Raw genomic sequence first — 72,089 nt, forward strand, 5'->3', positions numbered from 1 at the left:
TTTTGTGTTTCCATACAAATTGTGAAATTTTTTGTTCTAGTTCTATGAAAAATGCCATTGGTAGTTTGATAGGGATTGCATTGAGTCTGTAGATTGCTTTGGGTAGTAGAGTCATTTTCACAATGTTGATTGTTCCAATCCAAGAACGTGGCATATCTCTCCATCTGTTTGTATCATCTTTAATTTCTTTCATTAGTGTCTTAAAGTTTTCTGCATACAGGCCTTTTGTCTCCCTAGGTAGGTTTATTCCTAGGTATTTTATTCTTTTTGTTGCAATGGTAAATGGGAGTGTTTCCTTAATTTCTCTTTCAGATTTTTCATCATTAGTTTGTAGGAATGCAAGAGATTTCTGTGCATTAGTTTTGTATCCTGCTACTTTACCAAAGTCACTGATTAGCTCTAGTAGTTTTCTGGTAGCATCTTCAGGATTCTCTATGTGTAGTATCATGTCATCTGCAAACAGTGACTGACAGTTTTACTTCTTTTCCAATTTGTATTCCTTTAGTTCTTTTTCTTCTCTGATTGCTGTGGCTAAAACTTCCAAAACTATATTGAATAATAGTGGTGAGAGTGGACAACCTTGTCTTGTTCCTGATCTTAGTGGAAATGGTTTCAGTTTTTCACCATTGAGAATGATGTTGGCTGTGGGTTTGTCATATATGGCCTTTATTATGTTGAGGTAAGTTCCCTCTATGCCTACTTTCTGGAGGGTTTTTATCATAAATTGTTGTTAAATTTTGTCAAAAGCTTTTTCTGCATCTATTGAGATAATTATATAGTTTTTATTCTTCAATTTGTTAATATGATGTATCAACATTGATTGATTTGCATATATTGAAGAATCCTTGCATTCTTGGGATAAACCCCACTTGATCATGGTGTATGATCCTTTTAATGTGCTGCTGGATTCTGTTTGCTAGAATTTTGTTGAGGATTTTTGCATCTATGTTCATCAGAGATATTGGCCTGTAGTTTTCTTTCTTTGTGACATCTTTGTCTGGTTTTGGCATCAGGGTGATGGTGGCCTCGTAGAATGAGTTTGGAACTGTTCCTCCCTCTGCTATATTTTGGAAGAGTTTGAGAAGGATAGGTGTTAGCTCTTCTCTAAATGTTTGATAGAATTCACCTGTGAAGCCATCTGGTCCTGGCCTTTTGTTTGTTGGAAGATTTATAATCACAGTCTCAATTTCAGTGCTTGTGATTGGTCTGTTTATATTTTCTATTTCTTCCTGGTTCAGCCTCGGAAGGTTGTGTTTTTCTAAGAATTTGTCCATTTCTTCCAGGTTCTCCATGTTATTGGCATACAGTTGCTTGCAGTAATCTCTCATGATCCTTTGTATTTCTGCAGTGTCAGTTTTTGCGTCTCCTTTTTCATTTCTAATTCTATTGATTTGAGTCTTCTCCCTTTTTTTCTTGATGAGTCTGGCTAATGGCTTATCAATTTTGTTTATCTTCTCAAAGAACCAGCTTTTCATTTTATTGATCTTTGCTATCATTTCCTTCATTTCTTTTTCATTTATTTCTGATCTGATCTTTATTATTTCTTTCCTTCTGCTAACTTTGCGGGTTTTTTGTTCTTCTTTCTCTAATTGCTTTAGGTGTAAGGTTAGTTTGTTTATTTGAGATGTTTCTTGTTTCTTGAGGTAGGATTGTATTGCTATAAACTTCCCTCTTAGAACTGCTTTTGCTGCATCCCATAGGTTTTGGGTCATTGTGTTTTCATTGTCATTTGTTTCTAGGTATTTTTTGATTTCCTCTTTGATTTCTTCAGTGACCTCTTGGTTATTAAGTAGTGTATTGTTTAGCCTCCATGTGTTTGTATTTTTTACAGATTTTTTCCTGTAATTGATATCTAGTCTCATAGCATTGTGGTCGGAAAAGATACTTGATACGATTTCAATTTTCTTAAATTTACCAAGGCTTGATTTGTGACCCAAGATATGATCTATCCTGGAGAATGTTCCAGGAGCGCTTCAGAAGAAAGTGTATTCTGTTGTTTTTGGGTGGAATGTCCTATAAATATCAATTAGATCCATCTTGTTTAATGTATCATTTAAAACTTATGTTTCCTTATTTATTTTCATTTTGGATGATCTGTCCATTGGTGAAAGTGGGGTGTTAAAGTCCCCTACTATGATTGTGTTACTGTCGATTTCCCCTTTTATGGCTGTTAGCATTTGCCTTATGTATTCTTATGTTGGGTGCATAAATATTTACAATTGTTATATCTTCTTCTTGGATTGATCCCTTGATCATTATGTAGTGTCCTTCTTTGTCTCTTGTCATAGTCTTTATTTTAAAATCTAATTTGTCTGATATGAGAATTGGTACTCCAGCTTTCTTTTGATTTCCATTTGCATGGAATATCTTTTTCCATCCCCTCACTTTCAGTCTGTATGTGTCCCTAGGTCTGAAGTGGGTATCTTGTAGACAGCATATATATGGGTCTTGTTTTTGTATCCATTCAGCCAGTCTATGTCTTTTGGTTGGAGCATTTAATCCATTTACATTTAAGGTAATTATCGATATGTATGTTCTTACTACCATTTTCTTAATTGTTTTGGGTTTGTTAATGTAGGTCTTTTCCTTCTCTTGTGTTTCCTGCCTAGAGAAGTTCCTTTAGCGTTTGCTGTAAAGCTGGTTTGGTGGTGCTGAATTCTCTTAGCTTTTGCTTGTCTGTAAAGTTTTTAATTTCTCCGTTGAATCTGAATGAGATCCTTGCTGAGTAGAGTAATCTTGTTTGTCAGTTTTTCCCTTTCATCTCTTTCAATATGTCCTGCCACTACCTTCTGGCTTGCAGAGTTTCTGCTGAAAGATCAGCTGTTAACCTTATGGGGATTCCCTTGTATGTTATTTGTTGTTCTTCCCTTGCTGCTTTTAATATTTTTCTTTGTATTTAATTTTTGATAGTTTGATTAATATGTGTCTTGGCATGTTTCTCCTTGGATTTATCCTGTATGGGACTCTCTGCACTTTCTGGCCTGAATTAACTATTTCCTTTCCCATATTAGGGAAGCTTTCAACTATAATCTCTTCAAATATGTTCTCAGTCTCATTCTTTTTCTCTTCTTCTTCTGGGACCCCTATAATTCGAATGTTGATGCATTTAATGTTGTCCCAGAGTTCTCTGAGACTGTCCTCAATTCTTTTCATTCTTTTTTCTTTATTCTGCTCTACAGTAGTTATTTCCACTATTTTATCTTCCAGGTCACTTATCCGTTTTTCTGCCTTAGTTATTCTGCTATTGATTCCTTCTAGAGAACTTCTAATTTCATTTATTGTGTTGTTCAGCATTGTTTGCTTGCTCTTTAGTTCTTCTAGGTCCTTGTTAAACTTTTCTTGTATTTTCTCCATTCTATTTCCAAGATTTTGGATCATCTTTACTATCATTACTCTGAATTCTTTTTCAGGTAGACTGCCTATTTCCTCTTCCTTTGTTTGGTCTGGTGGGGTTTTACCTTGCTCCTTCATCTGCTGTGTGTTTCTCTGTCTTCTCATCTTGCTCACTTACTGTGTTTGGGGTCTCCTTTCACAGGCTGCAAGTTCGTAGTTCCCGTTGTTTTTGGTGTCTGCCCCCAGTGGCTAAGGTTGGTTCAGTGTGTTGTGTAGGCTTCCTGGTGGAGGGGAGTAGTGCCTGTGTTCTGGTGGATGAGGCTGTATCTTGTCTTTCTGGTGGGCAGGACCACGTCCGGTGGTGTGTTTTGGGGTGTCTGTGGCCTTATTATGATTTTAGGCAGCCTCTCTGCTAATGGGTGGTGTTGTGTTCCTGTCTGGCTAGTTTTTGGCATAGGGTGTCCAGCACTGTAGCTTACGGTGGTTGAGTGGAGCTGCATCTTAGTGTTGAGATGGAGATCTCTGGGAGAGCTTTTGCCATTTGATATTACATGGAACCAGGAGGTCTCTGGTGGACCAATGTCCTGAACTCGGCTCTCCCACCTCAGAGGCACAGGCCTGACACCTGGCTGGAGCACCAAGACCCTGTCAGACACATGGCTCAGAAGAAAAGGGAGAACAAAAGAAAGAAAGAAGAAAGAAAGAAAGAAAGAAAGAGAGAAAGAGAGAAAGAAAGAAAGAAAGAAAGAAGAAAGAAAGAAAGAAAGAAGGAAGGAAGGAAAGGAAGGAAGGAAGGAAGGAAGGAAGGAAGGAAGGAAGGAAGGAAGGAAGGAAGGAAGGAAGAAAGAAAGAAAGAAAGAAAGAAAGAAAGATAAGAAAATTATTAAAATAAAAATTACAAAGTAATAAAAAAAAGAAAGAAAGAAAGAGCAACCAAACCAAAAAACAAATCCACCAATGCTAACAAAAGCTAAAAGCTGTACAAAAAATAAAAACAAAAACAGATAAATAGAACCCTAGGACAAATGGTAAAAGTAAAGCTATACAGACAAAAATCACACAAAGAAGCATACACATACACACTCACAAAAAGAGAAAAAGGAAAAATATATATATATCTATATATAAAAAAAAAAAAGAGGAAGAGAGCAACCAAATCAATTAACAAATCTACCATGATAATAAATTCTAAATACTAAACTAAGATAAACGTAAAACCAGAAACAAATTAGATGCAGAAAGCAAACCCCAAGTCTACAATTGCTCCTAAAGTCCACTGCCTCAATTTTGGGATGATTCGTTGTCTATTCAGGTATTCCACAGATGCAGGGTACATCAAGTTGATTGTGGAGATTTAATCCGCTGCTCCTGAGGCTGCTGGGAGAGATTTCCCTTTCTCTTCTTTGTTTGCACAGCTCCTGGGGTTCAGCTTTGGATTTGGCCCGGCCTCTGCGTGTAGGTAGCCTGAGGGCTTCTGTTCTTCACTCAGACAGGGCGGGGTCAAAGGAGCAGCTGATTAGGGGGCTTTGGCTCACTCAGGCCGGGGGGAGGGTGGGGTAGGGAATGTGGGGCAAGCCTGCGGCGGCAGAGGCCAACATGATGTTGCAACAGCATGAGGCGCGCCATGTGTTCTCCCAGGGAACTTGTCCCTGGATCACAAGACCCTGGCAGTTGGCGGGCTGCACAGGCTCCCAGGAGGGGAGGTGTGGATAGTGACCTGTGCTTGCACACAGGCTTCTTGGTGGCTGCAGCAGCCTTAGCATTTCATGCCTGTCTCTGGTGTCCGCGCTGATTGCTGCAGTTCGCGCCCGTCTCTGGAGCTCGTTTAGGCGGTGCTCTGAATCCCCTCTCCTCGTGCACCCTGAAACAATGGTCTCTTGCCTCTTAGGCAGGTCCAGAGTTTTTCCCGGACTCCCTCCCAGCTAGCTGTGGTGCACTAGCCCACTTCAGGCTGTGTTCACGCAGCCAACCCCAGTCCTCTCCCTGGGATCTGACCTCCAAAAGCCAAGCCTCAGCTCCCAGCCCCCACCCGCCCCAGCGGGTGAGCAGACAAGCCTCTCAGGCTGGCGAGTGCTGGTCAGCACCTATCCTCTGTGCAGGAATCTCTCTGCTTTGCTCTCTGCACCCCTGTTGCTGCATTCTCCTCTGTGGCTCCGAAGATTCCCCCCTCGCCACTCCCCGTCTCTACCAGTGAAGGGGCTTCCTCGTGTGTGGAAACTTTGCCTCCTTCACAGCTCCCTCCCAGAGGTGCAGGTCCTGTCCCTATTCTTTTGTCTCTGTTTTTTCTTTTGCCCTACCCAGGTACGTGGGGAGTTTCTTGCCTTTTGGGAAGTCTGAGTTCTTCTGCCAGCATTCAGTAGGTGTTCTGTAGGAGTTGTTCCACATGTAGATGTATTTCTGATGTATTTGTGGGGAGGAAGGTGATCTCCACGTCTTACTCCTCCGCCATCTTGAAGGTCTCCCCCCATTTTCTTAGGTATAAGAGGCATACAAGGAAGTCATTAAAAGTACAGACTTTGGAATTACATTAACTAGAATTCAGATCCTAGTTCTGTCCCTTGTTAAGTGAACCACCTGTCCAAGCCTGTTTGCTCCTTTTATAACTCAGGGTAAAATGACTGACTCATAGACTTGTTGTAAGGACTAAAGAAGGTAGTAAATGTTAAATTCTTAGTGTGGTACCTGGCTTAAATTAAAACTAAAAGCTGTTTTTTGAGAAGATAAACAACATTGATAAACCTTTAGCCAGACTCATTAAGAAAAAGAGGGAAAGGACTCAAATCAAAAAAATTAGATATGAAAAAGGAGAAGTTACAGTGGACACCCCAGAAATACAAAGCATCATAAGAGAATATTACAAGCAACTATATGCCAATAAAATGGACAACCTGGAACAAATGGACAAATTCTTAGAAAGGTATAACCTTCCAAGACTGAACCAGGAAGAAATAGAAAATATGAACAGACCAATCACAAATAATGAAATTGAAACTGTGATTAAAAATCGTCCAACAAACCAAAGTCCAGGACCAGATGGCTTCACAGGTGAATTCTATCAAACATTTAGAGAAGAGCTAATGCCCATCCTTCTCAAACATTCCAAAATGTTGCATAGGAAGGAACACTCCCAAACTCATTCTATGAGGTCACCATCACCCTGATACCAAAACCAGACAAAGATACTACAAAAAAAGAAAATTACAGACCAATATCACTGATGAATATAGATGCAAAAATCCTCAACAAAATACTAGCAAAGAGAATCCAACAGCACATTAAAAGGATCATACACCACGATCAAGTGAGATTTATTCCAGGAATGCAAGGATTCTTCAATATATGCAAATCAATCAATGTGATACATCATATTAACAAACTGAAGAATAAAAACCATATGATCATCTCAATAGATACAGAAAAAGCTTTTGACAAAATTCAACACCCGTTTATGATAAAAAGTCTCCAGAAAGTGGGCATAGAGGGAAACTACCTCAACATAATAAAGGCCATATATGACAAACCCACAGCCAACATCATTCTCAATGGTGAAAAACTGAAAGTATTTCCTCTAAGATCAGGAACAAGACAAGGTTGTCCACTCTTGCCACTATTATTCAACATAGTTTTGGAAGTCCTAGCCATGGCAATCAGAGAAAAAAAAGAAATAAAAGGAATACAAATTGGAAAAGAAGAAGTAAAACTGTCACTGTTTGCAGATGACATGATACTATACATAGAAAATCCTAAAGATGCCACCAGAAAACTACTAGAGCTAATCAATGAATTTGGTAAAGTAGCAGGATACAAAATTAATGCACAGGAATCTCTTCCATTCCTATACACTAACAATGAAAGATCAGAAAGAGAAATTAAGGAAATAATCCCATTCACCATTGCAACAAAAAGAATAAAATATCTAGGAATAAACCTACCTAAGGAGACAAAAGACTGTACTCAGAAAACTATAAGACACTGATGAAAGAAATCAAAGATGACACAAACAGATGGAGAGATATACCATGTTCATGGATTGGATACTATACTACCCAAAGCAATCCACAGATTCATTGCAATCCTTATCAAATTACCAATGGCATTTTTTACAGAACTAGAACAAAAAAATCTTAAAATTTGTATGGAGACACAAAAGACCCCGAATAGCCAAAGCAGTCTTGAGGGAAAAAAACGGAGCTGGAGGAATCAGACTCCCTGACTTCAGACTATACTACAAAGCTACAGCAATCAAGACAATACAGCACTGGCACAAAAACAGAAATATAAATCAATGGAACAGGATAGAAAGCCCAGAGTTAAACCCACGCACCTATGGCCAACTAATTTATGACAAAGGAGGCAAGGGTATACAATGTAGAAAAGAGAGTCTCTTCAATAAGTGGTGCTGGGAAAACTGGACAGCTACATGTAAAAGAATGAAATTAGAACTCCCTAATACCATAGACAAAAATAAACTCAAAATGGATTGAAGACCTAAATGTAAGACCAGACACTATAAAACTCTTAGAGGAAAACATAGCAAGAACACTCTTTGACATAAATCACAGCAAGACCTTTTTTGACCCACCTCCTAGAGTAATGAAAATAAAAACAAAAATAAACAAATGGGACCTAATAAAACTTAAAAGCTTTTGCACAGCAAAAGAAACTATAAACAAGACGAAAAGACAACCCTCAAAATGGGAGAAAATATTTGCAAAAGAATCAACAGACAAAGAATTAATCTCCAAAATATATAAACAGCTCATGAAGCTCAATATCAAAAAAACAAACAACCCAATCCAAAAATGGGTGGAAGACCTAAAAAAACATTTCTCCAGAGAAGACATACAGATGGCCAAGAGGCACATGAAAAGCTGCTCAACATCACTAATTATTAGAGAAATGCAAATCAAAACTACAATGAGGTATCACCTCACACTAGTTAGAATGGGCATCATCAGAAAATCTACAAACAACAAATGCTGGAGGGGGTGTGGAGAAAAGGGAAACTTCTTTCACTGTTGGTGCGAATGTAAATTGGTGCAGCCACTATGGAGAACAGTTTGGAAGTTCCTTAAAAAACTAAAAGTAGAATTACCATATGACACAGCAATCCCACTACTGGGTATATATCCAGAGAAAACCATAATTCAAAAAGACACATGCACCCCAACATTCATTGCAACACTATTTACAGTAGCCAGGTCATGGAAGCAACCTAAATGTCCATCAACAGGCGAATAGATAAAGAAGGTGTGGTACATATATACAATGGAATATTACACAGCCATAAAAAGGAATGAAATTGGGACATTTGTAGAGACGGGAATGGACCTCCAGACTGTCATACAGAGTGAAGGAAGTCAGAAAGAGAAAAACAAATATCGTATATCAACATATATACGTGGAATCTAGAAATATGGTACAGATGAACTGGTTTGCAAGGCAGAAATAGAGACACAAACGTATGGACACCAAGGGGGGAAAGCGGGGCACAGGTGGGATGAATTGGGAGACTAGGATTGACATATATACAGTAATATGTATTAAATAGATAACTAATGAGAACCTGCTGTACAGCACAGGGAACTCTACTTCACTGCACAGTAGAAACTAAGACAACATTGTAAAACAACTATACCCCAATTTAAAAAAAAAAACTGGAAATAAAGCCACTTGTCTGACAAATGGAAAAAAAAAAAAGGATGCAGTAACTTCAACTGATGGTGATGAAGATGATGATGATGGTGACGATGTATTATCCCTGGAAACTATTTAGGAGTTAAACGGGAACGGGGAAAGTTTACTTCGTCTGTTTGTGGTATTAATGTTGGGGTTGTGGTGGGAGGTATTGGTTTACAGCTGTTCTGATCAGAAAGCCCAAAAACCCATATGTCAGGCACCGCAAAATTAAGACCCCAGCGTGATAAGTCATGGCAAGAAGGGTTGTAATCTTTATGAGTAGAAGAAAACATCAATTTGAATGTGTTGAGTCATTTCAAAAATCTGTGGAAGGATATACTAGGATTTATTTCGACCTGAAAGGTTTAGACTGGGAGAGACTCAGACTGTCTCTTCCTGAAGTTCACAACATGGGATGAGGGTAGAATTGAAAGGTACAAAGGAAACGCCCTATAGTGAGTTCCAGGTCACAGGTAAAAACAAAGTCATGAGTGCACTCTTTAATTTAATGCACGGGAAACATCAGCGAACGCCTAGCAATTTCTCCGGTCACACTCATCCTACAAAAACCATAGGCAACCTGAGGACAGAATGGTGAGTTTGTTCACAGGTATAAGACCATGAAATTCTGACTTGCTGTCTGACAAGTGCACAGGGGAAGATGAGGAGTGGTGGAAGGAGAGGCATACAGAAGACTGCTGGCTCACAAACAAAGGGTGTCCACTTAAGAGGGGAAAGGACTCCAGGTCCCAGGTACCCACCTCCCATTTCTGCTTCCTAGTGGGAGGAAACAAACAGTTCCTGCTTAAGTTAAGAAGGGTCAAGAAACTGTATAGCACAGGGAACTATAATCAATATCCTGTGATAAAACATAATGGGAAAATACATGAACAAGAATATATATCTATAATTGAATCACTTTGCTATACAGCAGAAATTAACACAACATTGTTAATCAACTATACTTCAATAGAATTAAAAGAAAAAAAAAAGAAGGGTTAGGAGAAAGGGAAGGAGGGCTGTATGTATGTCTGCCTTAGCCCCTTTAGGGCCATGAACAATTCACACTGGAACTAAAACGCACACAAGTCTTAAGGTTTAGATATCAAAAAATGATAGGCTCAAAATACTTCTATGGCAAATATACATCATATTTAACCCACTAGAATTGAAATGATAATAATGGTGCTAAACTAATATAATTTTTTAATTGAAATGTAGTTGATTTACAATAGTGTGTTAGTTTCAGATGTACAGCAAAGTGATTCAGTTATAGATATATTTTTTCAGATTATTTTCCATTATAGGTTATTACAAGATATTGAATATAGTTCCCTGTGCTGTACAGTAAATCTTTGTTGCTTATCTGTTTTATGTATAGTAATTTGTATCTGTTAATCCCACACTCCTAATTTATCCTTCCCTCTCTCCCTTTCCCCTTTGGTAAACATAAGTTTGTTTTCTATGTCTGTGAGTCTGTTTCTGCTTTATATATAGATTCATTTGTATTATTTTTTTATATTTTTTATTTTTTATTATTCTACATATAAGTGATATCACATAATATTTGTCTTTCTCTGTCTGACTTTAATTTAGTATGATATTCTCTAGGTTCATCCCTGTTGCTGCAAATGGCAATATTTCATTCCTTTTTATGGCTGAGTAATATTCTGTTTTATATATATATATATATATCACTTCTTCTTAAACCAATTGTCTGTCAGTGGGCACTTGGATTGTTTTCATGCCTTGGCGATTGTAAATAGTGCTGCTATGAACGTTGGGGTACATGTATCTTTCTGAAGTAGAGTTTGCATCTTTTCCAGATATATGCCCCAGAGTGCAACTGCTGGATCATATGGTAGCTCCATTTTTTAAACTATATAATTTACAGTTAATAAGAAAAACAGCAACTCAGGATAATGCCGATGATGTACTTTTAACATAAAGTCCTTCCTAAAATGTTCAGTCCTTCCTAAACTCTTACCGAATCAGTAAGAGTCCAGCCAGGAAAACAGAAAACACACTTGTTGTTTTAACAGAAAAAATTTGCTATGAGGGATTGGTTAAACAGACCTTGGAGAACTAAAAAATTTAAGAGGGGATTCCAAGACTGAGACAGAAACTACAGGAAGCAACTACTAGCCCTGGAGCTGCAGGAACAAAGGGAGGACATGGGCGTTACGCCTTGGAAGAAGAACCCAGGAAACTGGAACCTCTGAAAATGGGGCATGGCCAGCCCACTGCTGGTATCACTGAGGGGGAGGCGGGCAATGAGGCTGGATCTGGGAGTACAGGAGGAAGCAGGACACTAGAACTGGAACCAGCTGCTCCTACCATGGTAAAGAGACACTCTGGGGCGGTGCTCAACAACAGCACCTAGGAAGCAGCAAGCTCCATCTCTCCTCAGTTTTCAGTGCTCCTCCAGCGCCCCCTATTGCTGGAACCTAAAAGACCCACCTGACAAGAAAGTGGTTTGCAGAGTCCCAGGTTGTGCATCATAAAGCCAAGTCCCAGCCAAAGGGATAGCCTGACCTGGGTTCATCCTCTGTTTCCAAGTCTTTCTGGGGAAAAGGAAGTAGCATATTTAGGAGACTCTGGAAATCCTGCCCACGCTCCCACCAAAAAGACTTTTTTTTTTTTTTTAATTACTGAAGATTCTTTTTTCTAAAATAAAGATATTTGATTTAATTTTAGGGTCATTTCTCTTTATCTGTACATTTGAAAACAGGTATTTGTGAGGGAAAGAGAAGGCACAAATCATTTATTTCTCTATTTTCAGGCTGTGCCCAACAATAACTCCCTCTCAAGGAGTAGAACTGGGACTAGCTCTCAGATTTTCTTGATACTATTTCAATACATTTTTTTGTAACTGAAGTCATAGTTGATTTACATTGTTGTGTTAGTTTCTGGTGTACAACAAAGTGATTCAGATAGATAATAATATAGGTTATTACAAGATATTGAATATAGTTCCCTGTGCTATACAGTAGGACCTTGTTGTTTATCTATTTTATATACAGTAGTTTGTATCTGCTAATCCCAAACTCCTAATTTATCCTTCCCCTACTCCCTCTCCCCTTCGCGAATCATAAATTTGTTTTCTATGTCTGTGACTCTTCAGCACATTTCTTAATTTCAGCCCCGCCCTCCCATTATGAAGCGCATGGTACCTAGAATCAAGCCTGTGTGGAAATCCGGGCGTCACTGCTCACAGGCTTGTGGGACTTCAGGCCGACGCCCCAACATTCTGAGTGTCCCTTTCCTCATCTGTAAAATGGGACAATGCCTAATTGCAGATAACGAGGATTAAATGGAATCAAATACAATGGATGGCAGAGTGACTGACAGTGTGTGGAGAAATAAATACCCATTTCATTCTTCTTCCGGCACTGAACTCGGACATTTCAAAAGTTTTACAGAAATGACCATCAGGCCCGAAGACCAGAATCACTATTCAGTGTGCGCGGCTCACTTCCTCTTTACTGGACGGAGGTTTTCCCTGCAGTAGTAATCTCGCTGGTCGCGGCGGTGGAAAGTCTCGGATAGTCAGAGCGGCGAGCCTGAGTGGCTGGGACTAGAAGTCGCGGGCCCTCCCCTCTCCCTGGCGTCCGGCCCGGGCTCCGGCGGGACGCGACTCCGCCTCCCCGGCCGCCCCGCCAACCCGAGCGCGGCGCGCAGTGGGAGCTGGGGCCCGGGGCGCCGAGGGGAGGCCGCGCTCCCACCGCCCGCGGCCCGAGGGGGCGTCGGACGCTACCGGCCGCCCGCTGAGATGTGACCCAGACCCGCCGCCCATGTGCGCCCCCCGACCCACAGCGAAGGCGGCTGCCATAGGGGCCCCGGCACTCGGCCTCCCGGCCCTGCCGCTGCTGCTGCTGCTGCTGGTGGCCGCGCCGACGGGACGACCAGGTAGGAGGGTCGCGCCGGGGCCGCGACGACCGCCCAGCTGCGGCTGGTTTCGGCCCTCCCGTCCCCGGGTTTCGCTTTCAAGCGCGCAGAGCGGCAGGAGCGCGGGTCAGCGCCGGGAGCCCCGGAGTCCCAGGGAGGAACTCGCCGCTGCCTGGCGCGGGCCGGCTTCAGGGTCAAGTTCGCGCGCTCCGCGTTTCACACTTTTCGTTGCGGGAGTTGCGGGCGAGGTAGAGGAAGGTTGACGGTGGTCGCTCCGAGCGGTACCCACAGCTGGTAACTTACGGTCGGTGGCAGTGACCTTTCGCATTGCACTCGCCGGCACGTCGCAGGCTCCCGCCACCCACGCCGTGGCCTCACCGACCTGCTCCCTTCAACAGAGCGCCCCAGGGAAGGAGGCGATGTCTGCGCTTTAAAAATCAAACTTCCTGAAAGAGTGGGCTTTGAGGGAACCGGAGTTAGAAAGGTGCAGCGTTTCTAAACTAAGATCTTTCTGGGCACGTCATTTTTTTCCTCTGCAGTTTTGATCTTGTACATATATGTGCTCTTTGATTTTTTGAAAGTAACAAAACTTGGAACTGATCCATGACATAGGTAACTCAAGGCTTTTTGGTTTTAAGTTTTAACTCTACCAGCTGGAATCCAGTAAACCGGAATGATTCATTAACCTGATTTCTTTTTTTTTTTTTTCTTCTGCATTTCTGGTGTATGAGAAAAAGAAATTTTTTTAAAGCAAGATATCTAGGACCCTCCTTTTTTTTTTTTTTAAGTTAACGCAACACAACTTCCCAGAATAATGTGCTTTGTACAGATTTGATCCAGGCTTCCATGTTTTTAACCCAGAGCTGAACAATGACAGTGAATGCAGGAAGAAAGTTGTTCATGAAACTGCGGTGTCCTTAGTAGTCAAAGAAAAAGTTACTAAAGTTCAATATAGTTACAAAGGTAAGAATTGTGTGCATATAGATCTTGGAGAGATTTTTGGACAACAGACATTATACACAAAAAGTTTCTCTTCTAAATCCTAAAGTTACCAGAAATTGTTCTTTTGTCTTGTGATAAATATTCTTAGGTAAGCTGAATGGGAAGATCTGCTCCTGACTTATCCAGATACTGAACCTCAACTAACAGATATGAATTTAGTTGTTTCTATTTCTAATCAAAGAAATAAAGCTTGCTCCTTAATTGGGTTGGGAGGCTGACATTAGAAGGTAATAATATTCTTGGCTTCAAAGCAAAATTGGGGAAAAAACAAAGCAGAAGAAACTCTTTTCTGACCCACAAGACCCAGGTACTTTCTTAGCTCTTCTTAAAGAGTTCCTGCCCTCTTCTGGGCCTCCAGGCACCCTGAGGACTGCTGGGAAAACCAAGTGAGAAGGCATATGTGGTTACATGGATACCATACCTGACTCTTAATAGAGAGCTGTTCTATCTTGATGGATCCACCACCATATCTGCTGAGCAATGTGAACTTTCTAATAGTTATATGACATTACCATTCTCCAGTAGGCGAATTCTTTAGTTTTTCAAACTTTTTAGCACAAAAGTTCGAAGTCACACAGCTCTGTGATTGGATCAGGCTGTACAATACCAAACATCCAAAAAGAAAGAAAAAAAATTCAATGTGGCATCAACATTTTAGGAAAGTTCTTCGTATTTCATTTCAGGTAAACTTTTAAAGGAATTCAGAACGTCTGTGCCACTCCCTCAAGGCAGGAGGGATACATATCTGTACCTTCACTCTCTTATGTCTCCAGGGACAGAAGTTTCACTAGGAAGTTTATCACTGTGGTTTATCAAACTCTGCCCTGTTGGCCCAATCCCATGTCTTATTCCTCAGTGAAGATAAAGAACCGTGGTCAGCATAATATAAACAAGCATTTAAAGCCAGTAAGAGAGTGGGAGGAGATGACTTTCCAACGTCATGTATCTCCTCTCCTCAAGCCCTTCAGAGGCTTCCGTCTGAATTCTCCTATGTGGTCTTATACGGCTCACTCCTGCCTGTCTCTCCAGCCTTACCTCACATCACTTTAATTCCTGCTATCCTGGCCTTTTTCCAGTTCCTAGAGCAAACCAAACCGTTTTCCATCTCAGGACTTCATACTTGCAGTTCCTTGGGCTGGAATGTTCCTGTCTGCTCTGTCCCCGGCTAACTCCTATTCAGACTTGGCATCTCACCTCCAATGTGCCTCCTTCAAGGAGAGCGTCCCAAAATCCCCAAAGAGGGAAAAAAATATTGTTTATTACGCCTATGAACAAATGAGCCAAACTCTAGGTTTGGAGCTTTTGAATGCAGTGTATTACAGCATCTCTGCTTATTAGAACTAATATACTACAATTAACAGAGTGAGGGTATTTGTTGAAGTGTCTCTTCTTTGATATAAACACAACAGCATCAGGTATTTTATTTCACTGAGAAATTATTTCAGGATATTTTTCAAACACACACAAATGGTTCCAGTGAACTAATTAAATTTTCTTCATTATTTTCTTCTTTTTAGCTTTTAATTTTGAACTGTTTTGAGACTTACAGAAAAGCTATAGAAATAATAGAGCTCTCATAAACCCCTCACCCGGTTTCTCTTAATTTTAACATGTTACGTAACTGTGGTACAGTGTTCAGAATGAGGAAATTAACATTGGTATAGTATTGACACTATTCACTAAACTATAGACTTTGTTCCAATTTCACCCTTTTTTCCACTAATTCCCCTTTTCTGTTCCAGGATCAATCCAGGATCCTCATTACACTTAGTTGCTGTGTCTCCTTCCTCTCTTCCGATCTATGACAGTTCCTCAGCCTCTTTTTGCTTTCATGTCCTTGACATTTTTGAAGAGTTCTTGTCACCTCTTCCTCAGATTGCTCCTCATTGTGGGTTCCTTTGAAGTTTCCTCTTGATTAGAGTGAGGTTATTCCTTTTGGGCAATAATACCACAGAGATTATGTTGTGTTTCCCAGCACATCATATCAAAGGGTTTATGATGTCAATATGTCTTCTTCCTGGCGATGTTAATCTTGATGATTTGGTTTAGGTGGTGTCTGCAGGGTTTTTCACTGTATAGTTACTATTTTCACTTTCTGATTAATAAATACATTGTGGGAAGATACTTTGAGATCATGCAAATATCCTGTTTCTCCTCAAACTTACACCCACTAATTTTAGTATTCATCAGTGGATACTGAATGCAGCAACTACGACGCCTAATGGTGATTTTTTTAATTTCATTTTTTCCTTCTATATTTATTAAATTGGAATTCTAATGCAAAGAAGAGCATTTACTTCTCCCCCATTTATTTATTTATTCAGTTGCTTAAATATATCAATATGGACTCATAAATATTTACTTTATTCTTTGAGTTATAATCCAATACTATTATTATTAATTTTGTTGCTCAAATTGTTCCAGCTTTGGCCATTAAAAGCTCTTTTAGTTTGGCTCCCATGTCCTTTCAACAAGCCCCATTCTTTTTGAGCAGTTCATTGCTTTCTAGCAACATAAAATGTTTCAGGTTCATCTTGTATTTTCCCTTCACCAGGGCTGAATCAGCTACTTCCCCAAGGAGCTCTAGCTCCTTCTACTGGAGAATAGGATCTAGAAACCAAAATCTAGTTGCCAGGCATACTAATTGCTACTGGAATGTTGTTTCTAGGCCCTCTCAGCGGACAGAGCTGGAAGTTATAAATATATATACTAACCCAGGCATCCACACACATCTGTATTTCTGTATCTATATGTATGTGTCTATGTATACAAAAGACGATAAGCTTACACTGATACCTCTGATTCCAATAGCACAGAGTTCATTGTCTTTCTTTTCTTTATCTGTAGCTTCTTTCTCCAACAGTGAGAAACCTGATATCATTATCTATAATAGATTTACTTACTTATTCATTTCTAGTTTAGAGTTTCAGAATTATTAACCCATGCTCCTATGAGAAGGACATTTACTAACTAGATTATAGCACTTATATACAGTTCTTTTGTCTTTGGCTTTATAATACCCAGTCAAGATACTGTTGACCAAAGTTACTTAGATTAGACCGGTTTTCCTTCACCTTCTTTACTGTGGTTATATTGTCTATTTGTAATAAGTTTAGGTTCATTTGTTACTGTTTGTATTTCAGTTGGGGTTGCCCACGTGCTAGTTGGTTTTGTTTGTTGATTTGGGGGTATTTGAAGGGTATGTGAGACATTACTGTGGTTTAAGAGTCAGAGATGTACAAAATGGTACACTTAGAGAGGGGTTGCCCCCTCATCATCCTTACAACCTGGTTCCTATTCTTATTCCATGCCACCCCCGTAGGTAACCAGTCTCCTTAGTTAATGGTTTATCCTTCCTGTATTTCTTTTGCACCAGTGAACAGATATGTGTGTATTTTCTCATATTCCCCTTCTTTCTTACATGAAACCTAGCATACTACAGGTTCTCTTTTCCACTTAGCATTTTTTCACTTAACAGGATATGTCTTTTCTGCTTCACAAATCCGTAGTCCTCACAGGTAGGCCCTGACTGTACCAGCCAAATTCATATCAAGGCTAAATCATTTCCAAATTTTGCTTCAACTTCTCATGAAAACACCTGGTTTTAAACATATTGTATGCTAATAGTCAAGAACTCGGTCTACATCTAGGTTCTCTATTGCAGCTAAAGCAGGATTTGTCTTCTCAAATGTTCTTTTCATCAAACAAGCTTGTCCTCTTTTCCAGCTTCTCTCCCATTGCCTTTGGAGCAGACATGAGGGATTTCTTGTACATTTGCATGTACATTTATCATTTATTGGCTATTATATAGCTCCTCATTGATCAGCTCGAAGCCCATCCCCAGCATGTCTGGAGAGCATCATATACCTGAGATCTAAGCGTGTGGCTATAGGTATCACCAGCCTCCCCTTTCAGAAGATGTGCTCCTACTACCTGTAGCTATTTTTTCAGCTTCCTATAGAACAAATCCAGGAAAGGCAGAATTTGCTCCCTAGAGAACAATTAAGGAGATCTGTTACCCATAGGAGGTGGCATGGTGTACGAACAAGGTGGTAGGGATGAGGAGGGGCATCAGTTCTCTGAGTGCACCTTTCTATACAGCTCTGACTCAGAGCCATAGGTAGGATGCAGATTTTGCATTTAAGCCTAAACTTTAGACAAAGACAATAAGCAGTAACATATATTTTTAATTTTTAATATTAATGCTATAAAACTAATACTTTAGTATAAGCATCTCAGCATAAAACATTAACTATTTTTAAGTGCTTGGCATAGTGCTTTTCACAAATGTCACTCAGTAAATTTGCCTTTTTGGTTAAAAGGCACCTTTCATTATATGCATGATACTTTTAAAATGACTCTCTACTTGCATCTTTTTCTTCATGTACAATTTTACCAGGTATCTTCGACATGTTTACTTACATGATGATAAAAAAAAGACTGCTAAGAATTAACTGCAGCTTAAGGTAGTATATATTTTAAGAAGTGAAATCATTTTATTCATCTTATTTATAACACTACCCTTATGCTATGATTGTGATGTTCTGACAGCATTTTTACTTTTTCTTGGTCCACATTTATGATTATTTGACTCAAAAGGTGATACTAGAAAAATGAATTAAATCTCTATAATCTGTCTCAAGATGTGTCAATTCCATATAAAATTGGAGAACAAGAGAACTTTTTTAAAAAAGAATGCTGGCTGGAGACAATACAATTAAATACTTCCTCTGCTTTATTTTCAGAATTCCTTTTGATATAGAAAACTAGGCTTGAAAAGGCCTTAAAATCCCATCTAACTGCTTCCCTTGTGAATCTTCCTTGCGACATAACTTCAAAGTCATTACCTATCTGCTGCTGGAGCACCTCTCATCACAGGAAACTTGATACCTGACACCCAAGACAGGATGTCCTGTCATTGTAGACTTCCAGCTCCTAGAATGTTCTTCCAATGAATGAGCTGAGGTCTTGATCTCTTTCATCTTGTCACATTGTTGGTCCTCACTCTAAGCTGATGAAGTCATGCAGAACAAGCTGCTCAGCTCATTGACTGCAACCATCACATTTCCTCTGTCTTCATTCGTCTCAGCTAACCACCTCCCCAGTTGTGTCATGCCAGGCCCCTCTCTCTCCTGGTCTTTTCTGTATGTGTGTGTTCCAGATTGTCTGTAAGTTCTCAGGCATACTCACTGTAGGTCATGATGACATGGCTGGTCTGCCAACTTTTAATCACCGCCCCTGACATGTTGGTCCTTAAGTGATTCAGCATCAGCTTCCTGGTGAACAAAGGGTTCCTGATGCCTGAAAGTTACCCTCCCTTTTTACCTTTGTTGTCTTTTCCTGTAAGACACAGACCTTGACCCCTCATTTAAACTCAGAATTTCCTATTAATACAATTTCATTTTATGGAGGCAATTTTCTTTCTCTTTACTTCTCAGAATACAGAGAATGGAAGTATGGCACGATGTTTTATCTAGAGCACATGATGTCTGTCACGGTGGACTTTAATGCAATTAAGGAGACTCTTTTCTGGAAAGGAAATTTTTATTGATTACAAATATTATCTATTCAAAATCAGTTCTGTTTTTCAAGTGCGGTGGTCACCACAGTGCACGTTGAGACGCCAAAATGGCTTCCACTCAGCTTCTCCAATCACTTCACGCACCGCATCATCAAATGCCAGTTCCACCTTCAGGCACAGAGAATGGGCATACCTTGTCCTATACAGATTTGTCAGGAAGTTTTCCTTATACTTCTTGAGTCTCAACGTGTATGCCTTTAATCCAGCCCCCTGAAATTTTCAATTCCATACCGTTAACATTTGTATTTTGGTGATATGAGATATTTTGGCAAGTGTATCCTCTTAGTTGAAGCATTTGTTTACATTACTTCCGCCATTTAAATTTCCTCATTTTCAACTTTGCAGACGTTTTTTTCTTCTCCTACATCAATCCCTCCATCCTTACTTTCAGGTTACTTGGCAGCCCTTAAAGCATTCATTCTTCTCTTAAATAAACATTGTGTTCATTTTTGAGGAAAGATACAAGGAACAGACACCTACCATATTACTTTCCTAAGGCTGCCATAACAAGGTACCACAAACTGGGTAGCTTAAAATAACATAAATGTGTTATCTCACAGTTCTGGAAGCTAGAAGTCTAAAATCAAGATGTTGGCAGGGTTGATTCCTTCTGAAGGCTGTAGGGGAACATCTGCTCCATGCCTCTCTCCTAGCATCTGGTGGTTGCTGGCAATCCTTGGCATTCCTTGGCCTGTTGAGCATCATTGCAATCCTCTGCCTTCACACAGTGTTCTCTCTATCTCTTCACATAATCTTCCCTCTGTGCATGTCTCTCTTTGCGTCCAAATTTTCCGTTTGTATGAGGATACGAGTCACATTGGATTGAAGCCCACCCTAGTGACCTCTTTTTAACTTGATTACCTCTATAAAGACATTATATCTAATTAAGGTTACTTTACGAGGTACTGGAGACTAGGATTTCAACATATTTCTTTGCGGGGCCACAGTTGAATTTATAACGCCTACCATACCCTCAACGGCTTGTAGGGCAGTGAGCAGGGCTCATGAGCTTGGCTTCTAAAGTGGAGAAAAGCTACCATTTCAACCCCATGCAGTTTTCCTCCTCAACGTGTTTATTAGTCTGTGTCCACTGCCAAAAGGAAACCTTTGCAGAAGTCTCACGCCTGAAAGGCTCTCCTGAGAATGTAGAGGGCAGAGATGAGTCATCTCTTGTACTTTCCATAACATGAACATAAAAGATAGCCACCATTTTGCAATATGTACAAACATGGAATCATTATGTTGTACACCTTAAACTAATACGTTATATGTTAATTATACCTGTTTTTTAAAAAGGAGAGAAACGTCAATGGGTATGTAATAAAGATGGTGGAGCTTAAATTTCTTCAGCAGAGGGGTTCACTCTCGTCAGACCTCCATCTCTGTTCCTCTCTGTGGCACGTTCATTGCAAAATCTTCACTCTTGCTCCAGCATGGACCATTTTCATACTTAAGGCTAACTATCCATATGATTCCAAGTCAGCCCTCCTCCTCCATTTTAGATTAAAGTATAAAAGAAGTAAAAGGTCCTCTGAATTATCCTACTAAATGCTTTACGTTGTTATTTATCAAATTTGCTGATAGTTTCTGGTGCAAAATAGAATATCACATGTACGTTAGGAGCAAATAACTTAGGGGAATGAGGTATTTGAGGTGATCAGATTTAATGAAAAAGAATTACCTTCATACCCCACACATTCATTTTGAGTTTTCGTAAGTTAAAATACAACTTGACACAATGTGATTTTTAAAGAACCTTCTTTTGAGCACTTTTCATTTATTCATTCTTTCGTTCATTTATTCAATATCATTCATTCATACATATCAGGAACTGTTCTCGGTGTTGAGGTGAACAAGAAAACAAGGTCTCTTTCTTCGTGGAGCTTTTAACCTCGGGTGATTACATTAAAGTATAAATGCCAGAACTGAGGAAACCAAGCTTCTTTAGAAACACAGAGCAAGGCAACCGATCTAATCTAGGAGTCAGGCAGGGCTTCCTGTGAAAAGGGAAAGTGAGACTTATGAGAATTGCCAATATACTTGTTATATTTTTCATTTAAAATGCTAGCAAGAAAATAAAGTTAAATCCTGCTCTAAGCATATTCTATCTATAAACTACCACGTAGTTAACATTCCTTTTTCCCACCTACATTTCTTTCCTGTAAAACTACAAATCAACCAACAAAACCCAACAACAAAGAGCAGAATCCTATGAAACAGATGATTTTTTCTGACAGTGGTATTGCCAGGTGGGTAGGAGTAAGGAGCTTTGCAGCTGTAGGACAGCCCGACCTCAAGGTCACTGACAGCTTCAACAGGTCTCTGCGGTCTGCGGCTCTGTGCAACACTGAATCCAACCACAAACAGGTATCAAAAGGCTCCCATGTTACAGCTGTGGTTTTCTAAGAGGGCTGGTGCCCGAGGCGCTCTTTCTCACTTCCTGTATCAACACAGTCATTTGAAGGCTCTGTTAGCTTTAACAGCAAGAGCAAAGGGAACGCCTTCATTGATCCATTCTCTGAGCTGACCCTGGAGAAGTTCCAGTGTCGTCAGTGCCTTTGGCTCTTCGTGGGTGGCCTCTTCACTGTTGCTCTGCTTTTATCCTGACCAGTGTTTTTTTAATATCTTTGTGGTAGGATAACCACCTCAGAGAGCTGATCTTCAGCGAGCCCCGCGCAGCACGTGGATCCCCTGTCCATTTTATCACATTTAGTTACACAACTTCATTGAGGCTTAATTCAACCCTGAAGAGGTGTGATCCGAGCCCTGGTCACCGTCAAAAACATCAAAGCATTGACTTGTCACTATAGAGGAGAGTTAACCTGTTGAAAAATATTGCACCTTTCTGACAGTGTCTTTGATGGCTGCTGTACACGTCTGTCTTCATCTTGTTTGACTGGAAAGTCTGAGATCACACTCTCAACCTCGTTTGCCTCAAAATCCCAATCAACAGCCAAGAGAAGTAAATACTACTAATTACTTCCAAATCTCCACTAAGTAATTATTTTTAAGTCTCTCTTACTTTTTCTATTAATTTTTTTCTCACATTTTTATCTTGATTTTCTCTCTGAAAATTTCAAGTGATGGAGATGTTAATGGAAGAATCACATTACTTATGTGAGGATAAAAAGAAGTACTATGATTTATGAAAATTATTTGAAAAATAAAGTGGACGATGTATGTTGATTATTTAGTAAACACCTATTGATGGAACTGGGAGTTCCCAACAACTATTCTTTCCAATACCTTAGTGGTTTCAAATGGTTTGTCTTTGACTATGTTCTTTCTTTTATCTTTTCCTTTCTGAGGCAAGTTATCAAGTTGTAGAGACTCCAACCCACATTTGAATCTATTTTTCCACAGTTACTGTGATATTCAATTTGGATAAACCCTTTGGAGATCACAAAATGTGGAGAAAAATCAAGTCCCTGGCCTCAAAAAGCAAGTCTGAAAGGGAAGGGAAGGGAAGACATACATACAAGAGATGACATAAGGAAGTGGGACTGATTTTCTAACAACGGGACCGACATATTCAAATTAATAATGGCATCTTCAAAATAGACATTTTAGGAGGCTGTGCACAAAAATCTCACAATGTATTTCCTAAACTCCTTTTTTCAGAGTTCTCAATAGAACCTGTATGCATCTGTCAGATTAAGGTTTGCCATTAAGTGGCAAACCTTCACCTTGGAGGTGTGGTTTAATTTTCAAAAGCATTCAAAGCCACTTCCAACAAACTTGGGTAATCAAGCTAAGAAATGCTATGTTGGGCAAAAACAAGGTGTGACTATAAAAAAAAAAAATGAGATGGAATTTTTTGCATTTATACAAGCAACCGCTGAAGACAGTTGTAGCTGAAAGGAAGCATGCCCCAGATGCCAGAGCTGAGCAGTACCAGGGAATAATTATAAACCCTCCCAAGGGAACTGCTTGGACAATGCACACTCTTTTTGATGGGTAAATGCCAATATATTTATTTTAAGAGTAGTCTCAACCTTAAAGTCCTACTTGCTCTCAAGCACCAACAGCAATATTCCAAAACGTGTTTAAGCACATAGATTTACTTATTGAGGTGTGGCTCTAAAGAAATAACATGCTTTTTATGTATGACTTATATATCGCTCATCCATATAAAAGCTCACATACCTGGCAGGGAAAGCATGTATTGATGGATTGTGTCCCAGATTCAGAAAATATCTGCTCTGTGAGAGCAGGGCCTTCTGTGTGTTTCTGTCTGCCACTGCACCCCAGTAACTATCAGTTTCTATTTCTAGCAGGTGCCCAGTAATGAGGTTGAATGAATGATGTGACTAAGTACACTTCCACCAGAAAAAACTTCAATGAAGGAGAAATACTAGGGTTTTCCTCACTGAATTCCTTGTGTGTGTGTGTGTACATATTTTTATTCACACTGAGAAAAGATAGGGAAAAACAGCATATGAAGCATTTGCATTTTTAAGAATTGAACTCCTCATTGAATTTCTTATATATCTCCTTAGAAGCAGTCATCTGTAACATGCAAACTTTCCAGTGATCATGCAATCTCTTCTTCCCACAACACTGCTCCTTGAAGCATTCCCTAAAGGCAGTAAGTGAGTGTCCTAGTAGAGAACCCTGTTGTCCTCAGAGCACTTGGGCTCAAACAGCTTCCAGATGGCTGAATAACCACAGGCAAATCAGTCAGCCTCTCTGGGACTCTATCTAATCAGCTCTAAAGGGAGAATAGTAACCATGGAGGACAATACTGAACTAATGATTATTGAGCTCTTTCTTTGTACCAGGCAGTATTTTGGGAACCTTATTTAATCATTCCAACAAGCCTATGAGGCAGATAATATTATTGTTTTATTTTACAAATGAGGAAATTGAGTACAGAGGCTAAATAACTTACTTCAGGGCACACAGCTTAGATAAGCAGTAGAACAGGGAGTAGGTCCCAGTGTGGCTCTAGAACTCTCGTTCTTAAAACTTCTCTCTGACCTACTCACATAAACAATTACTAGAAGCCAATGAGATAGGGCAGGTGGCAGTGCCCTATATAACGTTCAGTATACTATTAAGAGAAAACAGAGGCAGCATGCAAGTACAGCAGCAAGTGGGCAAAGAAATAATAGAGAAATTGTAGCGGGATTGGTAGAGGAAGATAATCGAGTTCAGAGAAACTACTGTTAACATCAAACTGTACTCTCTCCTTTACAGAAGACAGTTAAGTATATTTTCTCAGGTAAATAGTTCCTGAATAACATTTCAAGTGTTGTTTAGATGATTCACTTTCTAAGGGCACTTGATATATGTAATATATATCAAGGGGGAAAAGAGGAAAGAGGAGTTAATATTTTTCAAGAGAGATAATTTATAACTTAAGACAAAAGAAAATATGCCTTTCCTTTCAGGACGATGAAGTTAGAACCATACTTAATCTGTTTGAAGGCAGTGACACTGTTTGGCTCTCCTTTGGTGGAGGTTGGGATGAGATATTTCCAACTTTTGCTTCCTGAAACTGATTAATCACCCTCTGGTGCTTTTTGTACATCGATTGTTTTTAACCCCATTTCCCACAACAGAAAACTCATTCGGGAGGTGATTTTTTTTTTCTTTTTTTGGTCTTACAAGCATAGTAGGTATTTTCCTATTTTGAAAGACACTTGTAAGATGTAGCAACCACTTGCCATGGGCTGCTCTTCCTTCATTAAAAAGCATCTGTTGAGTATCTTCTGACTGGGCTAATCCCCTGTGTATAGTGTAAGTTTCCCAGGGTGATTTCAAGCTATCAGGGTTTGGTGATTCAGGCTGTGTCACCCTCATCCAGATGCTCATGTGAATCCGGGTCCTGCCCTGTCTCTACAATATATGTGAGCCCAGTGGTCCCTGGTTAGTTCAGTTCAAAAGTATTTATTTGAGAGGCACTGGGGATACAAAGAATCTTATAAGACATGGTGCCCAGGGTCAAACAGCTCAGAGCCTAGTGATTCCTTCACTGCTTCAGCTTCAGAAAGACAGATGAGGCTGGAGGGCTGGAGACTTTCTCTGGGCAGAGGTGGGCAGGGCTTCCTCAACGCTGAGGTTCCCTTGTTAATCATGAGCTTGAGAAACTTGAATGGCCCCAAAGGGAAGTCCCCAAAAGTGGACACATTTGACTGTTCAGCCTCTCGTAGTCTGGTGGTTTTCCTCAGGGGTGAATGAGTGTACTGTCCATAACGGGAAAGTCAGAGAGCCTCAGCCCCAGAAGAGAGAGGTTTGGGTAACCACGAGCCTGATTACCCTTTGTGAGTTCATTCTGAAGACCTCACCACTTTTTACCAGTGTTCATCAGGCATTAATTTATGCATAGACTTTTCCCACAGTATAATGAAATGGAAATACCTTTTACTGTCAGGCATATAATGAAAACTGCAACATACTTAAGATGATGACATTAGTATTATCTTTGAGGCCATTAAGAAAATGTCACATACCATTTCATTCCACCTACAGAAAGGTAACTATAAGGTAATTCTTGGAACTAATGTAGCAGCCACATTTTATAAAACTCCACTAATGAAGTTGTCAAAGATTTACTCATTTCAAATTCCATTTATTTATTCTCTTTCTACTAGAAGGACCCAAGAGGAGATAGAGGACTTTTTCTTTATGGTGTTATAACATAGATGAAGCTGGGCTAGAAGACTTTCCCAAAGGCCAAGATACAATGAGAGGAAAATAAACACTGAGAGGGAACACAAGTCTAAATGACATGACTTACAAGCTATAGCTAACCCGTCATTACTTAGGAGTTCATTAAGTGGACCCCTTCTTGCTGACCCCTCACAGCTTTGTTAGGACAGAAGCCATCTTTTTGGTTGTTGTTCGTTGGTTAATTTTTTTCCTTTTTTAAATCGAAGTAGAGTTGATACACAATATTATATAAGTTACAGGTGTACCATATAATGATTCACAATTTTTAAAGGTTATACTCCATTTATAGTTATAAAATATTGGCTATATTCCCTGTGTTGTACAATATATCCTTGTAGCTTATCTTATACATAATAGTCTGTGCCTCTTAATCCCCTACCCCTCTATTGCCCTTCCCCACCTCCCCACTGGTAACCACTAGTTTGCAGAAGCCATCTTAAATACCCATTATCCAAGGGGGCCCCCCTCAAGTCTCCCTCCATTGCCCAATGTCCATACCCCGGTCAGGGAAGCTCAAAGGGAGCCTGGAGTTCTTGTCCCTTTCTGAGGTCTTCTGTGTTTCATTTTCTCCTGAAAGACCAGCCTCCTACCCAGTGACTGTCGTCAGGAATGCCCACTCCCTTTAGGGGAGACCATGCATACCTTCCACAATATCACAACGTAATCACATCATTAAAATAGTACAAGCCAATACTCTAAATGGAGGCACACATGGAAAAATAAGGCGTCTTTTAGTTCCCAAAGATACTATAGGAGGAGGGTACCAAAATTGTAAAGGCATGAAAACCGCAGAGCTAGTTAGGGTTTTGCGGGTGATTTGGTGTGACTAGTGAACATAGTGCATTTGGCAGAATTACAAAAGGAGAGGCCAGACCAGACCATGGAAAACTTTGTGTACCAAACGGAAGTTGTAATGGTATAGCACTCCAAGAAATAAAATTCTGTGTGCTAATCCAACAGCTTCGTGATTTGGGATATGAAATGGATGGACTTTCAGAGGATCAGAGCTGTACTTCCAGGCCATCAATCTATGCGAACAAAAATGCTTTTGTTACCCACGAATTGGCACATGACTCCTGATATCAATGTGGGTGTGACATATTTTCTCTTTGGTGTTGATTAAATTATCTTATCGATACTGGAAGGTTAGGAAAATGACTTATCTCAACTGGAACATTTATTCAGGAGTGTTTTCTTTATGTTTTCCAAACTGGAAACAAACAGTGCCTACAACTTTGTGAAGATGAAAACACCACAAGGAAATACTAGTTGTCAGTTGTTCTTTTTTAAATACTGTTTCTCCTCCTCAAAAACAAAGTGCTAATTCTATTTTTTATCACTCTTCTACATCATCAACAGGGCAAATATTCCTTGATAAATCCTCATCTGTTGATTTAGCTTTCACAACACAGCAACTCTCTTACTGATGTGACTCTCATAGCTCTGCTTCATCAGGGGGTACTATTGTTTCTACTTTGAAAATAGAGCTCCCAGCTGCGCCCACCTCACCCTCCATATCCACAGCCAGCATCTCGGTGCAAGCTCAGCCTTCCTCACTGGGGCTGCTGCAATTACGGTCTTACAGGTCTCTGCAGTTCTATTCTTGCCCCCATCCAGTCTTTCTTCCTCTCAGTAGTGAAGTAATCCATTTGAAATACAAATAGGCCCATGGCTTCCACTGCATAAAAGGCTTCAATACTTTTCTGCTGAATTTCAGTTATAACCCAGCTTCCTTCCAGGGGTTTACAAAGACCGGGGTGGGGAGGGGGTGGGGGAGAGGGGGGAGGGGTCTAGCCCCTTTGAACTTCTTCAGTTACATCGTGGCCGCTCTCCTCTTCCTCACTTTTTCCAGCCACACTGGTCTTTTGACTGTTCCGAAGGCATGGTGTTTTTGGATGGGCTTTTTTCCATCTCAGGAGTCTCTGCCAGGAACACTGCCCTCCCACTTCACAGCTGACTCCTAAGCCCCTATCTAAGTAGGTTCTGTGACCCACTACTGCAACCTTATTCCCTTTCATAACTGGGTCACCAAATTTGTAAGTATGTTTTTGTTTGTTTTTTGACTTGTGAATGGTGCTCTCTTTCCATTAGTCTGGGATCTCCACAGGGGCAGGAACATATCTGTTTATTCACCATTAGGTATCCACACAGTGGCAACTGTATTAGCTTCCTGGAGCTGCTGTAATAAAGTACCACAAACTGGATGGCTTAAAACAACAGAAATGTATTCTCTCACAGTTCTGGAAGCTAGAAGTACAAAACCAAGGTGTTGGCAGTGCCATGCTTCCTCTGAAGCTTCTGGAGGAGGTTCCTTCTTTGCTTTGTCCACCTTCTGGTGGTAGCCAGGCTTCTTGGCTTATAGATGCATCTCTCCAACCTTCCATCTTCAAATCGTGTTCTCCCTGTGTCTTCAGAACACCATTCACTGGGTCTTCAGATGGCTTTTATCATGGTAAGGCTGCCCCTGGGATAATACTTTGATTTATCGACAAGAGGATAGATATCCAAAACTGATATATTTTCTGCCTAGGCAATCAGAAAGATAATGTTAATCCAAATGAAGAATCTGAAGGATTAAAAGCTAGGATATACTTTCCCCAGAAACAGTGTACAAAACAGCAACATCCATTTCAAATGTATTTCTGTTAAAGGTGTTTACTACCATGTATTTACAATGAACTTAACGAAGCATTTATCTTTTGTTTTTAATTCAAAAAATTGTTGCTGTGATTCTCACTTGCAATTAAAGGCTAATAAGTTTACAGTCTTCTCATTGGGTTTTTAAAATTTCCTTATAAAGGTGAAATGGAACTATTAAAAAGAACATTTTTCAAGATTGTGAAAGCAGGGGTCTTTTATAACATCATTGGGAATGGAGGGGGCCATTTTTTTCTTCTTCCATTTAAGTCGCTTTTTTTTTAGTGATTAATTTCTCTTAGTTTCTCTCAGTTTTAGAATCTTTGTTGTATTAGTTATCTAGTACTGTGTAACAAACTGCCTCAAAACTTAGCAACTTAAAACAACAAATATTATGTCATGGTTTCTGAGGGTCAGGGGTCCAGTAATGGCTTAGCTGGTGGTTCTGGCTCAGGGTCTCCCACAAGAGTATAGTCAAGGGGTAGGCTGGGGCTGCAGCCATCTGAAGGCTTGACTGGAGCTGGAGGATCCACTTCTAAACTCATTAATGTGCCTCTTGGCAGGAGACTTCATTCAGTTCTTCACCAGCTGTTGGAGGCCTGTTACTTGCCACATGGTCCTCTGCAGAGGATTGTTCACAAAAAGGCAGCTGACTTTTCCCAGAGTAAATAATCCAAGAGAGAGAAATCAAGATGGCAGCCACAGTATCTTTTATAACCTAATCTTGGAAATGACATACCGTCACTTCTGTCATATTCTATTGGTCACACAGACCAACCCAGATACAGTGTGGGAGAGGAATATACAGGCTGTGAATGCCAGGAGGAGGGAATTACTGAGGGCCATCTTGTAGGCTGGCTAACAAAACTGTGGCAATATGTTAATTTACCCATAATGTAAACTTGCAGAGAAGGTATATATCCATTTCACAACATTTATAATGAAATATGTTTTCTTGTCAAAAAATAGAATGGCTTGATGAGAAAATTGTTTAATGTTGTAATATTGTTGTCAGATTATTAATTCCTTTTATTTAACCTATTATTCCTTTTATTTAAACTATTAAAATGATTTTTTCTTTAGCATTTCTCTACAGAGGATTTCTATAAATTAATCCTCTACGTTACAGAGTTTGGTAACATTTTGATAATTGATGTAGCTTTTCTAGAGGGTCATTTAAATGATTACAAAACACTAGTAAAATTTTCTATTGAATCAGTGAACATTAATGATTGACAGCCCATTCCAGAGTGCTTTATTTCAGAAAAGCAAAATTGCTTTGTTTCCTCATAACAGTGCCTCCCCCAATTAAATTAAAATGAGCAGTCCATTTACTTTATTCCAAGTTATTTCTTTAAAAATTTGGGGGTACGTTTTAGGCATTTTGAGAATTCTGCTGTTTACTTATATTAAAAGTCACACAGAAACCAATGTTGTAGAAGATAAACCTTTGTATAGATAAACATTGAGAAAATATGCCTGGATTATAATATCTAAGATAACTTGTGTTTTTTAATTCTCCGAACACAAATTGCCACAAATCAGACTATTCTGGTTCCTTCTCAGTCAGTTCTGTGGAGCCATGTTTTGGTAATGTCTTCCATCCGCGATATTATAATACACAGTCTATTTTAATTTTAGTTTTTACAAGATGCTAACCACTCTTCACATGTTAGTGTCATCTAAAAATATAGAACCACAGCATTTTAGATCTGGAAAGATCCTCGGAATTGTTTATGTTGACAGTGTTCCCCACTTTTGAAGGATTGGGGAATACTATACTTCATGGTGCTGCTTCCCCAAGTTCTCTGTTTTGTCTTAAAAATATGATTAAAAGTTAGAACCTAGTGATAGCACAGAGCAGTATTAAATCATTAATAATTATTCATTATATATAAGCTCCAGAAAAAGCCAATACCAGTTGATATGCAATGGTTCCAAAGAGTTAGAAGAATAGAAGTCAAAGACAGACATTGGGCAGGTGGCATCCTTTAGAGATCCTTTCTACTGCTCCTACACACACAGCCACACAGTGACCAGTTGACAGAGCTTCTCTTTGAGTGTTTAACTTCCCTCTCTAAAATAAAACTGAGGACTTCCCTGGTGGCGCAGTGGTTAAGAATACGCCTGCCAGTGCAGGGCACATGGGTTTGATCCCTGGTCCGGGAAGATCCCACGTGCCTCAGAGCAGCTAAGCCCATGCGCCACAACTACTGAGCCTGCGCTCTAGAGCCTGCGAGCCAGAACTACTGAGCCCACGTCCCACAACTACTGAAGCCCGTGTGCCTAGAGCCCGTGCTCCTCGACAAGAGAAGCCATCGCAATGAGAAGCCCTCGCACCGCAACGAAGAGTAGCCCCCGCTCGCCGCAACTAGAGAGAAAAGCCCGTGCGCAGCAACAAAGACCCAACGCAGCCAATAAATAAATAAATAAATAAATTTATTAAATAAAATAAAACTGAGGTATTAAAAAAAAATGAGCAAGGTTAAAAGTAGGAGTCATTACAAATGTAGCACATGCTTGCACACATGCACGAACACAAACTCAACCACTTATAGTTTGGTCACTCTGCCACATGTTAAAGAGCTTATTTTGGCTTAGAATCAGGATCATGTTACATCATAAAGTTTAATTCTAAAGGACAGAATTTTTTCTTTCTTTTCATTTGGCTTGTGGGATTACAATACATTGTATAGAGCTAATCTTAGCCAAGGATTACCACAATCATAAAGCTAATTCCTTTCTCTGACATTAGTCTCAGTTGATTTATACAAGAATTGTTGAACGTTAGCCAAAATTGGACCAGCCTTCAGTGACTTAGCTAAATTTTATTTCCTGTTTGATTTGAAATATCAAAATTTGATATTTTCCAAATTCATTGACTAGAATATGCATATTTATGATAAATTCTTCATAATATCTGATTGTTTATTACTCAGGACTTTGGGATCTCTCCAGTAGTTTAAATTAATATTTTGATTCTTTCATATCAGCACTGAATTTTTTCATTTATTGTATTTAAAGGATCGTCTTCGTTTTCTTTTATAAGAAACTATTCTTCACTTTTCTTTTTTCCTTTTCTAATTTTTTGGTAGTTTCTCCATTTTTTATCATTCCTTTACAGAGGATTTCTATAAATTAATCCTCTAGGATACAGTCTTTCTTAGAACACAGTTAGGTGAACATATCAGTGTTTAATTAAATAAATTGTCTTCTTTCATTAGTTCTTATTATAATTATTTCTTTATTATATACTTTAGCAAAGCTAACCCCAGCTCCAATCTCCAATCTCTGGCCTTTCAGTGACATCTATCCTAAATTTTATTTCTATATCTAATAAAGGGATTGTTTCAGTTATCTTCTGGTGCATAACAAACTACCCCAACATTTAGTGGTTTAAAAGAATCATTTTATAATTTCTCATAATTCAGAGGATTTATCTAGGGCTCAGCTGGATGGTTTCTCTGCTGGTCTCTTTCAGAGCCTCTCATGAAGCTTCAGTCTATGGCACATGGGGCTGGAATGTCCACAGTGGCTTCATTCTGGCCCCTTGGTTGGAAGACTGGACTCAGCTGGGACACTGGGACAGCCGAACCTCTCCCTCTTCATGTGGCCTCTTGACATGGTTTCTCCAGCATAGTCGCCCACTTTTTACATGGCAGCTCGGGGCTTTCAAAAGGACAAAAGTGGAAGCTCGTAGGCCTTGTTAAGGCTCAGTCCCAGTATCAATTTTGTTGGTTAAAGAGGGCCATGAGGTCAGCCCATGTTCAGTTTGGAAGGAAATACACTGAGCATGAGTACCGGAAGGTGTGGCTCATTGGAGGCCATATCTGGAGACCAGCTACCACATGTTAGGTCTTCCTTTCTCTCTATTAAGACCTCAATTCCTCTCTACTCCTTTTTCAGTTCCCTGTGTCTCTGGTGGTCTGCCTAAACCTACAAATATCACCTTCTTATCTATAAACATGAAGAATATCCTACAGTGGAACCCACCACAGGGCCTACAAGGAGTGGAAGTTACTTATTCTGTGCAGTATTTCATGTAAGTTGGTTCTTTTCGTTTTGGCTAATTTATAAGCACAAGACTCAGACTCCTATTAATTGTGCAAAGATAAAGCATCTATTGTATTAAACGAGTGAGGAAAAAGAAAGGTTTTAGATATTTCATGTTAAGTTATCTCATTGTGTTTTGTTAGATTAAATTAGACAACAGTTTCTTCATGGAAACAGAGTATTGAGTACTTAGGCAAGAAGAAGTTATTTAAATGGAGAAAAGAAGTCTGTCAAAATGTTATTCTGTGGCTGAGCAAACAAGGAAATCCATCACCTCTGAAACATCTATACTTACTAGAATTATAGGACATTTTTAAGTGAAACTGAGTGCAGAGTTCTGTACAACTCACAGTTTTTATTAAAGATAATAGTGAATGGACATTTTCACTTTTCACCTCTCGCTCAACACTCATTGCAATCAACAAAGAATGCAAAATGGTGAGTGGGTGTGTGATAGGTCCTCACTCCTATACCCACTCACCTAATATTTAATAAAGAGCTGGCTCCATTCAAAGAGTAATTGTCCCAAAGAATCCAGCACACCTATCCCTAATTACTGAAAGGGAGAAAGACAAAAAGAACACAAGTCAAAAATTCCTGAAAGCTTTCTCATGGAAATTAAAGAAAAATTCAGACAAATAATGGTCCATAGTTTGAATCCATAAACAACATGTTCTCTAATGGTAAACCTCAAAGAAGAGATAACAGTCAAAGAAGAGATTCTAAGACAAGAAGAAGAACTTTTTTTAAAAGCACGGTGGCAGAACTTAGGAAGAAGATGGAAAATAAAAATGTTATATAGAGATGAAAAACCTATTATAGCTAACAGGTAGTAATAATTGAACAGGTAATAATGACTATCTGGAATTGCATATCCATGCATGCTCTGTCTAGGAAAATGTAATAAAAATAATAGGAAGACATATCCTGGTAAAGTTATTGAACTTTGAAGAAAATGAAATGATTTATGACCGTCACAGCAAAAACAGTGATTTCTATCTGGCAACACTCAGTTCATGACAGTGATATATCTTCTGAGGGAAAAATAAGTGTGACCTAAGACTCTTACCAAGTTCAGCAAATGTATTTTCTGTATTTTCAAGCAGGTTGAACCTGGGCTATCACTCCCCTGAGACCTTCTTGCAGGCTGTGGCGGGGAGGGAACACTAACTAAAGATGATATCCAACTGACAGAGGGATAAAGATGAGCCTAAATGAACTTAGTAATGACAAGATTTTGGCAAAAAGACAGGGAGCAGGCATTGAAACTATCTAAATGTAGAACTAAGACTAGTGATGGGAAATATGGTTACAGAACTTTCTTGTAAATGTTTGAATCTTATCAATCATATAACAAATCAGAAGGTGGGGAAAAACTGTATGTGTACTGACTTCTGTAGCACGAAGCCATTATATGTGATCCAAAATGAAAATATGGCATCATTTTAATAACTAAACTCTCAATATCTTTCATACACAATTTTCTTAATTTAAAAGATCTTTTAAGAACTAATATCTCGTGTGGTAATGAAACATTTGAACTGCAGTGATTCATTTCATTTTAATTTCTTTTTCTTTAAAGTTTGAATCAAGTTAAATTTACTACTTTTATTAAAATCATAAGTATGGCATAGCCTAGCTTTTGTCTATGTATTCAGCTATTGAATCATTCCTCTGGGTACATATAAGCATAATGAGATGTGCAGAATCATGTGTACCAAATGTTTCAGGGTAATGGGCTTCAGGGTAATTTATTTCTCTCTCGGTTATACTTTTCTGATTGCGTGAGTTTAAAAACTGTACCATATTTACAAAAAAGAATAACATCATTTTTGTCTTTGAAAATTCTGAGGAGATATGGGGATATATGTATATGTATAGCTGATTCACTTTGTTATACAGCGGAAACTAACACACCATTTAAAGCAATTATACTCCAATAAAGATGTTAAAAAAAAGAAAAGAAAAGAAAATTCTGACCATTAAAGGCAGTGAAAGACTTTGGCTGCTACTCACAATGACCTCATTTATCTAGAACTTCATTCTCATTGCCAAAGAATTTCTCAGGAACCAGTATTTTAGGGAAGAGGCATCACTCTGCCAGGAGAAATGGCTCATGAGTGTGTCCTTGTCTCCTTCTTCATTAGTGGAGCAAGGAGCTTGTTCTGTTCTTTATGTGTTTATGTGATTCAGAAAAGAAGAGAGAGAGTAATCCCTGCTCTGTGAGAGAAGATAATTTAGATTACATAAATTTCAAAAAAGAATATTTGAAAAGAAACTTGCCATGTTGGAGTTCTTACATGCCTGTGAATGTGGACAGTGGGCAGGAATACAGGGCAGCTTGTGTCACTGACATGGCTCCAGGCTCAGCTCCAAAGACAAACAGTCCTGGGGTCATAGCCAGACTGTGAACCTAAATGGGTAACTTTGGGCAAGTTACATATTATACTTTTTTACTTTTGAGTGAAGTTTGTTTCCAAGTAAAAAATGAAATTTTAACAAAAGTTTAAATTATATCTACCCAAAGAATTTAACGCCAAAAATAGAGTGTAGCATTAAAAGCACAAGCTTTAGCATCAGGGAGAAGTGGTTCAAATCCCAGATATGCCTGGTACTAGTCAGACTACCTTGAGCAACTCCCTTAATATCACTGAGCCTCAATTTCCTCATCTGTAAAATGGGATGAAAATAACGGTACCTACCTCCTAGGGTTATTATGATAATTAAATGAGATAAAGCTCTCAAATCTTAAGCACCAGTCCAAGCGCATAATAGGCACTTGATAAATATTTCCTGCCATTACCAGAAATCAGAGACCACTGAGGGCCCCGCATGACTTTTTGACATGCATGAACATCATTACTGTAGTATTTATTGAATGATTCATGTCCATCAGCTTGTCAGACTTACAAAGCATTTTGTCCAGAATTAGTAAAGAGCGTTTCTCCTTCATCAACATCTGTCATGGGAAGCTGCCTTGCCCTTGGCAAAGTCAGGAAGTTTGAGGAGAAAAGGTCAAATAGGCGATGGCAATATTTTTCAAACCACAAGTCAAGACCTGTTGGTGGGCCATGAAATCAATTTTGAGGGACATAACTAGCTTTTTTTTTTTTAACAGGAAGGAGTAGAATGGTGTGGAGTGGATTGGAATGCAAAATAACTAAGTGCCTGGCATGTTGTAAAGTTTAGGTATTATCTTCTAAAACCTTTGTTTTAGTATGTTGGATATATGTGTGAACTGGGTCACACTGTGAAATGTATTTCTTTCTATGGCTCACAGTCAATAAAAAGTTTGAAAGCCCCTCAGCATGGTGATTACTTGAATGGAGAAATTGGTCAACAAGATCTAGCTATATTTCTAATGTTTTCTGGTAGCTATGGTACTTATGAAACAGGAGACATTTACTTTCAGGACTCTGCTGCCATATTTTGAAAAGAGAAGATACCCTTAAGCTTTGGCAACACTTGATAAAGTTGACATTTCCTCCTTCTCAACACACAGTCTTCCCTTGACTTTTGTGATGTCTGTTTTTCCTTCTCCCTCTTTAGCTGCTATTTCTAAGTGTACTTTGTATCTCACCTTTATTTTTTTTAATTTTTTAAATAAATTTATTTATTTATTTATTATTTTTGGCTGCGTTGGGTCTTCATTGCTGCACGTGGGCTCTTCTCTAGTTGCGGCGAGTGGGGGGCTACTGTTCGTTGCAGTGCGCGGGCTTCTCATTGCGGTGGCTTCTCTTGTTGTGGAGCACAGGCTCTAGGTACGTGGGCTTCAGTACTTGTGGTACACGGACACAGTAGATGTGGCTCGCGGGCTCTAGAGCGCAGGCTCAGTAGTTGTGACGCACGGGCTTAATTGCTCCGCGGCATGTGGGATCTTCCCGGACCAGGGATCGAACCCATGTCCCCTGCATTGGCAGGTGGATTCTTAACCACTGTGCCACCAGGGAAGTTCCGGTATCTCACCTTTAAATCTTGCTGCTCCTGAAATTTTATCCTAGGGTTTGCTTTGTCTCCATGGGTAATTTCATTGATGCCTCTGCCTTCCATGAGCAGCTTTATGCCATAGATTTCAAAATCCCTACCTCCCACTCACCCCTTTCTCCTGAGCTCCAGCGCTTTCTGGGCATCCGCATTCAGATACCTTTTACGTATCTTAAGCTCAACATGTCAAAAACTGAACTCATTATCTTTCCCTCCCCCTCCTCTCCCCATTTCCCAAACCCATTCTTCTTCCGCATTCCTCATCTTGGTAAGTGTTACCACCATTCCACCCAACTAGCCCGGACAGAAAGAGACATCATCCTTAACACCTTCTTTTCCCTCATCTCTTTCATGCACTCAATCACCAAGTCTTGTCTCCTAATATTTTTTCCTTTTGTCCTGTCATTCATTCCACTGCCACTAGCCTTGTGCAAGCCACCTACCTCTTCCACCTGGACCACTCTAGCATCCTCTCAACTGCTCCCCAGTCGGCCACCCTTGACCCATTACATTCTCTACGCTACCACCAGAGTTAGCTGTCTAAAAGCCCGACACACCTGCTTTAATCCTTTCAGTAGCCTCTCACGCAACCCTGTCTCTTTCACTTGGCTCTTCCCATGTCACTTAACCTCTCAATACCTCAGTCTCTTCCACCTGAGAAATGCTAAAATATTTCCCACCTCCTGTTTCTATGGGTGTTATGTTTTTAATAAAGGAGAGGAAAAACAGATGTGAACAACCTGGTTAATATCATCATCATCACTATGATCATTGAAAATGCTGATTTCGGAATGCACTCCAACCTAGTGAATTTTCCCCAGAACCCTTGAGGGCAAGTATATTTTTAAATTTTATGAGAATGTCAAGAAGAATTTCCAAGGAAAAAAATGACTAATTTTTCTTAAAACAATCAATCCAAAAAAAAAAAAAAAAAAGACCCATCAAACTAACCTTGGTATGCATGTGGGCTAAAAATTTACATAGAAGAATTGATCACACAGTCTGTAAAATTTTTACTGTAGGCCAAGCCTAATAATAAAATACATGCTTTCAAAATGTACTATCCACATTATAATTCACAGAAAAGAAAGGTGATTACAGAAACTCTGACTCATGTTCCTGACAGCTAATGAAAAAAATTGCCAGCAGCAAAAGTAGATCCTTTTTTGTCTCAATGACAAGCACTTTTGTTGTTCTGAAGAGAAGGTCTTAAGTTCCATTCAGTTTTATATAATGACTGTTTTCTTTTTTCCTACTGTAAAGCATACAGGGCACCTCACTGTTAATTCACAGTTTCCTTCTCAGCAGATATGGGCAAAAGAAATGGCTGAATAAATCCGAATGCAGAAATATCAGTAGGACCTACTGTGATCTCTCTGCTGAAACTTCTGACTACGAACATCAATACTATGCCAAGGTTAAGGCCATTTGGGGAACGAATTGTTCTAAATGGGCAGAAACTGGACGATTCTATCCGTTTTTAGAAAGTAAGTAACACAGTTGTCTGTTAAACATGTATCAATATCAAGTTCATCTGACCCCCTAATGTAACAGTCTCTGCCTCATAGATAGCCTTGTCGAGGCCAGTGCTCTGCACTCTGTCCATCAGGTGGAGTGACCAGCCCAAGGTACTTCACCTTGCTGCATCTCAGAGTCTCATCTTTAGAATGAAAGTTTTGGCCAAGTGTCTCTAAGATTGCTCCCGGATCCAGAATTGACGCTAGATGCCAATATTATCAAATTTTGATTTGGTTTTATTGTTTAGTTGAGATTATATAATCTGAGGAACAACTGACAGGTTTATTTTAATGTTGTGGGTTTATAAACTATTTGACATAGGCCTGCAGGTTGATTAAAGATTGTTCTGATCTCCAAACTAAGTCTCTTCTTGTTACAGACTTGGTAGAGTTACGACCTAATTTCTAGATGTAACTCAGAATTAAGGCAACATCTTCCTGGTATTTCCTTTTAAAATTTTCCATCCCTGATCTGTGACTGATTCAGCCATAAAGGACCCACTCAGAGCTGCCATGATGAAATTTACAAGCACTCCCTAAGTTCTGGAGCTGGAGCCTTTCCCTTGCTGCCCTTCTGGATCAGAAGTCAGCAAACTATGGCCTCAGACTAAATGCAGCACCCCCTCCCCTTTCTGTTTTTCTACAGGACAAGAGCTAAGAATGGTTTTTACATTTATATAAATAATAGTTGCAACAGAGATCACATGGCCTGCAAAGCCTAAAATACTTACTGTCAGTACCTTTATGGTAAAAGTTTGCTAATCTCTGTTCTAGATCATTCTCCAAAGGTTACTTCCCCAAAGGTCTTTAGCAGCGCTTCATTTCTCCATTTCTGATTTTTACAAACACATCAAATCCTCTTAATGTTATTTGTCACCAACGTTTCAGGTCCCAGGAGTGTTGCAAACACTTTTAATTATATTTACCATCATCTAGTACTGTTTATCCATGTGACTAGGAACTACATGTGACTAAGTAAATTTGCTGTTTTAACATTCTATCAGTGTGTGACATGATTGTTTCAAGATTCGGTATCACTTGGGCCCACCTAGAGCATTCTGAGGCATCTCAGAAAAGAGGGTGGGCTTTAGAGCTTTGATCCCAGTAGGATTATATTGTTTCATCCAAGGTGATTTCTACATCTGAACATGATAATTCCCTCTCCCCTCCCCTTTAAGCACAAATTGGCCCACCAGAGGTTGCTTTGACTACTGATGAGAAATCCATATCTATTGTTCTGACGGCTCCAAAGAAGTGGAAGAAAAACCCAGAAGAAAGCTCTATTTCCCTGGAACAAATATACTCTAATCTGAAGTATAATGTGTCCATATATAATACTAAATCAAATAGAACGGTAAGCCTGAAATGGAATGGGGACCTATAATTTGTGTCACTTTTTGCAGCTAATGCTGGAAACACGCAGCCCTGATGCTTAAATTCTCGGCACGTGAATCTGGGAAGGTGTGATATTCAAAAGTGTTGCCATACAAGATACAGTTGAAGCTGATGTGTAGAAATTTTTAAAACTGCCTTCAGATTTCCTTTACAGAAAGTCTCCACTATGATGTTGCTGTTGGTGTGTAGAGCAATTGTCCGCCTCACTTTGGTGGAGAGTTTTTACTTACTTAACATCTGTCAATCACTCTCCAAGAAAGAAAAAAATATCAGCAAGAACACAGGACAAAGTGGAAGAAGAAATCCCTCCTTATGTCATTATTTAGAATTGTTCCCACAATTTGTCCAGTCCCTAACTGGGACTGCCAAGCTGAAGGAAAAGGATATTTTAAAGCTGTTGCTAAAAAAAAAAGCTCTTAGTGATAGTAAAGGACTTAATGGTACCTCAGTCTTCTATTTCCTTCTAAAGTTACTTGTCTGGGGTGGTGCTGGAAATCTCTGGCTCTAACTGCTCTTCGCAATTCCCTATCCTAGTGGTCCCAGTGTGTGACAAACCGCACGCTGGTCTTCAGCTGGCTGGAGCCGGACACTCTGTACTGCGTCCTCGTGGAGTCCTTCGTCCCAGGCCCTCCTCGCCTTGCTCAGCCTTCTGAGAAGCGGTGTGTCAGTACTTTGAAAGGTAAGCTTTGAGAATCTCAGCTGGTCTGAGGAGGGAAATCTGCTAAAACTAGAAGGAAGGATGGTGGTGTAGACAAGGTTTTGAAAATCCGTGTCTACCAGAAACAGGCTGAAGTGAAGGCAGAAACAACCATCACCAGAAATGCATTGAGCAGCCTGGGACTCTACCATTGAACTTGGCTCACGGTAGGGAGTGTTTTCACCTCCTGGGGAACTCTTAGCACCAGTCCAACAAGACTCTACCTTGGGAAATAAGAATTATAGGAATTTTTACACACACGGTTTTTCTTCTTTAAAACTATAATCACTCTGATCAGTAGAAGTTCTGTGGTCTTTAAGAACATCAGATGAGTTTATTCCTAGAAACAAAGCAGTATCCTAAAAACACTTTACGACAGAGTCTTTTGCTCCCCCTCAGGAATACAAATTATAGGCGCTGCAGGTTGTGTTCAGATATCACTCACTGTGCAAGGCTGTGCAAGGGCCTGGGATCAGCAAATCAGTTATTACTCCCTCACTCTTATAGTTGCTTCTCTGTCTTTCCTTTTATTTGTCTCCTCGTGTTTTCTGAACTTGGCTGCCAAGGAAGTGTGGTTGAAGACTCTCGTTCCTGTTAGGAGACTAGAGTTAGGAGCTTGGCGTTTGTTTAATTGTTCTTCCCTGAGGGTGGTAAGACCCTGAACTCAAAACCTAAAAATTGAAAATAAATCCTAAAGTTTACCTTCATTGAATGGCTCTTCATCCATTCTTCTTCTGTTTCTCTCTTCCAAATGTGCTGGCCTGCCAAGTGTCACAATCATTTTCCCCAAGACTTGGTTCCGTCACCAGCTGTGGGACAGGAATGGTGACAGAACCCCCATTTTCCTCTCCCCTCAAGCCTCCCACATTTCGAGATGAAACTGTCCTAAGGATTAAAAAAGGAATTTTGTGAATACATATCAGAAGTGAAAAGCTTTATTTTTGAATCTCCATCATTATCATGCCTTTCCCTTTAAAACGAAGGGTTCTCTACCATATGTCAAATATCAATAAAATTAAAATGCAAAGCAAGCAAAAGGCAAAGCAAAGCAGATTGAGGAAATCATTTTTGTATTTGGAAAAGTGCTCTGTTTACTAACAGCTTGATCAGTGGGCAAATGGTAGGAATGAATTCCCAGTGGAAATCATTTAAGCCATCGGCAGAGCTAAAGCAACTAAAGTACAGATTAAATGAAATACTTCCCAGTAAGCAGATGGAGCCGACTTTCTCACTAGTCTTGGAAAAGTAATAACAAGGTACCATTTCATGTTCTGACCTTTCTTGATATCCCAGCTGTTAGAGCACCCCAGATACCTTTCCAAGACACCATTATGAGGGTCTACTTTTTCAAAAACTCACTATTAGCTCTTTTGGGACTATTCTTTGAAATATTTCTGCCCTCCACAATCCCCCAATTCCTAAAATACAGATACAGTTTATTAGTTGATTGTTGCAACCATGTGCTGGTGTATACTAAGTGCCTTCAGTCACTGTTGTCACGGCTCTGTTTACCAGGGTGAGTTTGGTCCAGAGGCCAGGGATTGTATTAAGAGGACTGGATTGATTGGGGTTGACATATACACACTACTATATGTAAAAGAGATAACTAATAAGGACCTACTGTATAGCACAGGGAACTCTACTCAATAATCTATAATGACCTATATGTGAAAAGAATCTAAAAAAGAGTGGATATATGTATAACTGATCACTTTGGAGTACACCTGAAACTAACGCAACATTGTAAATCAACTATACTCCAATAAAAATTTTTTTTTAAAAAAAAGGACTGGACTGAGTTGTAGCCTGAAGTAGGGGCAGGTGATGCTCAGCCATCTGCAACATCTGCATTATTGGCATCTTTGTATGTGGAACCTGTTGACAGATGTGCTCTTCAGGATGGAAGAGCCTGCAGTTGGACCCCCATACCTGGGCTTTTCCCACTGGCTATTGTTGACCAGAAGTCCATGATGCTTCTGTTTCCACTCTTTAACTAGACAGTTAACCGGACAGCAACTTAGCTGCTGTCTCCCAGGACTAGGCATCAAGAGTATCCAACGTCTGCAAGGATTAGAATACTCCCACGACACTCTTGCTGATTGTATTAGTATGTAAGGAATGCCCTAGAACTTTTGTCATTTGTGCTAAAGCTGCTCCTTTTTCCACTGCTGTAGTAGTCAGGGTTCTCCATAGAACACAATATACATAATCTTTATATATAAATATATACACACACACACACACACACACACACACACACACACACCAAGACGGAGATAGAGACTTATTTTAAGGACATGGCTCACATGATTTTGGAGGTTGGTAAGTTCATACTCTGCAAGGCTGGAGACCTAAGGAAGAATTTATGTTGCAGTTCTTATCTGAAGGTGATCAGCTGGCAGAATTCGCTCTTCTGGGATGTGATCAGTCTTTTTTCTATCAAAGCCTTCAACTGATTGGATGAGGATCACCCTCATTATAGAGGGTAATCTGCTTTGCTCATGTCTACTAATATAAATGCTAATCTCATCTAAAAAATGCTTTCACAGAAACATCTAGAATAACGTTGGACCCAATAACTGGGTACTGTGGCCTAGCCAGATTGACACATAAATTTAACCTTCACAAATTACAAGTACTCCACAGGAGCTTAACAAATATAAATTAGTCACAGTGAGTCCTATCTATCAACCATATAGTCTGATCCATGGTGATCCAGGGCTACTTTTCTTAAAACTACTCACCAGATCTTTTCATTCCTCTATGGACTTTTTTTTTTTTTTAATTTTATTTATTTATTTATTTATTTTTGGCTGTGTTGGGTCTTCGTTTCTGTGCGAGGGCTTTTTCCAGTTGCCGCAAGCAGGGGCCACTCTTCATCGCAGTGCGCGGGCCTCTCACTATCGCGGCCTCTCTTGTTGCGGAGCACAGGCTCCAGATGCGCAGGCTCAGTAATTGTGGCTCATGGGCCTAGTTGCTCCATGGCATGTGGGATCTTCCCGGACCAGGGCTCGAACCCGTGTCCCCCGCGTTGGCAGGCAGACTCTCAACCACTGCGCCACCAGGGAAGCCCCTGGACTTTTAAACTCATTATGACCCTACGGCACAGCAGGACCACGGAGGGAGTTACTGCCATTCTCAGCACACACCAATTCAGCCGCCTCTCCACACATCCCCAAGCTCCAGACCTACCAGAAAGCCAGGCCAACTGTGTAAGGATGGTTCTGTTTGTCACACAGAAGATGACGCCATACATTCGTGGCAAGGTCCTGAATATATGGAAAAGGTTGAGTCGAATGAGGGGCATGGAAATGTGGGGCACCTTAATGGGATCTTCACAAGAAGGTTTTGTTGTTTGGTTTGAAGTGCTGTGAGTTGCTTGAGTATCAGGCACACTTTCCTGCAAATAGAAGAACCAGCATGAATCTCATAGCCAGATATAAAATGTTGGAATATCTTCTGACTTGGGTTGTTAAGGCATCCTTGCTGTAAAGGTTGGAGACAAGTCCAGATGATTCCTTAAGACCACCTAATTGTCAGAGAGAGTAAGAATTCTGAGATCCCTTCTAACATTTAGCTCAAGCTTCTCAATTTATAAATGAGAAAACTGAATTCCTAAAAGTAACTGATCTCTCCAAAGCCTCTTGATGTTACCAGTGTTTTCCCACCACACCAAATCACAACTGTCTACCCCACCCCACTTTTCTTTTTACAGATCAAACATCAACACTGAAGGTTAAAATCATCCTCTGCTATGTTTTGCCCATATCTGTTACTGTGTTTATTTTTTCTGTGATGTGCTACTCCATGTACAGATATACCCATGTCAGCAAAGAGAAACACCCAGCAAATCTGGTGAGTGCCTAGAGTGGTAGGAGGGTTTATAACAACCCCAGGAAGATAGAAAAGGGGGTTCTAGAACAGATACCGTTCCTTTTATGGGCACAGTGAGTTTCAAGTTAAAGAGTTGATGAATTAAAAACACTCTCTGTACTAGACTAACTCATTAACATAACCAAAGAGAAAGATTCCTTAACTTTGACAAAGATTTTATATTTATGGAACAGATCAGACTAGGTCTTGAGGTACACAGATAAATTGTCATGATCCCTGCCCCTCCAGAGGCTTAAGTCTAGTTGGGGACTAGACGTTTTAAAGGATATGTGAAGACTAAGATGAAAGTGGGTTCTAGGGACTCTTGCGGGTACAGGAAGGGGGCTGGCACCCTACGTGGAGGAGGAGGAGTTTCATGCCTGGGCTTGGTCATGAAAGTTCAGTAAGAGTTAGGGCACCTACCTCAAGTGGGAGAAACCGCAGGGGCAAAGGTAGGAGGATGTTTGGGAAACCATATAATTTTGCAAAACCATAAGGTTCCTGATGAGAAGCTATGAAAGAAGAGACTGGAGGGTGGGGGGTAAGGCCAGGTAATGGGAGAAGTGGGGAGTTATTCGAAGGACCTTGGGCTTCATTGTGTTTGCAAAACTCTGTAGGGTTTTGAGTTGGGATCATTATGATCAATATTGAGTTTTAGATACAACTGGATAGTGTTAAAGACAACTTTAGGGGGAGGAAGACTAGAAACAAACAAACAAACAAACAAACAAACAAACCCAGCTAGGAGACTGTGGGAGTTGTCCAGGAGAGAGAAGATGAGAGTCTAAAAGAGGAGAGGGGGATGTAGGGCTGGAGACAGACACGGAATGGAAACACATTTAGGGGGAAAGCAGCCAGGACTTAATCGTTCACAGCAAGGAGAAGCAAGAAAGTAAAAGAAGGAACAAACCTTATGCTTCTGGACCATGTACTGGAGGTTTCCCAAGGCTGAGCATAATTTAACAATCAAAAATTATTTCTTTGGAAATTATCAAAATATGTGTTCACATGTACACGATACATACATGCATTCCTGTTCTGTTTTTAAATGTTTCTATTATTCTGCCTTCATTTAGGTTTCAGAGTTAGCTTTTTAATGATGTAGGGAGACCTTTCCTAGGAGGAAAAAGCACAGGAGAACTGACAGCCTGTGACTTTTTGAAACCCAAATTTTTGTAAAAGAAAGATGCTGAAGTTCCCATTTTGTAGTTAAATGAAATCGCATCATTGGGTGGACAATGAGAATTGTAACATAACTCATCTGCTATAAATTGGCAGATGAATTTCCGTTTTGGGCCCTATTATAGCATGATTAGTTTGGTGTATGGGGGAAGTAAGTAAAACCATCTCTATTCATGTGCTTATTTCTCTTTTTACACCTAGTTTTCATGCCCTTCCACATTTCCTGTCCAGAGTATATGCAAAAAAGAGCTGGTAGCCCAGAGGATGGCTTATTGATGAACACATGGTAAACTGTAATTAATAAAGCAATTTCAAAAACTCTCAGTCTTCACCACTCCTGACACAGCAGAAATTCTGATTTTACAGAATTAAAAAAAGGAGGCTCAAGAAATTAAATAAGCCCCCTGAATTCCCTCAGCCAGTTAGAGGAAGAGGGAGTCACACCCCGATCCTTGGACTGGATCAGGACCACTCAGGGAACCACTTTTCACTGCCATATGCATTTCGTGCATCTTGGGTCCCTTGCCTCCAGGTGAGGGAGTTTCCCCTCATATTCCAAACATAACTTTCACTTCCATGAGTTGGTAAGAATAGGCCTTTACAACTATCTGGGGACAGTATAAATTCTAACAGCTGGTTTTTGTTTGTTTGTTTGTTTTTTTAACAGCTTTACTGGAGCACAGTTGCCCTACAATGGTGTGTCTGTTTGTGCTTTATAACAAAGCGAATCAGCTATACATACACATATACATACATCCCCATGTCTCCTCCCTCTTGCTTCTCCCTCCCACCTTCCCTATCCCACCCCTCTAGGTGGTCACAAAGCACCAGGCTGATCTCCCTGTGCTATGCGGCTGCTTCCCACTAGCTATCTGTTTTGCGTTTGGTAGTGTATATGTGTCCATGTCACTCTCTCACTTCGTCCCACCTTACTCGTCCCCCTCCTCGTGTCCTCAAGTCCATTCTCTACGTCTGTGTCTTTATTCCTGTCCTGCCCCTAGGTTCTTCAGAACCTTTTTTTTGTTTTTTTTAGATTCCATATATATGTGTTAACATACGCTATTTGTTTTTCTCTTTCTGACTTACTTCACTCTGTATGACAGACTCTAGGTCCATCCGCCTCACTACAAATAACTCAATTTCGTTTCTTTTTATGGCTGAGTGATAGTCCATTGTATATATGTGCCACATCTTCTTTATCCATTCATCTGTCGATGGACACTTAGGTTGCTTCCATGTCCTGGCTATTGTAAATAGAGCTGCAATGAACACTGTGGTACATGACTCTTTTTGAATTATGGTTTTCTCAGGGTCTATGCCCAGTAGCGGGATTGCTGGGTCGTATGGTAGTTCTATTTTTAGTTTTTTAAGGAACCTCCATACTGTTCTCCATAGTGGCTGTATCAATTTACATTCCCACCAACAGTGCAAGAGGGTTCCCTTTTCTCCACACCCTCTCCAGCATTTATTGTTTGTAGATGTTTTGGTGATGGCCACTCTGACTGGTGTGAGGTGATACCTCATTGTAGTTTTGATTTGCATTTCTCTAATGATTAGTGATCTAACAGCTGTTTTTAACGTCTCTCTAAAGTGAAAAGGTGAAAACCATTCTCTACTCTCTCTATAGGTTTTGATTTATGGAAATGAATTTGACAAAAGAGTCTTTGTACCTGCTGAAAAAATTGTGATTAACTTTATCACCCTCAGTATTTTGGAGGATTCTAAAACTTCTCATAAGGATATAAGTGTAATAGAAAAAAGCAACGACGCATCAGACCTGAATGAGCCCAGTGAGGACCGGGAGCCCCATCAGGAGGAAGTGGAGGTGAAACACCTGGGGTATGCTTCACATGTGGTGGACATTGTGTATGACTCTGAGAAAAGCACCAGAGGGACTTCCTTAACCCAGCAAGAGCCACCCAGCAGAACAATGGCCACAGATAAAGCAGTCATCGAATATGAATGTGACATAAGAACTAGCGACATTTCTGTGGGGCCTGGAGGTCAGGAGTTCAATTCGCAGGAGGAAGTGTCCCTACAAGGAAGGTTATCTGAGCAACAGGCAACTTTAGCAGACTTGGGTCCACAAACACTACCATATTCATATACCCCTCAGCTCAGAGACTTGGACCACCTGCCGCAGGGGCGTGTGGACACAGAGGAGGGGCCAGAGGCAGAACCATCGACCACACTGGTCGATTGGGACCCTCAGACTGGCAGGCTGTGTATACCTTCATTATCCAGCTTTGAACCTGACTCAGAGAGATGTAAGCATCCTGAGTCTGAGGGACTCAAGGAGGAGGGCCTCTTATCTAGACTCTACCAGGATCAGGCTCCAGACAAGACACTGGAGGAGCATGAAGCCTATCTCATGCAATTTATGGAGGAATGGGGATTATATGTACAAATGGGAGACTAACACTCACACTTCCTTTTGCCAGACCACTACTGTTACAAAACACGTGAGTGCAAACAGATAAGTGACCGAACGATAAAGTACCAGAGACAGAAGTTTACTCAGATTTCTGTGTCAGTGAGAATTACTTATTTCTTCTACTTTCATAGCACTTGTTTCATTCCGCCTCCTGTGGGTGGTTGGGTTGTGCGTGTGGGTCTCACACACTGATGGTGGGCACCCAGAGTGCAGTGGCTGACCCTCTTTGTACCCAGTAAGTATTCAAAAATGTTGGCCAACTTGGATGCAGAATTTATTCCGGTGGGTGTACTGTGGCCTCTGTATTTATGATTTTCTAACAAGCACTTGTACAATTATTTTCTGGGCTCTTACCAAGTGTATAGCACTGTAAAAAATACTTCATGAAGACCATTCATTGTATAAGTGCTACTTTTTTAGAATTTGGTTTATTGCCAGAATGATGAGATACTTAAAACATGCAAATACCGCTAAGTGGGTGGGAAGTGGTCACATTTAAAGACCTAACCCACTGTTCAATCATAATAATCCATGTTCAGAGTGAATAAATCAGGCACAGATCTTGATGTCATATGCTTTGGGCTTCTTTAAGTGGCCATATTAATACTTTAGGAGAAGTTCTGGAGTGTAAACATAAATTATTGTTATTAGTTTATAGTCAGAAAATGTCCTCTTGCCTTCCCTGGTGGCACAGTGGTTGGGAATCCGCCTGCCAATGCAGGGGACACAGGTTCGAGCCCTGGTCCGGGAAGATCCCACATGCCATGGAGCCACTAAGCCCGTGCGCCACAACTACTGAGCCTGCGCTCTAGAGCCCGCAAGCCACATCTACTGAGCCCACGTGCCACAACTACTGAAGCCTGCGTGCCTAGAGCCCGTGCTCCACAACAAGAGAAGCCACCGCAATGAGAGACCTGCGCACCACAACCAAGAGTAGCGCCCGCTCGCTGCAGCTAGAGAAAGCCCACGCACTGCAACAAAGACCCGAGGCAGCCAAAAATAAATAAATAAAATAAATTTATTTAAAAATGTCCTCTCAATAACTAGTAGAGGCTTTTTGCTAGGGAATTAACCTGAAAAAAAAATGCCACATTTTATAATAGAACAGTACATTTATTTCTGGAAATGTGTTTTTCAAAAGATATTTAGATAGTCTATAAACTAGAACATGTTTAGTAGCTGAATCACTGTTACTATTATAATATTAAATATTCTATTTGAATGAGCAGTGCCTTAGAGATTCCTTGGAATATGTGTGAATGAATATCCCATATCTACATAATCTTAAAATCAATAAATAAAGACATGCAAAAGAAATAAGTTGAGTTTATATGTAAGGGAGAGTGTATTTGACATAATTTACTGTGGGAATGAAAGTATATCATAAAACAATACCACCCTAGTTAAAGTCCAGTAACTTTCCCATCTCCTTCATCATTTGCTTAGAAAATTAAATTCGATAGTCACATTGTATTAAAATATGACAGAATCTGTTAAGTTGAACCATATAAAATTGTTGATATTTGACTGTTTTTGACCTGCAGAGACAACAATTTCATATGATTTACCTTAGCATATGTTTGCTTTAATCATGAGCTCATGATCCATTGATGCTCTTTCAGGAAACAGATATCATCCGTATTTTCTTATTTATATTCTTGGCACAGACAGACAACCCTGGTAGGAGAGATGGATTCTGAAGTCATGGTCTTTTGAGATTGTCCACAAATCCAAACAGCTTCTGATCTAGTGATTTAATTTAGAGCATAATTCTATTAACCAGAGTGTTCTGTTCTTCTAAATCTTTGTAAAAATGATTCTGCTAATTTTGAAGAACAAATTTATTATTAAATAAATATGTACGAGAGAGTGTATTAAAATTTTGACATAATTTACTGTGGGAACGAACGTATATCATAAAACAATACTACCCTAGCTAATTTCCACTAACTGTTCCCATCTCCTTCACCATTTGCTTCAAAACAGCCAGTTTTGAAGAACAAATTTATTACTACTATAAAGGAAATTCAGGAGTGGGAAAGAATGAGTTTCTATTAAGAGCAAAAAGAAAATAAAATGATTGATGATTGTTTGGCTTATTCATTTCATTCACAAAATACTTCCTGAGCATCTACTATGTCCTACAATGTCCTCATTGTAGGGAGAATAACAACAACCTTAGGGTTACTTTGAGGATGAAAAAGCGTTAGAACATAGAAGGCATTTAGAACGGTGCCTGGCACATAGCAAGTGCTATGTGTTTGTTATCATTATTAACTGCCAGAGTATGTGCTTAGCACCAGGAAAAGAAGCCATTTAGGCATATGACTATTTTGATTCGAAGGCAGAGTTTGTCTCTCTTTGTTTCCCTTACCTAAAAGTACAAGAGTAATTTGCTTCCTACTTTATGCCTTCAGATTGAAATCCATCTGTGGTTTTGTAAAAGGGAATCTAATTCTGAGTTGCTTTCACATCTCTTATCATTCTAAGCATATCAGAAGTATTGAGCCTTTGTAAAATTTTGTTTCTTTAGTACTTTGCAACATACATAATGCACGCAGATATATATATAAATTCAAACGTGAGTGTACAGTAGGTATGTCTTGTGGGGGGAAGGTGGCACATTCTTCGATGCAGTCTATCTTTGTGAGCAACAGCCGTCATGCTTCCTGTCGCCTCTGTGGCCAGAGCCTCAGCAGCTCCGAGAAGTCATCCTCTGGGGCCTCGTTAGATTCCATCCCTAGGCCTGAGGTCCCAGTGGAGCTGGGAAGTTGAGGTTTCAGAATCTTTGACCGGCACCTTCATCCTTTCACTAGCTGTTCATCAGTTTTAGGATTTTACATACCTCTTCCACAGGTGATTTTTCCACATGAGAATGTCTGCTAGCGGCTCTATGTCCATACCCCATAAATTCCAAACAACTGGGTGAATAAAAATACCCCCTACTGGGCTTCCCTGGTGGCGCAGTGGTTGAGAATCTGCCTGCCAATGCAGGGGACACGGGTTCGAGCCCTGGTCTGGGAAGATCCCACATGCTGCAGAGCAACTAAGCCCGTGTGCCACAACTACTGAGCCTGCGCGTCTGGAGCCTGTGCTCCGCAACAAGAGAGGCCGCGATAGTGAGAGGCCTGCGCACCACGATGAAGAGTGGCCCCCGCTTGCCGCAACTAGAGAAAGCCCTCGCACAGAAACGAAGACCCAAGACAGCCAAAAATTAATTAATTAATTAATTAATTAAAAAAATACCCCCTACTACAAAGTGAGTGAAACCTAGTGCCTCATCTTGCACATGGGAAGGAAGTAGGAGAAGAGGGACATTTGTCCCCTCAGCCTACAACATGGGGAAGATCGGGTGCGCCCAGGCTGAGCTCAACTCAAAGGAAATCAGTGCAGGGAAAGACTATTTGTACAGCCCAGGGTGCAAGTCTGTGCAGCATGGTAAATCTAATGAGAACATCAAGTAGAGGGCTCCATCAGTATGGCTCAGTGCACCTGGGTCATAAATCAAATTCTTTCTGGCCCACACACTGCCATCCCACATCTTGAGATGAATTTTTGCTAAATTACCTTGGAAAGAACTTTTTCTATTTCCTTTGTGGTTCCCCACATTATATCTTCCATAAATCTTCTATCCACGGTTTTTCAAAGACTTTGCTCAAGAACATGTGCCTATAATTTTTTAATAAATAATACAATAAATTAGAAGTTTGGGATTAACAGATACGCACTACTATATATAAAATAGGTAATCAACAAGGACCTACTATATAGCACAGGGAACTGTACTCAATATTCTATAATAGCCTATATGGGGTAAGAATCTGAAAAAGAAATCATATGTATATGTATAACTGAATTACTTTGCTGTACACCTGAAGCTAGCACAACATTCTAAATCAACTATACCCCAATATGAAATAAAAATTAAATTAAAAAATAAATAAATAAAAAAATTTTAAATTTAAAAAAGAAGAGTGTGACTACACACAAATTACCAGCAAGATATATTACTGCTTAGTTTCAAGCAGCCTATTGGCTAGCTGCAGTTCAGCCAATAAACTTAGAATATTTTAAAATCTAAATAAATAAATAGTGCAATGGTTGTGGGTATTTTAAGACTAGATTTTATTTTTTTCTGTAGAAAATAAATGTACACATATTCATTACAAACTAACTAGAGATAAAGGGGGGAAAATTAAAATTACCTGTAATACTCCCACCCAGATTTAACCACTGTACACATCTTAGGGTAGAGAAATGATTCTCAGCTGGGGGTGATTTTGTCCCCGATGGGACACCTGGCGATATCTGGAGACATTTTTGGTTGTCACAACTCTAGAGAGAGGGTGCTGCTGGCATCTAGTGGGGAGAGGCCAAGAATACTCTTCCATATCCTACGATGCCCGGGGTAGCCCCCCACAGCAAAGAGTTATCTGGCCAAAAATGTCAATAGTGCCCACATTGATAAACCCTGGTGTAGAATTTTCCAGACACTTTCAATACATTTAGGTATCTATTTTTCCTCAAAAGAGGGATCCTACTGAACTTTTATAACTCGCTCTTTTCATTCACTCGAAAATATATAACTGTCTTAACTATACTTAGATTAACTTTATGAAGCACCAATCTTATTCAAACTAGAACTACTGAAATGACAGGTGATGAATTATTTTTTCTAAACTTAATGCTTTAAAACTTTTTTAGTCAAACAGCAACCAAAAGTTGGCATTATTAAGAGCAAAGTGATAGGAATCCTTTAAAGAAAACTGAACCTCTCCAAAATGTTATTTCCTGGAAATCACTGCCTCTGCAGAGTGGCTGGATGACTATTAGATGGTCGTTTATCTTCCCTTTGAGGGTGTTGGACTCCCCTGTGCTTAGTTTTGACCACCTTCCATCTCTCCTCTAAAGGTCTTCAGGATCTTCAGTGACAGATCCTTGAAGGCAATCTTGGCTTTCACTGTAAATCCTGGATAAACATTCATGTTTATCACTGATTTTCCTCCAGATTCCTTTGCCTATGGCAGCCACAAGATTTCTTTTGTACTTTACTAGTTTTGGACTGTAACAAATCTTCCAGGTGGTTTTCATTTCTGAATGCCAGTCAAGATGGCAGGTTAAGGCTCTGAAAGCATTGCTTCATCCAAGGCTCCCTTCCGGGAGGGGTAACGTTGTGTTGGTGCCGGTTGAAGGAGTCTCCTTCTGTCCTCAGGCAAGGCTGCCTCTTCATGGGTTTCCCTAAAACCCTGTCTCTGGCACTTTGCTAAATTTGGAAACAGATGAGGTATTTTCTCCCTTACTTCCTCAACAGATTTCTTTTTGACATCTCAATCTGTCGTTCTCTAGATTAAGTGGTATTTGGAGGCTTCCCACCAATTCAGACGATGGACATATGGCTCGTGTTTGTGTTTTCACTCCCCGGCCACTGAGACAATGAACAGTGCTGGGGATAACTACCATCTGCCATTTGCCTGTCCCTGGAACTGACTTTTGTGGGACGTATGAATTAGCCAATGCTTTTAGAGGTCTCATAGAGTTAAGATAGTTTACATATTATTCTTCCTTCTCCTCAAGTGCATTCTTCCCCAACCTGAAATTGATCTGAAATGCAGACGCTTCAGAACATTTGATGTGAGGGGAAAAAAATCAGTGGGAATTTTAATCCCAACCCCCCCCCAAAAGGAGGCATGGGATATTGGATCTTCATTAAGTTTGTCAACTTTGTGCTTTTAAAAGAATTTGGCAGCATTTGACTAACAAAGGGATATATGGACTGTCTACTGAAAAAAATTGCACAACCTAAAAGGTGAGAATTATATTTTATTCGGCAGACCTTCTTAGGACTGAAGCCCAGGAGGCAGTCTCTTACATAACTCTGATAGACTGTTCCGAAGAGGTAAGAGAAGAGCCAGGCTATATAAGAGTTTTTGCAAAAAAAACATCAGTCATAGACTATTGAGCAGTTCCCTGGGCTATACAGTAATTCTTTATTGGTTATCTAGTTTAAATATAGCAATGTGTACATGTCAATCCCAAACTCCCAATCTATCCCAATCTATTGAACACTGCTCAATGTTCTGTAATAACCTAAATGGGAAAAGAATTTGAAAAAGAATAGATACATGTATATGTGTAACTGAATCAATGTTGTACACCTGACACTAACACAACGTTATTAATCAACTATGCTCCGATATAAAATAAAAATTTAAAAAAACCCAAAACACCATCAATCAGAACATCAAAAGACTACTGCTAATTCAAGAAAACCAGACATATCAAGTTAATGAATTTAGTGCTTTTCCATGTCTGGGAAGATGCAAGAGTCTGGGCTCATTGAAATCATTCCTTTGATATACACCTTAACTATCTATGGCCAATGTCCTGCTTTTCTCCATCCTGAAGCACCTCAGCGTGCATCGTCAGGATATGGCAGGCGACATTTTTCATCCACATTACCTTAGGCAATTTATTTAACCTTTTGGGACCAACTTCCCTCATCTGTGAAATAAGGATAATAATTATCCCTATCTCTTAGGGTTGTGGGGTGTTTAAAGGAATCAATATATTGAAAGTTCTTAGAAGAGTGCCTGACACAAAATGAGTGTGTTTATCTATCTATTAGCGGAAGAAAACTCAACACGTCCACATGGCAACCTGAGTGGATCTCACAGGCGTGTTGAGCAAAAAGAGTGATTTCTAGAGAATATACAGAGGATAAATCCATTTACATAACATCTCAAGAAATACAAAATTAAACACTAGTCATATATACATGGTAAAACTATAAAGAAAGGCAAGGAAATGATTAACACGAAGTTTAGGATCAGGGATTCCCCCCCGTGGACTGAAGGGGATGGGAGTGCACGGAGCTCAGGGGAACTTCAGCGGAATTAGTAACAGTCGCCTTAAACATGGTAGAAACAGTGTATTCCTTTGATTATTCTTCTTTAAACTGCACATATGTATTATATATCCTCCAATGTGTGTATATTTAATTAAGAAAAACAGTAATGGTACCCCAAAGCCCCTGAATTTTGTGTCATTCTCGTAGGTTCCATAACCAGTGTCAGCTTTGTACCATTGGTAAAGCTATTTGGAATGATGATTGCTCTTAGACATTTTCCCTTGCAAGTCGGAAACAAGTATTTTATGATGATATTCTGTTTACTGATCTTCTTAGTTTCCCAAGATTTGATTATGCCCAAAATTCTGAACAGAAAAGAACTATTGACCAATTGATTCATTGGGTTTCCGCGGTGAAGGGCGTGCCTTGGCTCGGCTGAGAACTGCCATTATTCAAAGAGTGAATACCTGAGCCCTGGCAGGAAGTGAGGAGGACACGTGATTCACACAAACTTCTGAAATGCAAGCACCTTCTCCTACTCACAGGTAATAATGAGTTAAAAAGATCTCAGGCAGTCAGTCCCACTGACAAAAATTACATCGTGTAAATAAATCCCTTCCTTATGAAGCAGCTAACAGTTGATCTCTGCTGATTTTAGTATGCAGAGAAGAAGGATTAGGACTTTCAAATGCTCTGCCTTTACACTGCAGCTAACTGTTCCTTTCTGTAATAAGCTTGCCTTGGTTACACATGCTTAGTGGCCATTGGCAAATAGAATGTGTTTGCTTTTCCTAAGTCCCATATTTCCAGCCAGCTTGTTGCCAGCAGCTTCCAAAATGAAAAATTTGCAAAATTACAAATTTAAACAACACTTTCAAGTGGAAACGCCTTTAATCCAGGCATAATGATGAACTTTAAACATTTAACTTTCCCCCAAATGAAGTATAAACAGAAGTATAATTAAGATATGCTAATATTTCTTTTTAGCCACCCACATCACCTTAACCCCAGTCTCAAAAATCTAGAGCGTATGTTCATTCTGAGCATCGCATTTTAACAAAGCCTTGAACAACCAGAAAGCATCTCAAAGAGAGTCCAGGAGCCAGGACATAAGGGGAAGTGTGGAGGGAATCCAGGGTTTAGTGAAGTCCTAAGAGCTGCCACATGCAAAGGACTTTTCTATGAGTGAGGACATTGGCCACGTGTTTATTGCTCCAGAGAATGAAATTAGGACACATATTTGGGAGTTGCTAGAAGGCAGAGTTCCGTTCCAAGGAAGGAAGGGCTTTCTATAATTAAGTGGCAGCTCTTAATTCGTAACCATATGAGGGACTGAGTTCCCTGTCACGGGAAGGGTTCAAGCATGGGCTGGTTTCTGCTGATGCTGTTGCAGAGAGGATTCCTCCATGGGGCTGGGGGTTGACATAGGTGGTCTTTAAGTTCTCTTCTGCCTCTAAATGTCTACTATGAAAAAACAATATTTGGAATCTTCTTTATTTCCCCCTTTTTTCTCCCTTTTCTTCCAGGCAGTTCACTAGCTAGTCACTCATCCTGTTTTTCATAAATTGCCATAGATCTGCCCTTTGTGGATAGCTAAGGCGAGCCAAGCGGTGCCTTTCCCTGAATGTGATGTACAAGGGCTTAGAAATCCTTACCTGGGGGACTTCCCTGTCCGTCCAGTGATTAGGACTTGGCACTTTCACTGACGCGGGGCCAGGTTTGATCCTTGGTTGGGGAACTAAGATACCGCAGGCCGCACTGTGCGGCCAAAAAAAATTTTTTTAATAAAAATAAAAAAATAAGGAGTGAAGCGTTACATTTTTAAAAAAAGAAGAAGAAAAATTCCCACCTGAAGCATTTGGCACTGGACAGACCCTTCTGAGCTCTCTCCCTTACAAAAAACCAGTGCAAGTCTAAAAACCAGTGTCTTTTTTTTATTATTTCCCCTTGTCATTGCTATCCTGCCTAAGCAATTCTCTTTTATCATTTTTTTTTTTCCTTAATGAGGGTTTTGTGTTGTCAGAAAAGGGCACACTTTACACAAATAAGGCTCAGAACCCATCTTGTTTCCATAAATCTCTTTCTGACTCTGAGACCAGGACCAGACAACTATGTATCAAAGAAGTACAAATAAATGACAGGTTAAGAGTGGTTTACATTTTGAAAACATTGCCTATATCACCCTTCAACCTGAATAAATATTATCTGTTCTCCTTCCAATTATACAGAAAACCCCAAGGTAGTTAGCATTGAAGTAGAGGTTTCTTTGCTGGAAGCATCAGACTAAGCTGGTAAATACAACTTAGCCAGTATCTCATTTCTTAGTGTACTCAAGGTCTCAGGTATGCCTAGGTCTAAATATCATATTATCGTTCTTTTCCAACAGCTGGAGAAAGTGAGAATCGAATGAACAGAGATGGGAGGGAAGGGGGTACCTTCATAGCCCAGCACCTCGAACAGTGCTCAGCACTCAGCTCTAACTTATGATGAACAAGCAAGTGCATGGGAAAGTGTGAGCAAAGACACGGGCATTTAAGGGCACACTGTACTTAGTTGGGAAAGGAATGTGAATAACTCTAAAAATATTCTTACATGTAATATATTACTTAACTTCTAGAATGTAAACTCCATGAAGGCAGGGATTTTTTTTAAGGTCTCAAATTATATTTATCTGACTTGATCAATTTGGGTCAAGTCAATGAGAATACTGGAATATATCAACATGAACTCTTTTCAAGTACGGTGAGTTGTATTCAGTGAGGCTACATCTCAGTTTAGATCCAAAGTTAAGATCTCTGATAGTGGATTGATCAAAGCTTTGATTTTAGCAGTTTCATGAGTAAAGATGTTTCATAGGGCCAAGTGGACCAAAATATTGAAGGCAGGGATTTTGACCTTTTTTTTCACTCTATGTTCCCGCACCTAAATAAGTGTCTATTATATAGTAGTTGCTCAGTAAATATTTGCTGTTGGAAAATATGAATAAATGAATCTTGAAAATTATGTGAATTAGTGCCCAGAAATATACCCACACAAATGTAGTTTACTGATCTTTGATCCAGCCACAAAGGCAATTCAATAATTGAATTGAGAAAGGATAATGTATTCAATAAATGGTGTTGGAACAATTAGACATCCACAGGCAAAAAAATATCCTAGACAAAGACTTTGCACCTCTCACAAAAATTAACTCAAAATGGAGCACAGACCTAAATTTAAAATGCAAAACTATGAAACTTTCAGAAGAAAACATAGTAGAATAGGTGACCTTGGATTTAACAATGAGTTTTTAATTACCAAACCAAAAATACAATCCAGAAAGGGGTTCTTGGCCGAGGGAAGGGCAAGTGCTAAGTCTCTGGGATGTACATGTACTTGCAGTTTGAAGGGAAGGTCAGAAAGAAGGCAGGTAGTACATAGTGAACCAGGAGGAACCTGGAAGAAGACGAGGGCAGGGGGCAGGTAAAAACCAGGAGCCTTTTTTTTTTTTTTAAGTGTAGTTGATTTACAATGCTGTGTTAATTTCTGCTGACAGCAAAGTGATTCGGTAATACATATATATAGTCTTTTTCATATTTTCTCCATTATAGTTTATTACGGGATATTGAATACAGTTCCCTGTACTACACAATAGGACCTTGTTGTTTATCCATCCTGTATATGAGTTTGCACCTGCTAATCCCGAACTCCCAGTCCTTCCCTCCCCCCACACCCCGTTCCCCTTGGCAGCTACAAGTCTGCTCTCTACGTCTGTGAGTCTGTTTTTGTTTTGCAGACAAGTTCATTTGTGCCATATTTTAGATTCCACATGTAAGTGATATCATATGAAGACCATATGTGGCAACTGTAAGACGTTTGGGTTACACTTTAATGACAATGAGAAGCCACCAGAAAGTTTTATGCAGGAGACTGATATGATGTGATGCAGTCAACAAACATCAGTTGACTGAATCTGGACGACTGTGTGCCGGTAGATAGTGGTCACCTTCACTTTAAAAAAGAGAGTACGGAAGGAGAAAATGAGTTGTTTGGAGTTTGTTTTGGCTTTTTGGTGGGAGATGGGTTGGGTTGCTTTTGTTTTTTATTTTTCTGTTTGTTTTGTTTTGCTGGGAGTTTGGAGTAAAACATGAGTTTAATCTGGGGAGTACTAAGTTTGAGGTAGCTACACATGTGGCCATGCCAAGGTGCTAGTTGAGAATATATGTGGAAGGCTCGGGGGAAAGGATAGAACTCAAGCATTAATCATTCTCATAAATTAGAATCGGGGGAGAATTAGCTATATGAGATTATAGACGACAAAGAAGAGAAACCAAGGACAGAAATGTGGGAAATGCAGGTATTTAAAGAGAGAGCAAAGGAACACATTGAGAGGTAGAAGGGAACAGGATATTGTAAATATAACTTTGGCCAAGCCCCATGTAAACTCTAGCAAAGGAATAAAAAACCCAAAGTGAGATACAGCAACTAAAATGAAGACTCGAGATCAGAAAAACTAATATGAAGAATCCAGTAGAGGCAAAAGCTTCTGTATTGGCAAAATCAAGTCCCATTGAAGGGGGAGGCCACTTGAGGCCATGAGCAGAGCTACCATCAAAAAGAAACTGGGTTCAGGAAATTCATCTTGCAAAAATACTTGAGCAAATGCACAAGAATATAACTGTGTTCATCACTGCATTGACCATAGCAAAGATTTTTAAATAATTTGAATCTCCAGCAACAAAAGATTAATTTTGTTACATCCATACAAGGCAAAATCAGGCAACCATTAGAATCAAGGAACATGTTCATATTATATTAAGCAGGAAAATATTAAAAAGTGATGAAATGTATCACATTTTTACAAATATACACGTACATTTTTATAAATACTTTTTATAAATATGCATATAAGAATGCATTGTTTTCTTTTCTGCTTACATGTTTTCTCATTTTCATCATGGTCATGTATCACTTGTAACATTTAAAAAAGTGTGGAAATTCTATTAAGAGCACATTCATGCTATTACCAGCACCTCCCTCAAGAACAGAGAGGCCTCTAGCTATCGCATTTTTAAAGACCAAAGACTCACAGAGAAAGTAGCTAGGATGGAACGGTGAGAATTAAATGAACTACATCTTTCCAACAATGTTATAAGGACAGGCACGGTGTATAAACTCAGACAGGAACATTCAAAAATGTATTTGAAATTAGGAAGTAAAACCGGATGAGCACGCTGCCGGTGAATCGTCCCCTGAGACGTCTATCAGGCTGGAAATTAGCAAACAGCGCAGTCTACCACCCGAAGAATAATGATAGCTCTTCAGCTCAGTCCCAGAAAAAGGGGCTCATACAACCTTGTGAACCTTTCATTTTAACTATTTAAAAGAACCAAAGTAAACTTTGGAGTTGTAAGTGGGATGAATTAGCTGAATATTTCAATACTGCTAAATATAAACAGATGCTCTCTTAGGAAGCCATGTTTGGTTTGTTTAGAATCTGAAATGCAAATATATTTGTAAGAGCAAGGGCCCTAACCCTCAATAAGTCTGCCTTTTAAACAGCATTCAAGACTAGGTGGTAGGTATGATAGAAAAGAATTATTAAAGACCCTACGTATCGGATAAGGCAGTTAGTAAACATAAATATCTCTGAGTCATATCTGTATTTCCAGGGAAAGTATAGAAATCAGTGCCTAAGGATTAAATTTGGAGACCCCCAGCAAAATTTCAGACAAGCCCAGAATTTATCTCCGAATGCATAAACTCGGCATGTCTCTGACAGAGAAGGTTCCCGCCTCTGGTTCCTACATATGCCCTCAACTGCGGAACCGCCCAAGCCGTCTTCACATCCCTGAGCATCTGCCGACTTGAGATCCACGCCGCTGCCGGGGTCAGGATTCTGAGAAAGCCGGAGTGGGAAGCAGTCGCGAGCAGGTGCAGCCCCTGCCGCCTTCCCCTCCGCGGAGCGGCTCAGCTTCCAGGGAGGTGGCTGGCTCAGCGCGGGAAGGCAGCGCGCACCGACCGTCTTCCGGGAAGTGCAGCAGGCAAAGCCGCTGACATTTACATCCCAAACTGGCTCCTTCGGGTCCCACGGCCGTTCCAGAGGAGAGTCGGCTTCATCACCCTCCCCTAAGGACGAGGAGCCGTTCTCAGCGCGCCCCCTCCACTTGCGTTCAGAAACGGCACAGGGTTAGTCCCTGCGCCCCGCGCTGCCCGCCCGTACGTACCCTGCCGCCCCCAGGCCCCTCCTTTGCCTGCCTGTCTTCAGGCCCCACCTGCTCCCAGGTGAGCGTTGAGCTGACCAAGCCCTCCCACAGTCCCACGGCCCCTGGTCGGGGACAGCAAGTCCAGGGAGAGGTGATGAGTCCCCCGTCCCTCCAAAGCCTCTCTCTGCCCCCAGGAGCTAGGCTGTGCGCCCTTTCCTTGGCGGCCCCCTTCCCAGCTAAATGCTTCCAGAATGACTTCCCCATCCAGAGGTGGCTGAAGCGGGAACGGCTCACCTCTACCTGGCAACTAGCCAGCCACACTTACTGAACAACTTTCGGGTTTACAGAAAATCCCAGCTGCTTGCGGGGGGCGGGGAGGGAGGGTTTCAAAAGAAATAAAAGCATGGTTCCTCCAACCGAGAGCCATGAAGAATAAGACATAAAGACCAAGAAGGCCCACTGCCCGGTGTCGTTTGAGTTCACACACCCATATCCTTGCAATATAGTGTTTATCCAACTAGAGACTCTGTAGTGACAAAATCTGCTATTTGATCTCACAGATTTAGCAATCTGATAGAGTAAGCTATATTTCACGTGTGAGGATGAACATTCTCGGGAGTGTTTTTGGAAGTTGGTTTTCCTTGTGCGATGTGATTCTTATTTTCTCTTGTTTCTGTTCCTGCTTCAAAGCCAACTGAGATTTTATAACTCATTTTTTCATAGTATCAATCATGACTCATAGCTATCTGATAAAGGATAAAATGCTTCTGTTTCTCAGGCTTAACTTCCAAAATTAAACATTCAAATAAAAGGAAAATTACATGGCTCCAGTAGATGTCAGTGATTAAAATCACGAAAACAGTTCTTTTCAGAGAAGCTCCATAATGCATCTAGACTGTGTTTTCCCTGCATCCAACCCTGACCTAATTCTGAGCTTTTCTTTTAAGTGCATCTTGACTTAATTAATTGTTTACAAGTTGCCACTCGGAGATAAGCTTCTTTTCTGAATAGATACCCATGAGGAACCTTCTTGGTCAGGAAGGCTGAATGAGGCCTCCTTGCATTTAGGGAATGACAGGCTCCTACTGAACACCTATTCCTGGACCTGTGAGCACGCAGAGTGCCTATGAGTACACAGGGCCACTCCCGCTGCCCTGAGGTGGCACTGCCTGCGTCCCTCCAGATCCTACAGCATCAGAGAGTGAATTGGTGTCTGCTACTTTTGTAAAAGCCACTGGAAATCTAAGGAGATGGAAAGGCTACTTGCCAGGGTCTTCAGAAGATCTGATCCAATATGACAACGCAGACTTTTCAGTTGCCTTAAGAAAAATTCTGTTTGAAAGAAGACTATGTCTGGAGCCAATAGCTATCTGCTCAAGCACGAAAGACGTTTACAAATTTCCTCCATTTTATCTTACTCCCTAAAGGGAGATGACTAGAAAAGGTCAAAGTGATTCTAATTGGTTTCTATAAGTCAAATAAATAAATTATTATTAAGCATCCACCAGATTTGGACACTGGGGACACCAGGACAAATCATGTATGTCCTGCCCTCAAGGAACTTACAAGGACTTCTCTGTATACCGTTCATTTACAATGAGGTGTTTTATTCCCCAATACAGAAAATCACTACTAAATGGATTTCACATTTCCCTGACCTTATGTCATGATTCCCAAGTCTTCATTTAAAATGTCAGCTGTAATAACGTGATGCCCTTATTGGAGAGATTGGAGCCTCTCACGGTTTCTTCATGCCAGCCAGAAATCTCAGAGCCATCCATGACTTTTCCTTCTCCCTCACCTCTCCCATCTAATCAATTATCCTGAACTGGAAATTCTACCTCCTTGCTCTTTCATATCTCACACATTTCTTCATTTCCACTGTCTTGATTAGGGCTTCGTCACGTCTCACCTGGAACACTTTAAATGCATTCTGGCTCATGGCCCTGGGCTCAGTCTTATCCAGCACTTAACCATTCGCCATACTATATCATAATGGCATTTTCATTTGTCAGTCTTTATGCTGGATTATAAGCCCTTGAGGGTAGGCACTGAGTTTTCAATCTTTGTATCCTGGACACCAAGCACAGTGATAGGCTAATAGGAGGCACTCAGCTTATGCTTATTAAATGTATGTGAGAATGCTAAATGGATGCATGTGTGCATTAAATGTCTCCAAACTACTGTGATTTTACAGTTCCTTCTTTCAGTTTCCTCTCCAATGTCAATAATCACTTTATATGTTTGAGCAGCATTTCTGCTTTCCATTCACTGATTTCCACTATCCTAATAAATTTTTGGTTTTAATCTGCTGTGGGCTGGCAAACCAGAAAATCAAAATTATTTAGAGAGTGTATAAAGTAAGGGTGAACAGGCTCTGACTGGGTCCCTCTTCTACAATTAAAGCAAATGAGCTTCAGTGCACTGATTCTGTGAGAGCTGTCTCAGCACCTCAGGGAACTTTGTTCCACTGCTGTGTTCCAGATTGCAGGAGTTGTCAATAAGTCTGAATTCTAGGTGACTAAGGTGTGACTATATTAAACTTTTTGGTAATCGGTGATTATTTTATTGAAGCAGAGTTGATTTACAATGCTGTGTTAGTTTTTGGTGTATAGCAAAGTGATTCAGTTATATATATATATATATATGTATATTCTTTTTCATATTCTTTTCCATTATGGTTTATTATAGGATATTGAATATAGTTCCCTGTGCTATACAGTAGGACCTTGTTGTTTATCTATTTTATATAAAGTAGTTTGTATCTGCTAATCCCAAACTCCTAATCTATCCCTCCCGCATCTCCTTTCCCCTTTGGTAACCATAATTTTGTTTTCTTTGTCTGTGAGTCTGTTTCTGTTTTGTAAATAAGTTCATTTGTGTCATATTTTAGATTCCACATATAAGTGATAGCATATGGTAGTTGTCAGTAATCAATGATTTTAATCTGTACTTTTATTTCAACAGGACTCTTCCAAGTTTGCTTCTGGAAATGTATAGCAAGACTCCTGATTTTAGTACATTTTAAAAATTATAGTTATGAATCTAACCAAAAAATGTTATTAAAATTCATCTCACTGGAAAATATTTATGTTGCTATTTTTATTTATATCTTTGCTGTTTAACTTTTTCAAATACAGTTTAATGTTAAATGAGACAGTATGTCAAAAATCCATGTTGGAATGAATTGAGGACCCTCAACGAAAAATTCACGGACATTGCATTATTCTGTTGAAATTTTCCACCTAATCCTATTCTTAATGGGTTCTTTGTAGATGGAGAACTGAGCAACACAGCCCTGAAATACTCGTTAGCACAGAGCAGTGGTTTCTGCTTTTCCTTTTTAAACTGAGGTTGGCTACATTTAGGAGTGAAGATGGTGCACACCCTTAGAAAAGAAGTTGAGCTTGGAATTGAAGCCAGTTATTCTCCCCATATGCATTTTATTGTTTCTTTTTCATTATTTACTTACTTATTTATTTTGCCTGCACCGGGTCTTAGTTGTGGCATGCATGCGGGATCTAGTTCCTCGACCAGGGATTGAACCCGGGCCGCCTGCATTGGGAGCACGGAGTCTTACCCACTGGACCACCGAGGAAGTCCCCACGTATGCATTTTAATTGCCTCAGTTAAGAGCACAAGCCCAGTCCTCAGCCTTTGGAATCGCCTTCCATCTCAGCTCCTGCAGCTGGAGGCCTGGACAGCCAGGAACACATGTGTGGCCCTAGCCAGTTGGAAGAGGTGGATACCTGACACTGGACCAACAAATCCATAGGCCGGGCCAAGCCAGTTAGAGTCTTTCTCTTGGAAATATAGAGTCAGGGCTCTGAGATGAAACTAATGGGTTGATGTTGAGCACTTGACCTAAAAGGTCATGTAGTGTCGGGATGGAAGTGGCCTTGTTGGGTTATATGCAACCATGAAAAGCTGATTAGAGAGGAAGGAAGCAGAGAGAAGAGACCCTAGGAGAGACGCAGAGTGTGACCTCAATTCAGAGAATGACCAGCTATATAATTGGCAGGGTCCAGCACACAAGGGAAATGTGGACCTCCTTATTCAAAAGCAAGGGGGAAAATGCCACTAAAGGTACTAAAATATAAAGATTTTTCCTTTAAAATTATTTATAAAATGTACAGGGGTATATTAGTCAGCTAAGGCTGCCCTAACAAGGTATCACATACTGGGTGGCTTACGAAACAGAAATTTATTTTCTCACAGTTCTGGAGACTAGAAGTCCAAGATCAAGGTGCCGCTAGGGTTTCTGGTAAGACCTCTCTTCCTGGCTTGCAGATGGCTGACTTCTTGGTGTATCTCATACAACCCTTACTCTGTGCACACAGAAAGAGAGAGATGTCGAGTGTCTCTTCCTCTTCTTATAAGGACACTTGTCCTATGAGGTTCGAGCCCAAGCCTTATGACCTTATTTAACTTTAATTACTTCTTTAACTGCCTTGTCTCCAACTATAGTCACATAGAAGGTTAGGATTTCAACATACGAATTGGGGGCAGGGGATAGAATTCAGTCCATAACAAGGGAATAATAGTGACACATAAGAATCATTTACAAATTGAACTTACAAAATGAACAAAATAATATTTTTTGTGTCACGATCTTATATAACACAATAAATAATAGTTTATTAGTGTGATGGCTTGATTGATCATTAGACTTTTCTGGAACATAATTATTAGGCCATCAAAATTTATACTTTTAGCAACTTCATTTTCAATTGATATTGAAAGCAATGTGAGGTGCTCTTGGAAAATTCAAGATTGTAAATGATTTTTGAACATTTTTCATTTTGAGGAGCATCTATCTTCTGATAACTCCAGTTACTGGAGCTGTTAAGAGTATTTTACAGGCTGTGAAAACTTTGGGGAAATTTTCTGATTATTTATTTTGAAATACAAATATCAGTACATCTAGAGCTGATGATTCTTGCAGAACCATTTTTCTTAAAAAATGTAATCCTTCATACAAATCCCTTTCATGTAAGTCTGGATCTAATTTTAAATGTAAATTTGAACAATGCCATGTTAACATTTCCTCTTATATTTCCTGTAACTTGTGGAGGTTATACAGAAATCTGACTTCATGATTTATATATAACTCAAACACCTGTTTGTGTATTCTATCACTGTATCTTCCATTACAAGAGAAAACTAATTTTAAAATTATCTTCTTCATTAATAATTGGTTCATCTGATGCTTCATAAGACAATAGTGTTGTTTTCCATCAAATGTGATGATCTTTCAATTTAATTTCTATTTCTAGGCTTGTGGATATTTATTTGGCAATGTTGCAACAGTTTTCAAAACCAGACATTTTAAATTATGAAGAATTCTAGTAACTCACTGATAGGCTTTATTACAATGCCCATGTGTTTTTTTCATTTAGTAATAATTTGCTGACAAAGTTTTACCAGCTGAGCTCCAGCAGTTCCTGGCCAAAGATTTAAGATGTGTGTCAGTGCCCCAGAGATGGGCTCCATGACCAGATCAGCAGACAGGCACCCACCATGGATCCTAGCATCGTCTTCACACGCGGACCCTCCTCTCTCCAGGGCTATGGCTACTGCTGCCACTATTGCTGCTTCTGCTGCTGCTGTCACCATCATCACCACCAATCTGGACCCAGGTCCCAGCCTTGGCGTGTGCAGCCAGGCTAACTGCTTGGCACGAACATTGGCCACTGCTCACAGCGCCACAGGACTAAGCCAGCATGCATGAGGGCGTGTGTGCGTGTGTGTGTGTGTGTGTGTGTGTGTGTGTGCTGTGTGCTGCCACTTCACATATCTCCTCTTTGCACAGGCATGTTCCATCATCTATTCAGACTTAACTTACAAAACACGACCTCCTCATTGGCCAGTTCTGGCACCATCCCTCAGGAATCCAAGCTGCGCTTGTGTCTTGTCCTTGGATGCCCATAAGATGGCCCACTGTATTTTTGCAAAAAATCCCCTATTGGATGCCAAGTCATTGTCCTTTCTCTCTTCTTTACTAAAAGAAAAGTCAGTCTTTTCAGGGGAGCCATATGCCACTTCGCAGAATTCCTTACATCTAGAGGTAATTATGCAACTCAGAGACAATAAAAAATAATCACAAGGCTGCTCTAGATTTCTGGTGTTTGTTTTCCTGATACACATATGGCCTTCTTTCTGTTCCTCTTCTTCTTCCTACAGGAATGCACACATGAGGCTGGAGGTAGAAGAGCCGTCTTGCAAGCATGAAGCAAAAAGCAAGAAGGTAGAGCTGGAACACTGTTCACTGATACCATCAGGAAGCAGCTACACCCATCCCAGACTGCCAACTTCTGAACTTCTTATTTTATTAGAAACATAAACTCTTTTGGTTGGGTGCTGAATCCAGTTTTTGTTATATGCAGCCAAATGAAATCTTAACTGAGATACCCCTTTTCTTACGTTACCTTGGGTGGGTTTTTGTTTCTTGCAACTTGCTGTTTTTCCACCATCCATACCCTATGGGATCCTTTTCCTGCACAAGGGCCTTCCCTCAAGGTGCTTTCACTCCTACCAACCAGTACCTGCAGCTCTTTGTTAGAGGACTACTCTCAGGCTACCCAGCCTGTTGGTCTTAAGAGCCATAACTACCTGGGAATTTACATCCCCTGGGAACTATTTGTAACCCTTGCCTTACTCTGGATGGTTTTACTTACTGCAGGATTGAGTAAGAGTTATGCCCTGTGAGATATTGATCCGACACTCTTGCACAATCCCACTCCCCTACCAGTTTCTCCTAGGGACATTTCCTAATAAACTACTTTCCCATGAATCCTTATCTCAGGGTCCACTTCTGGGAAACTCAACCTAAGATGCAATCCAAAGATCCCTCAATAGAATACATATTCTCAAGTGCTATGGACTGAATGTTTGTGTCCTCTCAAAACTCTTTTGTCGAAACACTTTATCCCCAATTTGATGGTATTTGGTGGTGGTAAATAGGAAATTAGGTCCTAAGGGTGGAGCTCCCATGATTATAAGTGCCCTTATAAAAAGAGGAAGAGACACGAGCTCTGTCTCCCTCTTTTTTTTGTGCACATGCCAAGGAAAGGCCATGTGAGGACATAACCACATGGACCCTCACTAAGAGCATGCTGGCACCCTGATCTTGGACTTCTAGCCTCCAGAGGCATGAGAAATAAACATTTGTTGTTTAAGTCATCTAGTCTATTGTAATCTGTTATAGCAAACTGACTAAGATGCTAAGGGATTTAAAAGTAATTTAAAAGCCAGTCAGTTTTGATGTTTGTTGTACATTCAAGTCTTTAATAGAAATAAAGATATCCTTCTTTGCATCAAGCATAAGCTCCATCCCTCTTCATATATCCCGTCTGACAGCAGCCCAGGAATTGTTGTCACCCTCAACCTCCTCATTACCTCCCAACACTGTACTTTCTTAATCCTAAAGTCCTAATTATCTTGCTGCTCTTCTTTGGCCATTGAAGGCGGGCATTTCAGACTTTTGTTTTGCGTGTAAAAGAAAATTGAACGGCTTTATTCACAGCCTGATCCTCTTTTATCTTGATGCTATGAGTCGTCTCCTTGATGTCAGCAAGGCTGGGCATTATTTTTAAAGACCTAAATCAATACTTTCATTGAGAAAACTGGACCATGCGGGCTTGCAAGCTCCAGATGAAAAGCTGAAACCCTTTCCAATCGTTCAGTTCTGAGGGCTGAGATCAAGGCAGATGGCTCAGTGTCCCTTGATATGATTTGATTACCTGTCACTGCCAGATGCCCAGTCTGAGGTACGTGAAGAGAAGCACAGACAGACAGCTGAAATTACAGTTTAGGAAGCAGAGGTACTCGTTCAATTCAATGACCGAGAAGCAAAATGCTCCTTCAGGTTTTAAGGAAACACAATTTTTCTAAAATTGGAAATGTCTTCCTGTCTTAAGAGGTCTGTCTTAACACATTGCCATCTGGCTCCTGGTTTTCACTGAATCTTTGTTATTCTAGAGTTCTACCAAGCTGGGTTTAGAAACTGTCCCAATAAAGGGGACCATTAATTTCATAGACTCATAGAACTGCGGGACTGAAGGGAAACTTCCAGATCAGATAGTGCTGAGTTTGTCCCTTTCGTATTTTTGAAGGAGGCCAGTGACATCCTGAGTGTCAACTGAAGGCTTTCTGGTTGCGTAAGTCAGAAATCTCCAACTACCTTAAAAGAGAGGAAAGTATATGATTGAAAGAACACTGGAGGGACTCAGAATCCAGGGGCAGACAGTGCCTTTGAGACTCATTGGAAATTTGAGAAACTCAAGAGCCCTCAAGAACCCACCCTGCACCTTCCACCTCTCAGGGACCACAGGGTTTCTTGCATATCTGCTTGTTTATCTTGTATGTGGCCCAACACATCTGCAGCTCAGGTGCTCACCGCTGAATCACTCAAAGTTCCACATTCCTAAGAGGGCACCCTCATTGGCCCCCCACACAGTCATGCCAGCCTGGTAGCTGGTGAGTCTACTGAGGGAAACCTCTGGTCAGGTGTCCAGTTCTAGAGCAGTCACCTGATACTTGGAGTTGGGAAGGCAATGTCACAGCTCAGCTGTGGAAGAATCCCCAAGGCAGGAAATAATTGGCATCTCTAATAACACGAAATGATTTGTTCTCCTGAAAAATAACATCAGATTCAAACAAAATTATGTCATGTCTAAAAGAGTTTATGGAATACAAGGATAGTCCAACATATGGTTTATCTTTCTTCCTGCAATGTATCACATGTATAGATTTAAAAATAAGAAAAATTATTAATAAGTATCAATAAGATACTTGGTAAAATTCAATAACCATGCATAATTTTCAAATTCAAAAAAATTGTTAAAACGCCATTAAAAAGGCAAATAACAGGCTAATTATAATATGTAATAGACAAGGGATTAATATATTTACTATAGAAAGAGTTCTTAGAGTAAGGTTTTTTCTTTTATTAGCTCCTCAATTTAAAAAAAATGAGCAAAGAATGGGAAAAGGCAATTCATACACACAAAAATACTCAGCCTCATCAGAGTTTAACATACAAAATGAAACAACACTAAAGTATTACTTTACTCATCAAGTAGGCAAAGATTGAAATAATGATTATACCTAAGATTATTTAGCATGTGGTAAAATACATAGACTCACGCAATGTTTTTAAAAGCATATATGGGTAAAACTTTCTGAATAACCATCTGGTTTAATTCATCAAAAGCTTTAAAATTGATTACGCAATTTTACTAGGAACTTACCAGAAGTATTCTGATATATATGTAAGTAAACGTTTATTATGGCATCCCTTAAAATGTAGGAAAATTATAAACATTAAAAATGTATAACAATTGGGAATTTTAATAATTTATGATAGTATAAAATAGAGAGAAATGAGAAGCTAGAAGGGATAGACACAATATAGTTTATAGGTTTATTTCTAAGTGGAGTTTTTTATATTAACTTATTTTTATTTTCTTCTTTGTGCTTTTTTATATTTTCCAAAATTTTTATGATGTATGGTAATTTTGTTATCTAAAAAGAAAAAAGTATTCACAAAAATACAAAGGGAAAATAAAATTTCAAAATAGGAAAAAGTGGGGAAATATTGGAGCCATTCTCTTTAAAGTCAGTACCAATAAAAAATGTCAAATGTAAAACTATTATTTAATATTTTTATATCCTGTCAATCCAAGAAATAAAAAAGAATAAAACAGAGGTTAATCCATGGAAAACACGTATTAGAAAAACTAACCAGACACGGTAAGATAGCATATCTTCATGAACATAACAATCACAGGCCAGAAAATGTAAATAGGAAATAAGGAAAATATACAAATTTGTGATTCACAACAGATAATCATATCTAACTTACCTTCCTAAAAATTGTTGTGAGGATTAAGTAAAATAATATATATGAAAGTCCTTTCATATTTAAAAAAATGGTGTAATGGTAGTAATAATGATTGTATGAGTGTGTTGTTTTAAGCAAAAAATATATATATAAAATTATGTGGTCCCTTCCAAGCAATAGTCACTATTCTCCCATTTGCCAAAAAGTACATTTTATAATATTAGGGTATACTCATTGTTGATATTCAGGAGCACAGAAATATAAAAGCAATGGCTTATAGAAGAAAAATGGTTTCTATCCTCTGACTCTCACCACCATATACTTGGGCTTGTTACTTACAGAAGCCAAGATATGAGAAGAGGGCATTAGGGATCGCAGTTCTAGAGAGAGGGCATAAAAACTACACAGAAAGTCTAGGGGCATATGTACTGATTGTCTTGCATACATATGTCACACATACAATATCCAAGGTCATTTTCAGCCCACCCCATCCAGAATGGATAAGTGAGTGGCATTCTTCCCTGGAGGCAGCAGCGGTCAGAAGGGGCTAGAAGACCCAACAGGGAGGAGACAGAGAGTCCAAGGAGAGACGAGTATCTAAATAGAAAGGGATGTCCAACAGGGTAGGATGGGGCCCTGGCCCTAAGGGCTGAGACTGAAGGACCATCCCTCATTTAGGAGCTAGGAGTGGGGTTTGGCAGGGTACAAAAGCCACCCCTAACCACCACCTCCCATCCCCGCCCCAACTTCCTCCTTGGGTTCTGAACTGGTTGGAAGACAAAACTCAAACTTGAAGTCAAGAACTGTTTTGTGCCTAGACTAGCTCACATACCAAATGAGAAACAAAAACATTAATTCAAAAGGATACATGCACCCCAATGTTCATAGCAGCATTACTTACAATTGCCAAGGTATGGAAGCAACGTTAAGTGTCCATCAACAGATGAATGGATAAAGAAGATGTGGTGTATATACATAATGGAATACTACTCAGTCGTAAAAAAGAATGAAGGCTTGCCATTTACAGCCTCATGGATGGACTTGGGGGGCATTAAAATAAGTCAGACAGAGAAAGATAAATGCTGTATGATATCACTTATATGTGGAATCTAAAAGCTACAACAAACTAGTGAATAAAACTAAAAAGAAGCAGACTCACAACAGATATAGAGAACAAACTAGTGGTTACCCGTGGGGAGAGGGAAGGGGGGAGGGGCAATATAGGGGCAGGGCATTTAAAGAAGGGTTATTATGAGAATATATGAAATCATGTGTGTGAAACT

The 72,089-nt window shown here is 39.9% G+C and overlaps 1 protein-coding gene across 2 annotated transcripts; it reads left to right on the forward strand.

Moving 5' to 3' along the window:
• The first annotated feature begins 12,675 nt into the window (after positions 1–12,675).
• On the forward strand, positions 12,676–48,323 carry IL20RA (interleukin 20 receptor subunit alpha). 2 transcript variants are annotated; one of them, XM_068551366.1, is made up of 7 exons: positions 12,676–12,921; positions 32,702–32,837; positions 38,138–38,319; positions 39,528–39,703; positions 40,279–40,423; positions 44,157–44,296; positions 47,124–48,323. In XM_068551366.1, the coding sequence occupies exons 1-7, from the start codon at positions 12,807–12,809 to the stop codon at positions 47,913–47,915; spliced, it is 1,686 nt and encodes a 561-aa protein (XP_068407467.1). In that variant the 5' UTR covers positions 12,676–12,806; the 3' UTR covers positions 47,916–48,323. The 2 variants fall into 2 exon arrangements, with proteins under 2 accessions (XP_068407467.1, XP_068407468.1); XM_068551367.1 differs by having other exon boundaries at positions 38,141–38,319.
• Positions 48,324–72,089: the final 23,766 nt, after the last annotated feature.

Source organism: Eschrichtius robustus, chromosome 9 (genome assembly GCF_028021215.1).
Source record: "Eschrichtius robustus isolate mEscRob2 chromosome 9, mEscRob2.pri, whole genome shotgun sequence".
In the NCBI taxonomy this organism is placed as follows: domain Eukaryota; kingdom Metazoa; phylum Chordata; class Mammalia; order Artiodactyla; family Eschrichtiidae; genus Eschrichtius; species Eschrichtius robustus.

Coding starts and splice junctions, on each gene's coding strand:
- IL20RA (XM_068551366.1), top strand. CDS start 12,807: ATGTGCGCCCCCCGACCCACAGCGAAGGCGGCTGCCATAGGGGCCCCG. Junction 32,838..38,137: donor TATTCTGTGCAGTATTTCAT/GTAAGTTGGTTC, acceptor TTTCCTTCTCAG/CAGATATGGGCAAAAGAAAT. Junction 39,704..40,278: donor ATACTAAATCAAATAGAACG/GTAAGCCTGAAA, acceptor TCCCTATCCTAG/TGGTCCCAGTGTGTGACAAA.